The 60,948-nt window shown below is 36.2% G+C and overlaps 3 protein-coding genes across 6 annotated transcripts; 1 reads left to right on the top strand and 2 right to left on the bottom strand.

Moving 5' to 3' along the window:
* The first annotated feature begins 722 nt into the window (after window positions 1-722).
* On the top strand, window positions 723-1,841 carry LOC120071168 (uncharacterized). The gene has a single exon (XM_039023275.2). The coding sequence runs from the start codon at window positions 1,256-1,258 to the stop codon at window positions 1,703-1,705; it is 450 nt and encodes a 149-aa protein (XP_038879203.1). The 5' UTR covers window positions 723-1,255; the 3' UTR covers window positions 1,706-1,841.
* Window positions 1,842-9,864: 8,023 nt separating this feature from the next.
* On the bottom strand, window positions 9,865-20,197 carry LOC120071716 (Outer arm dynein light chain 1 protein). 4 transcript variants are annotated; one of them, XR_016527729.1, is made up of 11 exons: window positions 19,327-20,195; window positions 18,946-19,203; window positions 17,519-17,761; window positions 17,172-17,321; window positions 14,646-16,021; window positions 13,873-13,946; window positions 13,669-13,742; window positions 13,455-13,580; window positions 13,127-13,233; window positions 11,431-11,588; window positions 9,865-10,318 (listed from the first exon to the last, which is right to left on the bottom strand). XR_016527729.1 is itself a non-coding variant. In XM_039024097.2 (11 exons), exons 1-11 carry the CDS (start codon window positions 19,765-19,767, stop codon window positions 10,070-10,072), a joined length of 3,264 nt encoding a protein of 1,087 aa, XP_038880025.1. In that variant the 5' UTR covers window positions 19,768-20,197; the 3' UTR covers window positions 9,865-10,069. The 4 variants fall into 4 exon arrangements, 2 of the variants coding, with proteins under 2 accessions (XP_038880025.1, XP_038880024.1); XR_005480318.2 differs by having other exon boundaries at window positions 18,919-19,203; window positions 19,327-20,168; XM_039024097.2 differs by having other exon boundaries at window positions 13,661-13,742; window positions 19,327-20,197.
* A 2,242-nt stretch (window positions 20,198-22,439) lies between these two features.
* On the bottom strand, window positions 22,440-28,518 carry LOC120072335 (uncharacterized). Its single transcript, XM_039024805.2, has 6 exons — window positions 28,073-28,518; window positions 27,810-27,941; window positions 25,673-25,827; window positions 24,201-24,290; window positions 23,710-23,868; window positions 22,440-22,835 (listed from the first exon to the last, which is right to left on the bottom strand). The coding sequence occupies exons 2-6, from the start codon at window positions 27,937-27,939 to the stop codon at window positions 22,737-22,739; spliced, it is 633 nt and encodes a 210-aa protein (XP_038880733.1). The 5' UTR covers window positions 27,940-27,941; window positions 28,073-28,518; the 3' UTR covers window positions 22,440-22,736.
* Between the last annotated feature and the right edge of the window lie 32,430 nt (window positions 28,519-60,948).

Here is a 60,948-nt window from a genome sequence, read left to right as displayed (position 1 = left end):
TTTTTATTACTATTTTTTAAATAGAACAATGATAATAACTTTTGAACTATTCCATACGTATACCATTTTTTTTTCAAAATGCAAAAATATAAAAACTATTATTAAAGTATAACTTAAACATAAGAATATAGAGATTGAAATAGAGCAAAACCCAATAATTTAAACATAACCCAATTAGCTAATACACCATACATTTGTTAAGAGATCATAAATTGAAATTGAATTATACTAAAAAAAGAAAAAAAAAAGAGGCTAGAATAAAGTAAGTAGAGGAAGAAACAATGCAACTAATAAATTTGGCTAGTATCAGTGTCATATACAATAACATTTTACTATATCTATAAACAAATTAAATTGACTCATTTTTCTATATTTGAAAACAATCATAATAAATAAATTTCATGCAAAGAAAATAAAATATGTGAAAGTTTCAGAATTTATAGTATAAATATAATAGACTATGAAAAGTTATTATTTTTTTTTATAAGAAAAACAACAATAAACAAGCATGGACAACTAAATTTAAGATTTGCTAAGAGTACATGGACCAAAATTAGACAAATGAGAACAAATGAGAGTACAAAGACTAAAGTATAGAAACTAAAATAATATTTTAATTCAAAAAAAAAAAAACAATAATACTCATCTTAATTCAAAAATTCTATCTTCCATGATGATAATGGATAAATATAAATATAGGTGCTATTGGGATGTAACTAATTATTTTTTTAGGAAAAAAGATGAGTCTTAGTTGATAAAATGATGAAAATAAGAGGAGTTTTTTTCTTTTGTTAGTAAAATCCGAATTTGTTTGTTTGTTTCTTCTTCCATTCAATGTTTTGTGCTTCCTCATAAAGATAACAATGGCTGTCAATGGAAGAAATGAAATTACTACGCGTTTTTCCCGATCTTTCCTCTTTTTCTTGTTCTATCTCTCTCTTTAACAATCCATCCATTTTCCCCCGTCTTCTTCGCTGTTTCCATGGCGATTACACATCTTCCTTTTCTCAACTGAATAATTTCTTCTTTTATCTCCTCTTCTTCCTTCCACCTTTCATCTGCACGCAATTTCATCTCCACCGCCGCCACCGGTGGCACTCTATTTTCTTCCCAAATGCGTTGCGAAATCCTTTGAATTTCCCAAACCCTAACCATTCTCCTTCTCTGCTATGGGATCTTGCCGTTCCCTTTAGCCCAATCGGATTGCATTTCTCGTCTTCGCTCCATTCGGATTTTTTTTCTTTTTACCTCCCTCATGACTCGGAAGGTGCTCCTCCGATCTCCGGCTATGCGTCACGAATCGGACGAGAAAATCGATGCGCCGCAAGAGAGACGGCAGTTCGCGGAGGTAGCCGGTGGTTCAGCGGCGGAATGTACGGCGATTTGCTGTTGTTGTCCATGGACGGTGATGAACATCGTGATCTTTGCCGTGTACCGGATGCCGGCGGGGCTTTGCCGGAAGGCGATGAACAGAAGAAAACGACACCGTAAAATGAAGAAGAAGTGTCTGATTCAGCAACGAAAGGCGGTTTCTATGGATTTCACAGATGGATCGGTGGGGCCGCCACCAATGGAGAGTGTAGAGGCCCACAAAAGGCCGAATGACGTGGCAGATGTCGAAGATTTGAAGAAGTTAGAAGAGGAAATGTGGGGCCGGTTCAATCAGACCGGGTTTTGGAGAAGTTCTTCTCAAAGACACGAGTAAATATTTTATCATAACAAAGAAAAATGTTACATTTCTTTCTTCTTCTTTTGTTTCCATGTACGTTTAATTTAACTCAATATTTTTCATGTGATTTGGAAAATGTTTAGCAATACGAACGTGCAAACTGTTATAACAATTCTAAACGTGCATTTTGTGTTTGTAAATACAAAAAAAATTACTCTTATTCGATGTATACTTAATTATTAATAATCTTTTCAAAACAAAACTTGGTTGCCCTTGCCATTTGACTTGGCTCCCACTTAGCTTCTTTCTTTTAAATTTAGTTGTACTATTTTATAAATCTATTCTCTAGATCTTGAAAATTTTAAGATTAATCAATTTAGGTATGGGAAAATATCATTTTATACCTTTAATGGATATTTGGGCTTCCAACTTAACTTACCATGAGTTGGATGTAGAGATGCAGGGCCGGAGATGGCTTTTCCATCCCCATCTCACTATCAATTTCATTTCTTATCCCCATAAAATTCTTCAGACGATTAAGGAGGGAATTCATGTAGAAAATTTTCTTTTTATATGTTTTTTTTTAAATTAAAAAAAAAAACTTTTTTGGTCTCTAGAGTTTGGATCTAGTTTTTATTTACTTCATATACATTTAGTTCTTAAGTTTTTTTTAGTTTAGTTTCAATTAGTCCCTAGGTTTTAAAATGTCACAACTTTCCCTTTGACATTTGAGTTTTGCTTCAATTTGGTCCCTACGTTTCAAGATATACACACTTTAAACCTCGATTCTTCAATAAATACCTACTTTTCGTCTTTAGAGTTAATCTATATTTAGCCAATTTGAAAAAAAATTCTCTCCACCCCCTTTCTCATTCCTTATCTAGGCGAGAATTCCCCACCTTTGAGCGGGCCCTTGTGTTACAGATTAGATAGACATCTCCAATTGGGTGAAATCACTTATCTACGAAAAAAACTATTTGAAAACGCTTATTGTCTACTATGTTTACTATTCTATAACCATCTTCTCTCTCTCTCTTTTTTTTTTTTAAACCATCTTTTCTCATCATTTGTAATTCATATAATTATAACCCATGTTAAAATAGTATCCGCAAACATAGAATGTAATAATTATGAACTATAATAATCAATTCAGCACCCCAAATAGCCCATAAGAGTTATATAAATTTTAAACCATGAACTAATAATTGTATAGAATTAAATACTGAACTTTTTGTAAGTGTAATAATTTATCTATTATGTTCCGAGAAAACCTCAGTGATATTTGTAATTGTATCAATTAAAACCCTAAACTTTCATAAAAAAATCAATGTAGATTTTTAGTTAGAATTTCCTTTGAGAACCATCCATGCATTTATTCTAATTGTCCATTTTGATAAATTGACGTTTGAAGAAGTCACATACATTTGAGAATCTATGCATCAATGATTTTCAAAGGTAGTCGTAGTGAAAGGTAAAAATGATAGTTTATGAAAATTTAGGAGTTTAATTAACTCAAATCATAAGCTTCACAAAATATTAATCGAACAAAATCTGGAAGATGGTGTAAACTGATACACTTACGAAAATTAAGGATTTAAATTGATAATTTGATACAATTATTAGTTCAAAGTTTAAATTGATACAACCCAGAAATTTAAGGGTATAAATAATATTTGCCCTTTAATTTTTAATTCAAATTACTCTTCATCACAAATGAAATTCATATTAATAAGATAAGGTGATACCTTCTCACCTCATAGGCTCAAATCTCTATCGAGATCTGTTATATATAAAAAAGATGAGGCCATGTTCGTTAATTATTTGGTTTTTGTTTTTTGTTTTTGAATATTAAGTCTATAAATACCATTTTCATTTATCAATTTCTATATTTTGTTGTACATTTTAGAAGTGTTTTCAAAATCAAAGTTAAATTTGCCGAACGTTAGAAATAAAAACAGTACTCAAGAACTTACTTTTGTTTTTAGAAATCAACTAAGAATTCAAATGTTTACCTAAAAATATGACAATCATGAGTAAAAAATTGGGAGAAAACAAACGTAGTTTTTAAAAACAAAAAATGCAATAAAAAGAATTCACAATTTTTTAAATCATTTTACTATAATTGCATTTTAAAAATCTTCCATAAATCAATATAAACAAATAAAATTGTGCGGATTTTCCTAACCCAGTCTCGAAATACTCTTGAGTTTTTAGACTCGTGTAAAAGATACTCGCATCGGTGTAGTATTGAATCTACAACATTCCGATATATAAGTTGGTACAAAGTAGATGTTCAAGATTCGATATTTGATTTGGAGCTCAAACCAAACCACAAATTTTAAGATGTGTATTTTCGATATGATTCGATTTGGTTTCACGGTTCTTTCTTGCTCTGTTCGTTTCGAGATCAAACAAAAATGAGGCATTTCTGAAGAAATAAATCTCTCGGTTCCTAACTAACGCCATTGAATCGCACATTCCGTAGAAGCAATTTAACAGGTTTAGAAGAGGATGTGAATCAAGAACAGATCAGCGAAAGGAAGAAGTGGAATCAAGAGAAATGAATGCTAAGAATCGAAAAATCTGACAAAATGAAGCCGTCGGAGGTTGGAAAATCGGCGTAAGGGAAGTCAGCAGCGACGATGTGCTAGGGCCTTAATGGCGGCATGGGGGTATCGGAAATCAAGGAAGAAGAGCGAGCGCCGAGTGGAAAGGTGTAACCTTACTCCTTCGTGTTCAAGGAAAGTGAGGCGAAAGACGTGATAGCCACTGTTTGATCTCAAGGAAGAAGAAAGTAATAGAGAGGAGAGTGAGGCGAGGCGCGAGGAAGAAGAAAGAAGAAAGGAAACCTTTGGAGGAAAATGAATTATATATATATATATATATAAGCAGTTCGGTTCGATTTCAAATCGATTTTCAGATTTTAAACCGAGTCGAACCATATTAATTCGGTTTCGATTCGGTTTAACATTCGTTCGGTTTTAACGATTTCAATAATCACTCCTAGTACAAGGAGTGACTAATTTGGCTAAACACAAAAGAAATAAGATATGGACTCTCCTTTAAAGATTACTTACTCTCTTTTTTGAGGTGGTCGAATGAGACAACTTAAAAATTTATCCTCTAACAAATGCCTTTGGTTACATGTCACGGTGACGATGTTAAGGACGTTTTGTGCACTTGAAGTTACATGGTGCTAGTTTGGGTCCGATTCGGTTATGTCTCAATTGCTATATATTTATTGATTCGACTAGCCGGTCCAAACCTTGAGGCATTAACATTTCTCCTTTTGGGATACTTGCTCTTCTATGACTCTTCCTAATACCCTATGGACTTGGGAGTGGACTCTGACCTTGCCTTCGACTACTCTCGACAAAAATTAAGCTCCATTCATGAGCCAACAAGCTAAAACATAAGACCATTGTTGTTTTTGCCTTTGTTTTGTTTTTTGTTTTATTATTTTTTTTATTCTAAGCTCTTTGATGGAGGATAATAAGGTAGATGAAAACTATAGGCATTTCAAGTAACTTAAGATTAATGGCTTTCTACACATATACACTAAATAGATAGGTCAAATTACACAATTATCTAAACTTTCTTATTTCTTACTTGAATAGATTAATGAGCTATTATTTTATTTGAAAACCTAGCCCAACCCCTTGAAAGTGGATGCTTTGACAGATGGAAGTGAGTTTGATTTTGTTATTATTTCCTAGACTAAAAAAGAAGGTGATCTGCATTGTTTCCCTCTCAACAATAAAGCTTATCCTCTTTTGTTCGTTCTACGAAGACGAACCAATCAAAGATACAAGTCATGTGCAGTTTGCTTTGCTCATTTAACTATCCAACGAGTGAAACGATATCCTCGTATGGACTTTACAATTTTAGCATACAAGTGAAGGAGCTCTAAGTAGAGAGGACCTATGAGCAGAAGCGAATCGTCCAAATTCCATTGTGAAAGAACTCATGCATTTACGGTCATACTAAACAGATTATGTATTAACTCATAAATTACAACATGCTTTGAATTAAATACAAAGGATGAGAGACTTTACCTTTAAAGAACATTTCTTCAAGTGTATCCCTCGATCAAACACAAACGCAACGAGCAACTCGGGCTCCCTCGAACAACAACGAGCAACAACTCGATCATCGAAAAAAAAAGGACACAACCACAAGATTACCTTAGTATTCTTGGTGTGAGAATCTAGGAGTGGTGGGCTCTAACTTACTTTTGATTTGAGGGAAGATTTAGAGTGAAAGAGGAAGACGATCGAGTAAACGAATGAACTATCATGTAGAAGATGAAATTTATCGCATAGACTAGATACTTGATCGTTTAATCTCTGAATCTATCGTCTAGTAAATTTGATTGCTAATAATATAAGACATATTTTGTAGAATAATTGGAAAACCAATTTTTCATCTTTATTCCACTTTGCCATAAAATTGTATAACTACCCACTAAGGGATGTTATTGTGAAAAAGATTTTTAATTATCAAATAATTAACAAATATAAATAAATATGACAACTAACTTATCATATTATATTTATAATCTATAGTTTTAATATTGCATCATATGCAATATCTAAACCATAATTCTTTTTCTGTTTTATGACATTTAATATAAATCATATTTATATTAAATTTAAGAACTATGAGTCTATGAATCTAATCCGTATAAATTATATTTGAATCATATTCAAATATTAGTTCCTCCAATCAAACAATAATGTATCAAATACATTATATCAATTATATCATATATTATTGAATCAATTTAACTAATCAAATTCCCTCTTATTAATTTGAACATTTCAAATTAACCCAAAAACGAATTCTCAACTTAAATCCATTGAGTTACCAAAGGGATCTTATGGACCTGTAGCTTGAAGCTCCAACAGTACGTGAATAATGGACTAAACTCATTATCCACCATCCGTTAACTGCTGCGCACTCCAATAAAGACCGACAGCTGCACTCTTTGTACTACAGATATATTTCTGTGTCCATTGGATATAACCAATCAACAATATGATGACGCTTCACAAATCGCTCGTAAGTAAAGCTGAACCAAATTACCATTTTGCCCCTATAGTTACATCTAACTTTTTAAGTACCACTGATTCCTCTAATAAACAATAGATCCCCAATCAGACAAATCCTCAAAGTAGTAAGCTTGTTGAATCGACGATCTAACCACTCTCACCCATGCAAATCAAAGGACCGTCCTCATAGGCAGAAATTCACAACTCACTCAGGATTAAGGTCATGTTACCTATGGTCATCATTGTGAAATGAAAGTTTCAATTATGAACGACGTTATACAACGAGACTAAACATTTTGTGGTCCGATCTTATACAGACTCCTTTATATAAAATATCCCCGCTCGCATGTCTAATATATGAATGATCCGTGTTGAGACGAAAACATAGAAGACATCACACTCGATGTGAAATTTCACAAGACATGGGCTTCCTTTTTTATTCTTTCTTACCATTTAATTTATTTTAAATATATAGTGATGTTAATACCAAAACGACACATGTAAGAGAATCGTCTCACGATTATTTATGAATAAGACTTAAGTTGCTTCAACCTTTTTTTTTTTTTTTGCCCCCTCCCTCCCTCAAGCTCTGCCCCTTAATTACAATTCTTTTTAAAGATGAATAATTTAATTGTTTATGAGTTTGCTAAATATATGTGAATTTTAAGGTTGAAATTTTTTTGTCATGTTTGATGTCTCACTAAGAATCCACGTATGCTCTACTTTCAATATTATAGTAGTAAAAGATAGCTACGTAACAAGAACTTTTTTTAAAAAAGAAAAGTTTGAAAAGAAAAAGTCTCCTTCTAGAAGGGCAAACAAGCTGAAACTCAAATCCGTTGACCAACAACACAAAAATCCAACCGTCGTATATAATATAATATAATATATTATATGTGACACAAGAAAATAATGGAAAGTTGCTGCATCGAATTTGAAAAGGTCCTCCAATTTACAAAGAGTTACAACAAGGAAATATATATGTATATTGCCATCAATACCAAGTCGCATATACCATAATTTTTGAACGAATTAACTAAATATCATTATATTTGTACAATTCTTTTTTAATTTAAACTGTGAACATGAGAAAATTCAAACTCTGACATCTTCAAAAATTATATATATTAATTAACCAGTAAAAAAAAATGATTGAGCTATTGCAAAATTGACCTAGCATTATACTGATTAGAATATAACTTGTCAGGTTAAAAAAATCATGTTATATGTTCACTCGTATCGTTAAATTTATTAATTGAAAAAAAAATAAACTACTAACATTATGGACAATCAATAAATTCTAATTTGTAGTCTCATATCGCTGTATTCTACTTTGGGACCATTCACCATATGCAAGATGTCGATATATCTACCTTCTAAAATATATACTTTCATTTTTGTGCTATATCTATATTTTTGAAATGTCTCTATAGGTCAATGAAATTTGTAATTCTGCTATGTAATTTACGTACTTTTAATTATGTCAATTTCAATAAATATAAGATTTTGTTCATTATACCATCACAGACTATCGTGCATATACTTTTAAAATCACTTATACTTTCAAAAGGTCCGCATGCCATTAATAAAAACCCTTCAAATACAAGTTATTGATATTGATATAAAGCGCAGTGTTGAAATAAATATAAACTACAATGAAGAGGCAAAAACTGATTCAAACAAAAGCTAAGAATATAGAAACCAAACCGATACAAGACCAAGATAAAAAGAAAGCTAAAAAAGTAAAGTAAAAGAGTAATTACAAATATAGCAATAAGCTTGAAATATTAATAAATATAGCACGATAAAAAATTGTAGATATAGCAAAATTTGGATAGTCCATCATATCGATGATAGACCATACTGTTGGTAGAAGTCTATTAGTAAATACCGTATAATTGATAGAATTTGCTATATTTACAATTTTTTTTGAAAATGTTACGCACTTAGTTATGATCACTAAAAATCATATTCAAAGCAATTACACTGAAAATTATATTCAAAGCAATTACTCTAAAGTAAAATATAATTATTAGACATAAGATTCTAGATTTGGATTGCATATATAAAAGATATATGAAATCTAATCCCTTATCAACGTCCAGGTATCAAATACCCATTAAGAAAGGGGCTAGGACAGAAGAAAACCCTAATTGAACCTCACCCGAAGGTTCAAACCAGCTCATCCCAACTATAATGAACCTAAGGCATTTCTATGAGTGGACGGATAATAATACCACGTTTAATCCCACTCAATACATATATATGGGTAAGTCTATCCTAAGAAAATCTAAAATCTAAAACCCATTTTATCATTTTGTGATTTAATTTAATCTATGAACACTATTTCTACCCCCAACTTTATTTCTTTGTTATCTACTTTTCACCAATAATTTAAAAAACCATGTCAAATTTTAAAAACTAAAAAAAAAATTTTTAAAAGGTTATTTTTTTTTTTTTTGAATTTAGCTAAGAATTCAACCGTATTATTAAAGAAAAATGCAAATTATCGTAAGAAATGTAGACAAAATAGATTTAATTCTAAAAACCAAATAATTACCGAATGAAGTCCAAATAATACTATGTTTACCCACTTCTATTAATCTAAATGAACATATATCGATAAAATTATTGTGGGTGTTAAGTCTCAAAACTTCAAATTTGTATTTAATAGGTCACGCAAGTTTTAAAAGTGTCGAGAACAAAATCTTCAAACTTATCATTTGTGTATAATTCTTATCCCAAAAAAAAAAAAAAAAAAACAATTTGTGTGTGTGTAATAAATTTCGTTTTTCAGAGGGGTAATAAATTTCTTGAACTAGAAACCACTTATCACTAATAATATGAAAAGGAAATGTTCAAGAAACAAAGTCCATAAGAGTGAGGTGGAAAAGGAAAAGACAAGGAATTTAAAGAAAAGCTACAACCGAAAAAAGTTAAAGAAAGAAAATAGGACAAAGATCAATGATCAAGCCAAAGGATCGATGGGCAACATTACAAAACTTGTGTCTAACACATCCATGACTTATTCTTCATTTTCTAAAAAATCACAGTTCTACAAGACATTAAATTGAACTTTGTCTTATAGGACAACTCAAACCCTTCCCTCTTTGCATCTAATAGAAAAAGAAGACACACTGGAAATAAAAGAAATAAAGAATTTTGACTTCCTAGTTAATTGTTATACACTGTACAACATATTTACATGGTAGAATATTTAGTAATCCAAAGATAAATAAACTAAAAAAAATGCACTCAACAAACTAGAGCCAATAAAAGAATGAATTGAATCAGAACCTAAAAACATGATGAACCATTGCCTATGTACCTTTTTCTGCAGCCTCCCCAATCATGATACATATCTTACAGGCAAAGAAGACCCCTTACTTCCGAGGTGGATTGCCTTCGCCAGTGCAATGAAGTTAAGTAGATTCTCTTTACAAAACCATTTTAACCTCCATTTCGAAGAACACGGTGATGAAATCTCCTTCTTCTCGATAGTGACAACCTTCTCGTCGGATTTGGGGATCAAGGAGAACACGGACGATGCAAGTTCTGAAGATAAGGTCACACACAACGCCCCCTTCACTTCAACAACCTATGACAAGGATCATATTTAATAACATCTTACGAGAGCATTAAGACGCATAATGAATTTTTTTTCTATATTTAAATGATTTTGAGAATGTACAAGAGGAACATTTTAAATTACAATTTTGGTCCCTCTGCCTTCAAAGTTTGTGTCTATTTAGTCCTTGAACTTTAAAAGTTGTTTAATAGATCCCTAAACCTCATAAAACTTTAATAAGTCTTTCAACTTTCAATATTATGTCCACTAGGTCCTTGATGTATTCAGAATTTTTGAAAATTAATTGATTTTACAAAGTTGAATTTTATGCCCAATGAGGGGAACTTTCAGTTTTTGTGTCAAGTATGTCCATGAATTTTAAATTGAATAAGACAGACTTATTTAACACAAATTGAAAATTCAGAGATCAATTGGACACAAAATTAGAAGTTTAAGGACCTACGAGACATTTTTTAAAGTTTAAAGACCTATTGAAAACAAAGTTAGAAAGTTCAAGGACATCTTAGATACTTTTGTAAGTTTAGAGATCAAATAAACACAAAGCTAAAAGGTCACAGACTAAACTTGTAAATTAACAAGATAGTATGGATGTGATAAGATAAAAGATAAGAAGCCCATTTCTGCCTAGGTCTTATCAAATTATTTTCTGAAATTTACAAAAGGTTGTGACAACAACTATCCTAAACTTAAAACTACTTGTTTAAAATCATGTCAACCCATTCTAGACATAAAAATTATACAAAACGTGAGCCGATAGCCTGATTTGAAGTTCAATGGACAAAGACTAGATTCTAAATACAAGTACAGGCCTGCTTTTCACTCCTCAACTACAGTTCTAGCCAAATCCTAGCCATGAAATCTCTTTCCTTTCCCCCAAATTTGTGCATCCTACAACTCAAGCCAATTATATTCGGCTACGTACTAAGAGTCTGTTTGGAATGACTATCTAAATGCTTAAAAAACACTTTTTTGACACAACATTTTTTCTAACACTTAGAAAGTCATTCTAAACATGTCCTAGATCCTCCCGAGCCAAGTATCTAAAGACATGTCTAATCACCAAAACAGGGATGCACGTTCAATATAAAGCAAGCTGCAGGTAATCAATAACAGAAAATTACCATCTCAAGTATGTCGGCAATCAAGCAACATGAGTCAAGGGCAAAGTATGGAGGTAATGGTCCTTCTATTGAGAAAGAACCGAATTGCGTCAAGTCCTCGATGCACACAAGTAAATGCCCTTCAAAGATAAACAAGGATCGAGGATACCACAATTCTCCTGCATATCAAAAGAACTCTTTGATATCACAAGATACTTTTGTTAAAACATAAAAAAGAAAAAAAAAAGATATTTCTATCTACTCAAACAAGTAACTGCAAAAACCATCCATCACTTATTGAAATATTATAAAACTAATTATCTTTACTACGTAACATATAAATAATATAAACTAATATGAAATAGACCCATCAGCATCCAAGTCGGCATTCCATTAAAGCTACCAAGGTCCCATTATGTTAGGAACCGAAAGTGAACATCGGTTAACTCAAGGGTACAAGTGCAATATCATGGTACCTAAGTATCTAATAAAGATTTAACTCAATATTCTGAGATAAGAATGTAACATTTTGAAACTTAGAGACTAAATAAAAACTAAACCCAAAACTCAGGGATAAAAGAGTAATATTTTAAAATGTAGAACAAAACAAAAACTAAATCAAAACTAGATGCAAAAAGGGTATTTGTTGAGAGATTCTTTTTTCCAAAAAAGGAAAATATTGAGGCTATTTTGAAACCAAAGGTAGAAAGATATATACATTTTCCTAGTGTCAAAAAGGATAGAAAACTTTCTCTTCCACAGCAAACTACTTCTCTAATGGCAATTCATCGTTCCTTGGGAAGCATTTCAAGAAAAAAAAAATAAGGAGGCCTTTCTGAAAAATTAGGGTATGTTTGGTAAAGAACTTGAAAACATAAATTGAAAACAAAGTTGCATTTTCTGTTTTCAAATATTTAATATAATTCTGCATTTTAAAATTTTAAATTCAGAATCTGGATGCAATGAAAACATAAAAATATTGTTTTTAGAATTTACACTATTTGGATCACATAATCCAAAAATAGTTTTCGAAAACAGAATTTGGGTTGTCTGCCAATTACATATTTGCTGAACCCAATGAATATGAAACATAAAACAGAATTCAGATTCTCTACCAAATAGGCCCTTGTTGTTCCCTACGACTATTATATAGGATGTTGGTGTTAGAAAAAAAGGTTATAATTCTTGTCCAATTTTCTATTGATGTACATTCTCCTTGTTAAGAAGCAATAAAGCTCAAGTAAAGAGATAGCTCAAACAATCGAGTTCCATCGATAACACTTATATTCTCTCAAAAGATACTAAACAACTCTATAAAACAGGCCATTAACTATTTAATTCTTTTTCTAATAGAAGGTTACCATCTTTCTTATTTAGATTAGAAATATTTATGATTTTCAAGCATGATGGTTGGAGGTAAAATACCAAAGCTTGTGAACACTACTTTTGCATTGCTAAACAACCTCGGGAGAAGCTTTTAAAAAATCTATGAGGTAAGAGATGAAAATCCATGGACACTACTTTTGCAGCGCAATAGAATCCTATGAAAAGCTTTTCACAAATTAGTAAAGATATTGCAAGCTATAATTTGTCATTTATTTTCTGCTACTCTCAAGGTCCTTGTACTTTTTAAAGTATAATTAGCATGATTCACTATACATTTACATCAAGTGTACCACGAGAGTGAACAAAGACGCGTGAGTGAGCATGAGCTAACCTTGAATCTCACTGCAAGAAAAGAGCACCATAGAATATTGAAGTAAGTTGGCTTTTGCACCTCCACATATTTGTTTTTCAAATAATTCAACCTGAACCTGCTCCAAACTGCCATATAAATATTAAATCATGAGTATACCAAAGTAAAGATGGAAGTACAGATGCAAAAGTGGCAAATGTGAAAAACCATACACGTGGGTTTATGAATAACAACTCAAAGGCACATAAGACTGATGTGTTGTGCCCTCAGAGATCCATGCTCAAGCATATTAAATATAAGAATGCATGTCCATACAGAATAAAGTAGTTACAAGGCATGGCAATATTACCTTCTTAAGACACTCTTGTCACTAGGAGTTCCAATGCCAGATACTTGCAGCATACAAAGTAAATGTCTTGATTTCTCAATGCATCCAGTAACAAACAAATATTTTACACCTCTCTCCAAGCAAACCCTGTATCAATTAAAAAAAAAAAATGTTTCAACTGATGTGATCTTACCCACAATCGCTGAATTTCTCAAAATTTCACTAACCTCACAACCTGAAGTCCTAGGCCAACAAAGATTTCTTTAATATCTTCAACACTGAAACAATCCGATAAAATGAGCATGGCTCCTATGAGGCAGAAAACTGTGGTTAGCAATCAGCTAGAACAATAAAGAAGCAAATAAAAAAAACTCAAAAGGCTCCCCGAATAACCAATATGAAGAAATTGAAATATAAATACAATGAACTAAAAGCCAACCTGAACCATCTCCAGCAGCCCGAACAATTAGTATATACAACTTGTTTCTACTACTCAGTAAAAGGACAACTTTTCTGCAATTTTGAACATAAACAATGTCAATCAAACGATACTAAGGACAAATAATACAATCAATAATTTATTATCACAGATGGCTTCAATTTACATAGAAGCTAATCTGAATGGTTAAATTAACATAGAATTAGTGATAATTTAACATCATACTAAAGAAGACTCCTCAGTTTAAGTATGTCAATCATTATTTCCCCCTATTTCCAGAATCACACATGTTGAACCTCATTGCAACAAAGTGCAAGAGTCGTAGGTGAATGTTTTAGAAAATAATGTAAGTTAATTATTCGCTAACCAATTGGTCCAACTTTGGAGAAAGTCATCATTAATACAATCATTATGCTCTCACTGGCATTTAGATATGAACCATTAGAAAATGGTAGACTGAAACTATTTGCAGAGAAACTATACCCCAGTGGCCATGATTTAACCATCTGACAGAAAATCACACTGCCCAACTGTGAGGTGCCTTAAATATAATCTTGAAATAACACTGACACTGTTCCCATGTCTTTTTTCTTCCACTCTTCCTCACTCGATGGTGGTAAATCAAAGAGAATCCTATTATTATAACCATACATAAAGAAAGAGATCGTCTGTAATTTACACTTCTATTTAAATAAAATCAAATGAATTAAAGAGGAGAATAAGGAATGGGTCCTGAAACTAAAATTTTCCAAAAGAATTAAACAATAGCCTACCTGTAGACTAGCTTAGAATCAAGTATACAAATGCATTTGAGATACTGCTGACAAGTTTCATGAATTCTGGAGTCTGCAATATTTAAATTGAAATAGTTTTCAATAAAATTTTCATTTTCTAGTTCAATTTCCATATCAGCTCCAAAAACACTCGGATCAGAACTTGTCCATTTGTAGCTGTCTGGTATTCCAACTCCGGTATGTCCTGACAATGAAACAACTCTTTTTTTCTTTTTTTTCTTGCTTTCTCTATTCCTCTGCTGACTATTAAGCTCACATTGGACAGAGTGATTGGTTCCATAGGCATGAGTATCAGCAGGAACATTGATTGGCAACTGCACACTGTAACCTTGACAAACAGAGTTCGGCATGCTAAATGTTTGATTAATAGATGAATCAAAAGGGCACGGGCCATTTTCTCCAACCTGATGAAGTTCATGGCACTGTTTAGAAGTAACGTCTTTGCTATGATGTATTGACAACTGACCTTCAGCACTTCCACACAAAGACTTACCATTTGTAGGTTCAATAATTTCTGGCATTATTGGTCCAAAGGGAAAGATATCATCCTCACTATTGCTGGAATAGCTGTCAGAGGAAGGAACTGAATATGACTCTGCAGATAATTGTAAAATCTCTTCCATTAAATTATGTCGACGGTGAAGAATATCCTCTTGATAATGGGGTGGTGATCCATGGAATGCTGAGGATGAGTGAGACTCAGATATGCCATCTATGGCATTCAATGGTGACATACTAGCATCTTCAACCTTTGGTTCACCTCCATGAGACCTATTATACAAAGGATAAAAGCTTTTCATATGAGTGGAAGGGCTTTCAAATGAAGAACTAAGGTGACCGTTTTTGAGATCCAATCTTTGTGTTCTAGATCGGGGAACCACGACATCATTCCCTAGTGAACCATCCAGGCCAAAGTAGTGGGAGGCCATCAAACCACTAGGCATGTCTACAAAGGAATTATCCGACTCCACAAAATTTGTACTACTTTCATCTCCCGATGCCTGAATAGACTCTGATTTGTATCTTGAGCTCTCCCCAACATGCTGTGTAATTTTTCTACTTTTCATATATTTTTCTTTTCCAGGCCGCAAAATAGCCCGGTTGATATTGCCATTAACAGTATTTGGAGGAGCGTGATCCAACCAATCCTCAAACTCCCGCAACCAAAGTGTAGATCGCTCTTTCTTCATAAATTCAATTTTCTTCATTAAATCAACAACTTCAACTTCATTATCTGATAATGCTGCTTCCTCTCTGCCATAAGTCTCATTATCACATGATACAGACTCCTGGTCAGAACAGAAATACGTACTCTCTTCTTCACTCTGAATAGAAGCAATTCGAGAAATTGTTCTCTGCAAAAACAGTGAACAATTTTTATTATTACTTAGATAATGGATCCTTAACAACATAAGGCATTTATCAAAGGAAGACCATATGGTCCTAAAAGTTCAAAGATTAAATTGAACACTGAAAAAGAATAAATTCAGGTTTAAATCCAATTACAATGAAATAGGGGGAAAAAATGAACGTTACAGTATGAATATAACTGATCATCAGTTTCCAAAAATGGCATTATGTACACCGCTGAATTGTAAATAAGGATCACTCTATAAACAATTATTTTTCTCAATTATGAAAAGGCCATCCCCATGGTTTTTTTTTTTAAAAAAAAATAAGAATCTGGTATTTCAATTCCATCCCCATGGTATTGTGATGTGAAACACACAAATTCTTAGCCTTGATATCTATGACCGTACTTAACCTACAATTTAGTAGTTTTTTTTATATATATAACTTTCAAGTTAAACTGAGAATTTAATTTCTTAAATCACCGATGATCCAAAAGCTTAAGCTAATGGGTGAAGGTAAAATTAATGTTATATCATCCAATACTCCCACTCACTTGTGGGTTCGAAATATGTAGAAGACCCAACAAATTAAAATCTATATAAATAGGGGAATAAATAACATTGGAAGGGATTCAACATAGGACCCTGCTCTGATACTATCTTAAATCACTGATTGACTCAAAAACTTACTTGATAACCCCTCTGGACAAAGGGTAATAAACAAAAAAATCTAAATCTACTATTCAGGGGCGAGCACAATGAATTTTAATTACTCTATTTGTCCAAAATCCCAAAACATTATAGAAAATGTTTTTTTTAGACAAAATGCTTGTTTACACTATACAATCCAATAAACCAGAATGTATATTATTCTTACACAACCAACTGCCACTAAATTGATGTCACAGATACTTTTCAAAGACCAAGCAATTAAATAAAACAAACTTTCAAGAACAATTTATGCCTAAAATAATATTCTCAACATGCTATATTTTGTTCTCTTATTAATATATATTTTAATGCAACTTCTATAAGCATTTGTGTAAGGGTAGACCATAGTTAAGATAATCTCACTTAGTAGAGAACTTATGCCCTTAGCACTCTGATTTTAAAGCAACATACAATGGTCTACCTGTCAATAACAAAAACCTACCTTTTTATTGTTTATACTCCCCTCTCCTTGAGCACCATCTTTTGCTGGGGAATAAAAACCAAAACCAGCTGGACGCTTTTGCCTGCTAGCAATGATAAATTTCCTCTTCCAATATTCTTCTTTACAGATTCCCTTGTCATCTAACTTCAGCTAACCATAAACAAAAGAAATAAGACCGCACTAACATGGCGAAATTACTAACATTTTTGGTTTCATGCAATGGACTTCTCTCGTACTTCTCTAAATTAAAATCTTAAAAATTAATAACAATAAAATTTCTTAAAGAAATGAAAAATGAAAGAAAAAGTAGAAAAATAAATTATTGAGAAGGGAAAATGAAAACAAACATTATCTGGATGAGAGAAAAGGCTGAACACATGTGCTCTATACCACCGTGCACAACATAAAGGATTGCCCTCTAGCCATAAATTCTGTAAAGATGTAATATCCACAAGGAACTCCAGCTCTGAAAAATTGGAAATTATATTGTAGGACACGTCAAGTCCTTCAAGTGACTTCAAATTCTCAATCCCACGCAATGTAGTTAGAGCATTGTTCCTCAAAACAAGTTTAGTTATATGCGATGGAACCTGCATTTTTCAACAATATTCGTGTATGGGTCTGAAACTACACCTAAAACAACAACTTGAAGCAAAAAAAAGAAAAAAAGTATGTCTCGAGCTCCACAGTTTCAAAGTAGAGCACCACCTTGGTTCTGAATAAAAATAGTGGTAACTTTTTGCATTTGAGGTTGAAAGCAAACCAAGATCCCCCCAACAAATCAATAACTAATTAATTAACACTACATATTGGGGGGTGAAAATCCATTGAAAATTAAAACAAACCGATAAACCCAATGTAAGGCCATAATACAAAGAATTAAAACCAGAAATATTCACCAAATGCTATAATGAGATAATTCAAAGACATTAAAACATACAAAAATGATTCTGAACACGTTGGAGATGGAATTTTACAGTAATCTTTTTACCTTACCATGAATACAATAGATTCATTTATTCAAGCCAACCACAACATGACGCTTGAAATATAGACATTGGGTTCAAATCTCAGAATAATCATCCGACAAGTTAGATACTACTAGCACTCAAAAAGAATTAAATGAATACCAGCTTTTCTCTATCTTCACAACCCATAAGAAAGTTTAACAAACATCAGTAAGGTAGTATACTTCTAGGAAAAAAAAATCCTGCTCTTATGAACTACAAATAACAACGAGTGACCGCAGTATAGTGGCAAGTTCTTTGACTATAATTGTTAAATCAGGCAAGAATGTTTCTTTTCATGAAAGATTTTGAAGTTATTTCATAAATTTGATTATTTAGAACCATCAAAATAACTTCATTCTCCATATACATTAACTTATGTTATAGCTCAAGGTATACTTAATGAATACCACCTAGAGAAAATCATGTTGTCACTATATAAAAGAAAAGTATACATTTAGCAGCAAGGAACATAACAAAGTTCCTTTCATTTTTTTATGGAGGTAACATTTCCTACTTTCTGCTGTCTTAAAACAAAAGAATCTATACACGAACGAAATATGATACAATGGTACAGAAAACAAGGAACCCCCAGACAATAGAGAACAGTCGAAAATCATATATAGAAACGACGCATGGCAATATAGAACTAATCTGCACCCAATAATTATTATTTTTTAAAAGCAGCAACTTCTTCCCAAACATTATAAAGAAAGAACACACGATGGCCAAGAAAATACCTTGATAGGACTATTTGAAGTACATACCTCAGTAAAAGAGGCAACAGTCCTTAGATGATTAAAACCAAGATCCAAATGTTTCAGTTTCACACACTTGCGGAGATTGTCCACTTTTGCAAACTTATTTCGGCTCAGATCAAGGGTTTCAACAGCAGGTAGAAGTTGCAAAGACTCATCCATGAGAACTAAGCCATTGCACGCGCATGAAACAAACGACAGTCGGTTCCATTGCGGAGAGTTCTTAACCTCAACAATCCTACTTGCAAACACATGCCGCAGAGCGTCCTATATATTTTAAGAAAACATCTGTATTAAGAATCTCAATCAACTTCATAAGACAAGGAGATAAAAGTACCATTACAAATACATATCCTCAATCTTTTACTCAGCAATTAGTTCGATACATACCGTAGAATTGTGACAAATAATCTTCTCTAAGGTCTGTCTCAACTCCAGCAACCCTCTTGCCGCGGAGGTCGACAAATCGCACCCTCTGAGCTCCAAAACCTTCAAACTTCCAAACGGCAACAGAGACAGCGGTGTCGGATCTCGCAACGGCTGCGGAAGCACCGAAACGACCTTTAAAGATGTGAGCAGCCTCAGAATTCGTCGGAGCTGCTCAAGCGCGCGGTGGTCGCCAAGGTCGGAGACATATGCTCGAAGGTAGTCAACTGGAGCTCCGGTTAAAAGACTTTCGAGTTCATGTAAGGCCTCCAACCTCGACTGCACGTAGTGCAATCCCGCTGGATTTAGCTTCAACACCAAAGTTCCTTCAATAAGAGGATCGGCCCGTTCCTCCACAAACTTCACCAGCTTCTCCAAATATCGATCCCCTGTCACAATTGCCATCTCAATGGCCAAATTAGGGTTCGTCTATCATAATTGATACGAACTAAATTCCATGTAGCAACCATAGACGACGTTCGTATTCCGAAATGAAGGGAACGAATTGGAAACTAAGAAATTCGAAAAACAAACAAATCTAGAGATAGAAATTACTGAAGACAAAAACATGGAAGAAACAGCGGGAGATTCATCCGAGTAAGTTTTGCATAGATAAAATGTTAGAGAGTGAAACGGCCATGGCATCTCGACAGCGAGATCGAGAGAAAAATAAAAGAAAAGAGAAAAACATATAACACAAACAAAAATAATAAATTCAATTCCCCCGAAGAAGACGACAGGTGTGAGCATCGGATCGGTAATTTTCTCCATTTTTTTTTTTTTCCGTTTTCATTTTTATTCAGGGGAGGGTTAGATTTTGTTCCTATTGAACCATAAAAAGAATGTCCGGGTGTAATTTAGAAAAGAAAAGAAAAAAAACAAAAGTAATTCATAATGACGTTGTAAAATTGGACACGTGGCGGACATGCACTGGGCGTGAAGGCCAAGGTACCCAGAAGGGAAGCGAATACGGTTCAATCGGGCCGGTTAGTTTCCATAGTTGAACCGTTTATATGAAAATCCTTAGCGGAGAAGAATCGTCCGGACCAGGTCGTTACGTGAGACTTGAGAGAAACATTTTTTGTCATTATACGGAGAAAATTTAATGATGATAATAATTCAGGTTTTTTATTATTTTTATTATTATTTTTTTTTTTACAGGAGTAATAATTGAGCTCCAGTTCTCGTTAATGATTATTAATAGTTAGATTTTACTATAGATATTTATTCGAAACTTTTACTAATATAAATTTATTAATGATGGTCGTTGGGAACAGTATTAGTAAAATTCTATCAATTATTGTCTTAGAGGATAAGCTTTGAAACAATACTTTTGAAAAGGAAAAATCATAATACAAATAAGAGGGTGGGAAATTGTAGCTATCAAAATTAGGGTAATTATTTTAAATGGTAAACTGTTAAGAAATATTTTTAAGTATAATAAAATGTTATAGTATATTAATAATAGATAGTGATAGATTGGATAGACATCTATCTAGATTTCTATCACGGTCTATCTTGGATAGATATTGATATCTTGATATAATTATAAATAGTTTATCCAGTTTTCTAAATTTGAAAACACCCATTAAAACTATGGCATTAGTATAAGAAAAATACTTTGGCAGACTACATCCATGTCTATTGTCTACTAAAGTGTCCAATCAAGTTGTCACGTGACAAATTTTTCTTTTTCTAAATTATATATATTTTTTCCTTAGTGATAAAAGCGAATGCATAAAAATGAGTGTAGTATGAGTCATACTCAAGTATTACTCTTAGCCTAATTAATAAAATGTATTTAAAACTAATTAATTTGAAAATATATAGAGAATGGTGAAAAATATGCGTTTAAGTATAATTCAACTGATTAAGATATACACTTTTGATTAAAAAAAAAAGTCATAAGTTCAAATCTTTCCACTCTCACAACACAAGTTGAATAGGAAAGTAATATCATGAAAATATATACGTAAACATTTAAACTAAATATATAACTGAGAACAACATTCATCAATTATTATCTCAAAATCCTTTGAACTTAAAAAGAAAAAAAAATGATGTGTTTTGAAAACCAAATTGAAGTCTCACTCCAAGTTAAAACATCATTAATAATGGTCATTGTAAACATAAATAATATGACTCCTTTTCCCCAACTCCTTTCCTCTCTGTCTCCTCTGGAAACTGTTTCATAAAGTTTTATCCATTAATCATGGTCATCATATTAATATTTTTTTAAATTTAAAAAAAAATGAGTGAAAAAAAATCTCAACTTGCTAACATAGCCTATTTCTTCCACCAACCAATGGAACTTTTTGTTTTCTTTGGATATAACCAATTAAACCAAAGTCAACGGCTCATTTGTACCCAAGTTGAGTTTTTTTTTTCTCTCTCGTTCTAATCTCTGTTGAGATGTTTAAAAAATCCGACAACTCAAAAAAATCAATCAATTCAATCCAACTCGTGTAGTTTAGATTAGATTGAGTTCAAATAAATGAAAACTTTATGATTGAATTGGTTCATGAGTTCACTTAAATAACTTGCACCAACCCGAAATTATCACTAACTTTAAAATATATATTTTTGTATACTTACGATACAATTATATATATATATTTATTTATTTATTTTAGATTCATTTAATTAAATTATTTTTTGGATAATTTATTCTTCAATAACTCCTAAAAATAGTTTTTTAGTACCTTGGGAAAAAATTTCAATATGATTATTTTTACATATTGACATTTTACTTCTTTTTAAAATAAAAATTTAAATAAATGACCCGAGTAACTTGAACCAACCGAACCCAAATATTTGATAGTTGAGTTGGATTCATTTTTCTAATAAAGACTATTTAGGTTGAAGAAATTTACTATCTGAACAATTAGATTTAATCTAAAAAATCCTTAAACTCAACCCGAACCAACCACGAACACCACCAATCTCCAGTTCCCTTTAAGCCATCCAATTTTCATAGTATTCAACTTAATGAAATATAAGGAGTAAGGACTCAAATTTTCAAAGGTCAATCAACTGTGTTTTTGTACTAAAATATTGTGTAAATATAGTTCCCAAGCTTTTAAACTTACATATGCTAAAGATTTAATCCTTATTCTCAATGTTTTACATCTCTATATTACAATTTCAGTTCCTTATAACTGTTATAGAAAGAAGATTCATCATCAGGTAGTTCTGATTCAATGCCCTGAGAGAATAGAGTACAATGTTCTATATTTTCTTACAGCTATCGAAAATGTGCATTATTTAAACAACAGAAACTAATTCTACACTGCCCCATTAGAATACCATATGCACAAAGCTCTGCTCCTCAATTTCTAGTCCGAGACATCTAATAAATAGGTATAGAAATGACTTCAATTAACCTGTTCGCCACTAGCTGATTGGCTCTTTTCTTCTTCGACTTGTTCGAGCAATGCTATGAGCTCTGCTTCTGTAAGGCTTTCAAGGCGTTTCTACAAACAGAACATTGATAGGGAGGATGGTACGAAAGTTATTGGAAATTAAAGGAAACAAAATTGCCATGACAAACTTCGTTCAAGAGCAAAAGAGAACTTTAATCGTGTGACAAATCATTTTAAGGTTAACAAATACTTTTGATCTCTGAACTTTAATAAGTAATAATTTAGTCCTTATATTTAATAATTTTGTAACAATTTAGTCCCTAACGTGAAAACTTTTGTTGGCTTTAATAAATTATTTTATACACGTAGATCAATAAACTAATCCGAGATCAATTTTTTTATAAAAAATATATAAAAGGGGTTATTACGTACTAAAAATGACACTTAAATTTGATGATATATCCAGGAGTGTCCAGACCAGCTTATGCACACTTCGACTAATCTCACGAGACAACTCGCTTGACCCTACAAGGAAACTCGTAGAAAACTAATTTATAAGTAGGTGGCCACCATGGATTAAACCATTGATCTCTTAACCATTTGTTGAGACTATGTCTCCTTTTTTACTACTAGACCAACCCATGATAATTTTTTTATAGGTACTAAATTGTTATAAATTTCAAAGTATAAAGATTAAATTGTTACATATTTGAATACAAAGACTAAATCGTTACCAATTAAAGTTCATGAACTAAATTGTATGAAAGTTCAAGGACCAAAAAGATTTTTTAACCTCATTTTAATGTTTGGTTCTTCCACACTCTTACTAATCCAAGACTTACCGGCACTTGTGTCAAAAGTATTCAACGAATGGTTTTAACTTTTCTCAAACGTGCTCTTAAATCACTCTCAAACATGATGATTTTGATAATTTTGAATAGGGGCTACTCCTTAAAAACCTTCATTATGTTATAGCACGTTATACCTGCATGACTTTGTCTTCATAGTCACGTAGTTGTTGAGCATATGTCATATCCTTGCTTGAAACTCTGAACATGTACGTGGAAATCCATCCTAGAGTTAAACCCAAAACCAGAACAAGCTGAACGACGTTACCTGCTTGCATAGGATCATACCCAGCATACTGCACAAGACACCAGGACGGGAAAAAAGCCATTGCACATTAGACAAACAAGAGTGAACAGCATGAATTTCACACAACAAAAAGTACAATGCTAAAGGTAGTTGATGTACTTTTTTGGATTAACAAGGTAGGGGGGGGGGGGGGGGGGGAGAATAAAAGAGCAACTGCAAAGTTTTTCTCCTCAGCTCATATTATGATCGAATAGCCAGAAAATTAATAAAGTATATATGAGAGGCGGAGAAAGTCCCACCTTGGAATTGTATAAATACATAAACAAATGATCACTTGTGGGAGGAAGGATTAGTTATTAAAGGAAAAGTGAAATATCTTACCTCTAATCCAGTTTTCAATCCAAATCCAAGAACTGTGACACCTAAACCAATTAATAAAACATCTTTCCTCGTGTAACCAAAAGGTGTTCGCTGCAGGGGAAAAAAAAGGATCAGAAACAGAACTTATTTGCATTTACTGGTAATCCTCAATGATACTGTTAGCTATAAGTTTAAATCAGATTAATGTGGAACCAAACATTTCAAATAGAGATAAATGAAAAACCAAACATTTTGATTCCCTGACGATAGGCATAGCATGACCATCTTAGTTGGTTAGTAATATTTTATAATACATAGGTAAAGCACATAAGCTCATAAAAAGAAAATCATCTGAAGCTGTGTCTTTGATGATTGATCTACCATTGATTCAAAACGTTTTCATTTAATCTATGTCTAAGTCCTCAATGAATGTTGCTCTATGATAACGGAAAAGCTACTTCACTTGTTCATGGACAGCATGTGCAGAGGAAACCTACAAATGTAACTTAAGCCATTATATTATCGTTGCCATGAGGTAAGGGTGTTCATGGGTTGGGTTAGATTGGGTTGAAAGACTTTTTAGACCCAACCCAATTGTTCGGATTATAAATTTTTTCAACCCAAATAACCCTTATTAAAAAATGAACCCACCCAACCCAACCATGAAATATTTGGGTTGAGTTGGTTCGGGTTAATCGGGTTATTTGTTTCAAATTTTGTTCCAAAAAGAAGCACAACGTAAATATGTAAAATCTTCATATATAATTAAGATTAACAACTCACTTTCAATTTAAACACTGAAAATTTTCTTTCTAAAGTGCAAAGAAAGTACTTCTAAGAATTGTTGAAAATAAATTATTAAAAAAATATTGAAATTAAATAAAATTAAAATCAATACATGTTTAAATAATTGTGTTATAAGTAATAAAAAAACATATTTTAAAGGTAATAATAAATTCGGGTTGGTTTGGGTTATATTAGGTGAACCCCTGAACCAACCCAACCCATAAAATTTTCATTTATTTGAACCCAACCCAACCCAAATGAGTTGATAACCCAACCCACACCGCGCGAGTTGAGTTGGGTTGATCAATTTTTTCGGGTTATCGGATTTTTTGAACACCCCTACCATGAGGCAATAAAATCTCTCCTTTATCATCAAGATTTATGGAAGTACTCTTTCTCCTTCTATGATAAAAAATTCTACAAGATTCCCATTAAAATATGTCACCCCCCCGCCAACCCCAAAATCAAGATGGAAATATCATTATACTGACCCTCTTGCAGGTAAAAAAAAAAACTGCCTATAAGTCCAGTAAATCAGCTGAAATCTTCTCTGATAAGCATTCTATAAATACATTCACCATCTATGCAAGAGGAAGATAACACATACATGTCTGCCCCAATAAAATCACAAAAAGAGAATTCATTGGAATGGAGGGGAAAAAAAAAAAAAAGAAAAAGAAAAAAAGCATGACTGACAGTTTCCTTGCCTCAGATTGATTTGTAGGATCTTCCTTGCTGGTGCTTGTGTTTGAAGAGCTACTGTCCCTAGGGACTGTGAGGACAACTTTCCTTGTGGCAAAGAATCCTTTCCTTGGGAAATCAAGTTGTTCCTTTTTTGACAACCGTCGACTAGTTCCTCTTTCTGCAGAAAAAGATATAGTAACCATATGATAAATGAATGGACTCTTATGGCAGATCAACTTAACTGGTCACAATCAACTTGAAGGTAACCTTGCAAAAGCGCTGGTTTTATTCATCTAAAAAAATTACACCAGACACATCAATATCCAGTTTGGGGGTAAGAATAATTTATAACTCTCCAGAAATATGACTAATAAAATTGTGGCTTAAAAAGGTCATCCAACCGTCAGAATGCCCCTCTTCAATCACAATGCTAATTCTCTATTATCCCATGGCATTGCATAAGAAAGAGCCAGTATCTCCTTCACGTCTCATTTTTAAGCAGGATGTCGTCAAAAATTCAAAATTGGGAAGAAACTTAGGTAGAAAGCAATATATTGCAGCTGTCTTTCTAGCTTTTATAGTCTTATCCAGAATACATAAGAACTGTAAAATAATTTTTGGGAGAAAGAAATCGCATAAAATATAACCTTGTAAAAACACTTTAAATGAAGAGAAATTTGAGCTTTAACAAACTTCCTGGGAAGGACTGCAGCTTTTGAAACCTCATAGGTAGAAGATAAAAGAGTGTGACAATATGAAAACATAGGAGAGCTTTCTTGCAAATCCCAACCCCAACACCTTTCAGCCTCTTATCTAAAACCTAACAGATGCCTATCAATATTTGGATGAGGAAAATTCCAAAGAAAACCAAATTCTATAATTGAACTCTGTTGGTGGAAAAGTTGAACACAATAGATATGCACAATAAGTTACTCTTCATCCATTTGTTACTTATTGGTGCATAACGTGTAAAAATTAGAAGTATCAGAAAGAAGGATTTTCAATTATCACCGTAAAGGTTTTGAAGTCTTTCACGATATAGCTGCTTATGTAGCTTCCAACTGGAAATTTTTTTATAATTTTTTATTTTTTTTCTTACATGTAAACCAGTTGGAGTAATAAATTGTCTTGGAATTAGGCAACGTGGAAAATAATAAACCCAGAAAATGATGAAGATAGAAAAGTGGAGGAAGAAATGCTAATAATCTAGTACATCTTTTAGTTATTTCTGAAGGTATCCATCATGATCCTTTTTTGAAAAAAATAGAAACAGACATACCTTCATTTCATTGAAGAAATGAAATTATAGAAGTACAGAGAGCCATAGGCATTTCAAATGGGTAGTAAGTGATGAGAGATTATAGCTGTTAAAAAAGAGGAGAGTTAAAACCAAGTGAGGGCATGATGAATATTATTGCTATTATTGCTCTCACTTGGTTCGACCATAGTTCCACCATGAGCTCACTTAGTACTATCTCACCAAGTCAAACAGGAAAAAGAAAGACCGTCTTTGTTTCTGAAAATATTCTCTTGCTTGTAATTTACATCAAATCTCTCTTATTTTTTCATATTAAAAACCGGATGGCATGTACCAACATTCTTCTTGCATAAATCAACTTTACAGGGTGGTTCCAGGGGAATATTCACTTAAAAACATTAGTTGTTAGAATGCATGTTAAAGATGTAGTTAGTTAGCTGTTTCTCAAAATCATGTCCATAAAAATATGGCACTTCTGCATGGGGACAAGTTTTTGTTGAACGTACATGTCAATTGGCCCTCGAACAAAAATGAATTTATAAGTCTATTGGGAGTTGTCATTGTGAGGAAAGATTAACAAGCAATCTACATTATTCACTATTATTTTTCCACCAACTTGTGTCTAAAGTAATACAACTTGTGAGACTCTCTCTTCCTTTACATTGCTTAACTGACGACCAGCAGAGAGGTAGAACTCTTACTTCCACTATAAACAATTAGCAAATAGTGCAAGGCAAATTCAACTTAGCTCAAAATTTCCAATTCAATGCCATGCAAAAGACAAGCAAACTAACCATTTCAAAATTGCAAGAACTTACAAGTTTATGTAAATGAAATATCTCATCCTAAACAATCCACAACTATTACAACTTCCAAGTAAAAGACGCCTAAAATTGACTAACCTCTCGCAAAATGTCCGTAAACTCTCGCCCTCTGTGGCAAAACTGGAGCAGCCGAAATACCTAAAAACAAGGTCCCCTCCCTTTCACAGAAAATTCTGGAATTGGAGCATCCATGAGTAAAAACAGCCATTCCTGCATCATTCACCGCATGAAAACCATCCAGAAATCAGTAAGTAACAAGAACCTAAACAGTTTCGAGCATAAAAATGGAAGCGCAATGGAGGAGGAGGCATGGATGAGATGAAGCAGTAAAGCGAACATACCCGCGCCAATTGCCGATTTTATGAGGACAAACCGGAACGCTTGTCACGTATTAGAATAAGAGTGATTACAGCTGAAAGCTCTAAGATTACAGAGATTACCCAGGAAATGAATCAAAGCAATTGAAGGAGGAAGAAGAGGAAGATTGTGAAGCTTCGAAGTTGCAGTGGCTGAAATCGGTTATGAAGATGCAACGGATGATTGGTTCATAGCTCAACCTTAGCCTGTGGAGTAAAAAAAATCTAAAATCGTCTTCCTAATTCATATCTCATTTTGAAAAATCTCCAACTCTTCAATGCCGAACGCCCTCTCAAGGATGTAGATTTGGGAAATTGTAAAAAATAATAGGTAGTTTTTATTTTATAAAATTAGCCTTTTTTTCTTTCGAAAACTCGTAAAAAAAAATTTCCTTCACCATTTAAAAATATTTTTTTTTCTAACATCAATTATTTTGGACCTTCTCGGTATTTGGTTAAAAAATAAATTTTTTCTAACTCATAGATTGGTTTGGGACGTCTCGATACTAGTTAAAAAGTCAACTTTAAATAATTTATCCATTGTTTTGGACCTTCTCAATACATCTAGCGGAATAATTTTCTAATTTTATTATTTTCAAATTTTCATCAAATTTGGTTATGTTAACTAAATATTATATTAAATTATTATATAATTTTTTAAATCTTTAGTATAAATTATTTTTTTCACAATTATACGAATTTTCAAATTTTCAAACAGGTTTTCCAATTATCAAAATAGATTTTTCAAATTGATTTAACGTCTTTAAATTTTGGAAAATATCAAAATTTTCGAAAAATTAGGTAAGATTTAGGATATATGTAGAATCTCGGCCTGCCCGAAATTCCATCGAGAAAGCTCAAATATATGAATCTCAGTGTTAATTATGTCTGGGATTTCATCGAGAAAGCTCAAATTGTTGGGATTGGTGTCCTAATTCTCCGGAATCTCGTAGTTAGTAATATACACATTGTTATGAATAAAAAAAAAAGTTATTTCATTCTGACATTTACTTATATCCAATAAATCCAATAAATAAAGTTCCATGGTTATCGTATGTAAACTTAAGCGTGTATATGAGATATACAAGTGGATCATGCCTTAGTGATTACCTAAATAGGTCTGTAGTATAAGGATTAAGGTGGGATACCTGATCCTGGTGACACTACGGATACGACCCGTTTTGTAGAGGTTTGCAAGTGTTGAGAAGTACTACAAATGGTAGATCATGACCATTCATGTAGAAACATGTGAGCGAGGGTGTCCTATACAAAGAGTTTGTATAAGACCGGGCCACGAGATGATTCGTCTCTGTATATAACGTTGTTGATACTGGAGACTTACATCTCACCTAAACGACTATAGGTGAAATGACCTCAATCTTGAGTGTTTTGGAAAATCCTGCCTTTGAGGGTAGTTCTTTGATTAGTATGGGTGAGAGTGGCCAGATTGTCAACTCAACATACCTACCTTTTTGGGGACTTGACTAATTTGGGAGTTGGAAACTCAGTTACACAAGATGGAATTCACTCCTTCCCCGAAGTAGGGGTAAGTAGATAGATTGCTCCTTTAAGAGCTGATTTCGGGGCTTGAATATAGTGGTCACAACTTCTCTTTGGAAGAGAGGACTCAATCATAGTAGGACTATGACTTATGTTCATTAGAGGAATCACTGGTACTTAAGAAGTTAGATATAACTACAGGGGCATAACGGTTATTAGCAGGAGTTAGATATAGTTACAGGGGCATAACGGTTATTGATCGAGCTATACTTACGAGCGATCTGTGAAAGGTTGTCGCACTATTGATTGATTAAGATGAACACATAATATATTTGTAGTAAGGAGAGTTCAGTTGTCAGTCTTTAGTAGAGTGCCTAGCAGTTAACGGATGGTGAATCTCGTGACTAAAGAGTTTAGTCAGTTATTCACATACCGTTGGAGCTTCGAGCTACGGGTCCATAAGGTCCCCTTGGCAGCTCAATGGATTCAAGTTGAGGATCAATTCTTGGTGTTGATTTGAAATGTTCAAATTGACAAGAGGTAATTCGATTATATATGATGTGATAGGTATGATGTATGAGATACATCTAGTGGAGGGTTAATGTAAATGAGATTTACATTAAGGACCATGGAATAGAAGAAGAGTTATGGTTTATATGTTTCATGAGATGAAATATTAAAACTATAGGTTATAAATATAGTATAGTAAGTTGGTTATCATTTATATTTATAATAATGTTAATTATTGGATAATTATCTCTTTTTCTCTAATAACCAATTGAGTGGGAGGTTATTGGTGGTTTCATGGTAACCGTGAGATAAAAGGAAAAATGTTTTCCTAATTTTAGTAAGATTTGCAAAATATTGATTTTAGAATTCCAATCTCGGAAATTACTCACGAAAAGGTTGTCAAGTAAATAAGATTTACTAAACGACAGTTTGAAGAAACTAGACAATTGTGAAGAGTTTCTATACGATAGACTCTCAGCTAGCCGATGAACTAAACGATCGCATAACTTTTGCTAGACGATCACATAGCTTTTGTTAAATGATTGAGCATCATTCTATACGATAGGCTTTAACATCTCCCACTTGTTCAATCGTTTACACGATTGTTTTCCTTTGGTCTCTGCCTCTAGCCAAGTCCACACAGAGGCCACACTTCTGGATTCTCACATTGAGAATACCAAGGTAATCTTTTTGGTGGTGTCATACTCAACTCGACACAATCGAGGTTCTGTGGAGGTCGTTCGTGGTGTTCGTGACTTGGAGATCGCGGTGTTCGAGTTCGCTGTGATCGTGCAATGTAGAGTTCGTGGTGTACGAGCATTCGAGTGTTGCAGTGTTATTGGTTGTTCGAACATTCGTGAACAAGGATGTTGAAGATGAGTCTTCAAAGGTATATGAATTCTTCCCTTGATGGTGTAGTAAGCATGCTGTAATTTATGTTTTGCGCATAGCCTGTTGTTTCCGTTTGTGTACTATAATTTTCAATGTTCACATATGATTGAAATTTGGAATGATCCTTCCGCTGCTTATGGAAATCCTCATGTCCGAGTTCCTTCAATTGGTATCAGAGCCAAGTTATTTTGATATTCCAAATTCATTTCTGTCTTGAACTTCTTTTACATTCGTGGTGGGTTTTCTGCATTTATGTTTAATTGTTAAATGCATTTGTGGATGGCATTGATGGATGATTACGGGTTTTAATTGCCTCTGTTTAAAGCTTTCTTTAAATTACAAAGTGTTAATTTGTAAGGGCCCATGTGTTTTTGGGCATAATTAACATGTTATCGAGTTTGTAATTCAAAGTGTTTGAGTTAGTCAAGTCATTCGTGATGAAGTTTCGAAGCATGAAGATGTTGTTCTCAGCGAAGAAGAAGACCAAGAGTTGGTCGTGTCGTATAGCCTTAGGTAAACGATCGTTGGGATTTAACTAAACGATCGTGTAAATTTTCTATACGATCATGTAGTATTTACTAAACGATCGTTTAACTAATACTAAACGATGGGGTAAATTGTTTACTCTATTGCATAGCGTTGGTTGCCCGATTGCGTAGACGCTGGAGGTAGACGATCTTAGTGGGAGCATATGATCTTATCGTTTAGAAGAAGGCATGCGCTAAACAATCGTGTAGTTAGCATGCCTCATCACATAGTTACTAACTACACGATCACACGGTATACGATACGAAGGCGCTTGCTCTACGATCATTAAGATGATGGTGCTTCGCCACATCGTAGTCATTTAGACGATCGTAAAAGTCTTGTGTTGTGCACAGCGTGCTAGACGATCACGTACCTCGTGCTTCATCACATAGTAAAAGGTACACGATCGTTTAGCTCTGGGAGCGTTGGTAAACAATTGAGCAAAGCGTTTGTTCTTTCGTGCAGACGATCGTGGGGAGTTTGGTACACGATCAACAGAGACACGCGGACTTCGACCGAACGGTTCAAGACCCGGTTCTCTTATTTGAACTGGAGACTCCTTTGTTTTATAACAGTTAGCATGTTTTTTTTTTTAAGGATTTTGAGGCAATTTCACCCGGTTCATCAACATTTGTTTTTTATACATGTGATGTATGGTATTTATATGGAAAAGTGTTTGACATATAGATTTAAAACCCACCTTAGGTTGTGCAATTATTCGTGCATAATGTATTATAAGTGTTATAATCTAGCGTGAAGAAATTGTTGGGGTTGATGCCCTAAAGTCTTGTGTCTTGTAGTTTGTAAACAAATTGTACAAATGCTTGTGTTGTATAATATATGATATTTACTTCACATCTTGTATTTTGCTCAGTTGCTTGTTTTATTTGCTTTACCACAAACCAATAAACCTAAAATCCTTGGTTATCTGTATGTGACTTAAGCATGTATGTGGTGACATACCAGTGGATTATGTCTTGAGTGATAACCAAAATGGTCTGTAGTATATAGATATAGGAGGGAACCTTATCCTGGTAACGCTACAGATGCGGCCCGCTTTGTGCAATGGTCACAAGTGTTGTGACTTGTCACAGATGGTTTGATCCTGATAATTCGTGTTGGGGACATGCGTGCGGAAGCGTCCTATACAAAGAGTTTGTATAAGATCTGACCACGAAGTATTAACGTCTCGTTATATAACACCGTTCATGACAGAGATTTCACTTCACTAGGATGACCATAGGTAACATGACCTCAATCCTGAGTGAGTTGGGAACTCCTGCCATTGAGGGTGATCCTTTGATTTGTATGGGTACGAGTGGCCAGGTTGCCGATTCAAACCTACCATTTTGGAGATTCATCAGATTTGGGAGTTGGGAACTCAGCTACATAAGATGAAATTCACTCATTCCCCGAGGCAGGGGTAAGTAGATAGATAGCTCCCTTAAGGGCTGATTTTAGGGTTTGAACGATGTGGCGCCACACACCTTCTCTTGGCCCGATAGGTGTTCACACATAGTTGGACTATGTTGTATTGTTCATTAGAGGAATCAGTGGTACTTTAGGAGTGAGATGTAATTACAAGGGCAAAACGGTAATTTGGCCCAACTGTACTTACGAGCATCTGAGAAGGGTCATCATACTCATGATTGGTTATATCCGATGGTCACAGAAATATATCAGTGGTAAGAAGAGTTTAGTTGTTGGTCTTTGGGAGAATGCCTGACAGTTAACGGATGGTGGATCTCGTGGCTAAAAAGTTTAGTCAGCTATTCACGGACCGTTGGAGCTTCGAGCCAGAGGTCCGTTAGGCCCCCTGAGTAGCTTGGATAAAGTCGAGAACCAACGTTTGGGTTAATTTGAAATGTTCAAATTGACAAGAGGAAGTTCGATTATATATGATATAATTGGACTGGTTAATTATATATGATAAAATTGGTTAAATGTATGAGATACATTATTTTGGAGGAAATTAGATATAAATACGATTTATATCAAATAGAAGAGAAAATACTATAGTAGATATGTGATATCAAACTATAGGATAAAAATATAATATGATTATATTTATTACTATTTTAGTTGGTTAATTATATGATAATTAACCCAAAAATAACGTTTGGACGTGTGTTAGTGAAAATGTGTTGGTTATTGTAACCGAAGAAATAAAAATGAAATTGTTTCATTTTTGAATCGTCCATCGTAGTCATCTAAAAGAATTCGCAAGAGCGCGTAAGTGAAATAGAAAACGATTGCTTAAAAGAATCGAGAGCCTATACGATAGCACTCTCCGCCTAAATGATCGTCCTTCTCACGCCTAAATGATCGCACTAGTTCCTACACGATCGCATAGTTTCTCTAAATGATCGTATAGTGTGCCGAGTTTGCTAAACGATCATATACCTTTTTCTAAATGATCGTTCAGTAAAACCTACACAATCGTGTAGCTTCTCCTAAACGATAAGCATTTTTCTATGCGATAACGTGTTTTTCCCTCCCACTTGCCTATCGCCTACACGATTTGTGCTTCCTCTTTCTTCTACCAAATTCACCAAAGGCCACGCTTTGGGTTTTCACTTCGAGAATACTCGAGGCTCTTTTTTGGTAGTGTCGTCCCCGTAGCATTCGTGTTTGTGCTGCTGTAGTTGACGATTTTGTTGGGCATTGGTAGATCGCGTGGAGGTGTTTGATGCGTTGAGTTCCGAAGATTGAAGATTGTCTTCAACTGGTATGACACTCTTTCCCTTGTTATTTTGTTGTTCATAGCATGCCATTAATTAAGAATTGTTTACATAACTGTGCGTTTGAATGTATATTGTTGTATTTCGGTCACTGTGAGATTAGAGCGATTCGAACGCGCTCATGGAACTCTTCTGTAAGAGATCTTTAAGAAATTACATGAAAGCATACACATGCATCATGAAAATATAATAGTTATATTTTTGCATGCAATGAGCATTATCATGCATCATCTTTATATTATAAGCGTTATAGTATAAGGGTGTATTGATAACTGGTAGAAACACAAGTTATTATAGCTCAAATAAGTAAAACAATAAGAGAATGCGATGGAAAAATAAACAATATCCTTTCCGAAAGCACTAAACTGAAAGGAATTGCGATCACAAGCGCTCATAGCATAAAAGCAGTTAATTTACTTATTTTGTGCAGGAACAATGCGATGGCGCAAGTGAAATTACGATCCAAAGGAACAAGGCGTTAACGCGTTTAAAGATTGCGATCGCAAGTAATGCGATCATGAGAAGTTTCTTAAAAAGGTGGCCGCATAAAGAGTGAGCATTAAGGTGACAGCATAATAAACCATGATGGGATGGAAAGCTGATAACGATCGAATCCGAATTTAGTTGACAAGCCATTAGAAGCCACACTGTAACAAGTACACTCAACTTTTGGTGACCATTAATCGATACATCAGAGCAGGGGAATTAATGCCGCCCATCATTGCAATCATTAGCAAGAAAAGCTGCTTCACCTTGAGCTCTATAAATACCGAAGGCCACCAGTGTAAAAAGGGGTTAAGTTCTTTTCAGCGTTTTAGAAGGTTAATCAGTTAGTACATTCTCACAGACTTATACTTAGAGGACGGAGACGAGCAAGGAGACGAGGAAGCCGAGAGAACCTTCCTGGACCAATTGAGAGATTGTCGGAAAGCATTACAAAGGAGAGAGGGCCAACATTTGCGAGGGCAAGAATACACATCTAGAACAGAGGTTGAGTGAAAAGAGTAGTGTAAAAGGCCACGGGAAGCAAGACATTGCTCATCGGGCTTCTTACCTCTCAAATCCATTTGTTATTTTGTATTCAGTACTTTATTCACAGAAAATGGAATTCTCAATTCAATCTATGTTCACTCTTTCCATACTTCGTATGAGTAGCTAAATTTCTGAATGGGTTGAGAAGTACTTAGCCAACATGACTTAAGATTTTACATTTTATGCGATCATCTTGTCTTATGTATGCATCCTTCATCATTTGGACACACTTGAGAAAGTAGTCTGAAGATATAATTTAGGCTTGAAAGAGTCAGATTAGAATCTAGGCTTGAGAAGGTCAAATTAGAATCGTATAAGCAAGAAATAGAAACTTAGACATAAGTTCTATTGCTATTTACACATCACATGCGCCCTAGAAATAGGAATGATTGTATGCGGTCACCTTGTTTTATGTGTGCATCATTCATCATCGCATAGACAAAAGTAGAGGCTTAGACATAAGTCCTATCGACTGTTTAGCATACACATTGTATGTGTCCTAGAAATGGGAATTATGGCATTCTGCATTGAGAAATGACGTGTTGTTATTTGTGTGTAGCATGATTGCATAACTTGTGCACAATCTTAGGAAATGTTAGCTAAACTTCTTCTCAACCCCTTCATCGCATACTCATTGTAACTCTACGCTTTTCATTAACTCTAGTTCAACTCTGTTGCATAGGAAAAATCTTACTCAAACACTACCCACTTCATTTATTTACCACTGCAATAGATTGAAGAGTCTGACGCATATTTACTTAGTAGTCCCTATGTTCGACCCTGGACCTACTAGAAAACCTAAGAAGGCTTATACTTGGGTCTTGTTAGGAAAACTTACATGATCACTGCATAACACACATCACCACAAACTCACATCATAACGCATGATAATTGCACGCATCAAGTTTTTGGCACCATTGCAGGGGACTATAATATATATTGCACTAACAACAAACCTCTTTGGTTTTCTTTGTAGCTTTCGACCTTTGTGCATTGCCATTCCTTCAGTAAGGGAAGAAGAAAGCGTCGCATGAGCGAAGGACGTGCTCCTGAGCCCAATTACGACCCAGAGGTCGAAAGAACATTTCAAAGAAGACAGAGAAATAGACGCCGATAATAAGGAAGAACTCCTCGAATGACGGAACAATCGGAAGAAAGAGCCGCGAATGCAAACAACACAATGGAAAATCCAATCCTTCTGGCAAATGATCGCAATAGACCCATCCGGGACTATGCGTCACTTAACTTGTATGATTTCTCTCCAGGAATCATGAGGCCAGCTTTGGATGGATCGAGGTTCGAAATGAAGCCAGTAATGTTACAAATGATCTAGACAGCCGGAAAGTTTGGTGGAAGGCGTGGCGAAGATCTGCACGCCCATCTTCAATGCTTCATTGAAATTTGTAACACTTTTGTGTTCCCGAATATCTCTGCTGAAGAAGTTCGACTCATGCTATTTCCATTTTCGTTATGCGATAAAGCAAGGAAATGGGCATATTCCTTCGAACCAGGGGAGATAACATCATGGGAACAGGTTGTTGAGAAGTTTATGGAGAAATATTTTCCTCCTACAGAGAATGCCAGAAGGAGGAAGTTAATCACAAATTTTGAACAAGAAGAAGACGAATCGCTCGGCGACGCGTGCCCATATAATGGATTGTCAGATTACCTCCAAATGGAAATTTTCTATCATGGATTAAATCCTGCATCGCAGACAGCTGCCAATGCGGCAGCAACAGGCGGTTTGCTAGACAAGACTTATGATGAGGCTAAGAACATTCTTGATTGCATATCGAAGAATCATGAAGATTTGCAAGAAAGCGATCAACGAGTAAAACCTTGAGAAGGTAACACAAATAATAGTGCCATCGCATTTCTACAAAATCAAATGAATGCGATGATAAATTTGTTACAGGGCATCACAATCAACAATCCTGGAACGCAGAGAGGGCAAGTCAACACAATAGAACAGACAAGCACTAGTTGTGCTACATGTGGAGAATCGTATTTGGTTGAAGAGTGTCCACGGAACCCGCAGTCTATCTACTTTATCAAGAACAACCCTTTCTCAAATACATACAACCCCGGGTGGAGAAACCACCCAAATTTTTCTTGGAAAAATAACCAACAACAAGGATATCAACCTATGGCACAAAAAGAAGGACCACAAGGATTTTTCCAACGAACTAACGGTCAATAGAAATAACAAGCTAGCAGCTCTCAAGCACCGCCATCATCCTCTCTGGAGAACCCGTTAAAAAAATACATTGAAAAGAATGAGACGGTCCTCCAGAACCAGGCGACTTCCATCCGCAATCTAGAAATCCAAATAGGAAAGATTGCGGAAGAGCTGAAAAATAGACCGCAAGGGACGCTGTCGAGCTCAACTAAGCTCCCTCGCAACCCAAGGAACATAGGGAAAGAGCACTGCCAAGCAGTCACCCTGCGAAGTGGAAAGACGACGGCAGAAGAAAGGAAGGAGCCTAGCAGGACCAATCCGAATACGATGGAATCCAAGAAACCGTTGACACAAAAAGAAGCAAAATGATGAAGGTCAGTATCATCGCTTTCTGGAAATGTTAAAACAACTACACATCAACATTCCATTTACAGAAACGATAGAGAAGATGCCAAAATATGCCAAGTTTTTTTAAGGATATGGTGTCAAATAAGAGAAGCACAGGAAAGTTCGTTATGGTGGCAGTAACATAAAAATCAAATACTATAATCCCACCGAAGATGCACGACCCAGGCAGCTTTACGATACCCTACTCAATTGGCGGGATCTACATCGGTCAAACATTATATGATCTTGGGGCCAACATAAATTTAATGCCCCTATCAATTCAAATAATTGAATGTGGGACAACTGATGCCCACGACGATGACTCTCCAACTTGTAGACAGGTCCCTAGTTCACTTTGAAGGAAAGTTGAAGGATGTCTTGGTTACAATCGATAAATTCATTCTACCCGCAGACTTCATCATTCTAGATTATGAGGTGGACAAAGATGTGCCTATCATATTGGGACGACCATTTTTATCTACTGGTCGTGCCTAAATAGATGTGCACAAAGAAGAGATCACGATAAACATCAATGGGAAGAAGCTCAGGTAACATCATCAAGGCGATGAAGTTTCCACAAGATGAAGGCCTATCAGAATCTGACAATAAACATAGTTGCAATGAAGAAGTGGAGTTCGAAGAAGAAGATGAAGGAGAGGATGTGACAACATCCGTAGAAACCTGCCATGTAATAACGGAGACAGTAAACAATGACGAAAAGTTTAGTTTGAATGAATAGAGAAAAACACAGAAACCTTCCTTAGAGCAACCACCTACCTTGGAGCTGAAAACTCTGCCTAATCATTTGAAGTACGTTTTCCTTGGTCAAAATGAAACCTTGTCGGTAATAATATCCTCTGCACTACCAGAAGAACAGGAAAATGCGCTGCTCACCATTCTGAAGAAGTATATAAAAGCAATTGGGTGGACGCTAGTAGAAATAAGAGGAATTAGCCCAACATACTGCATGCACAAAATTTAGCTCGAAGAAAACCATAAAGGCTCCATCGAACCTCAACCCAGACTGAATCCTGCGATGAAGAAGGTTGTTAAAAAAGAGATCATAAAATGGTTAGATGCCGGCATAATATACCCGATCGTCGACAGCACGTGGGTTAGCCTTGTGCAATACGTTCCCAAGAACGGCGAAATGACGGTAGTCCTGAACGCAAACAACGAATTAATACCAATGAGAACCATCACTGACTGACGAATTTATATGGACTACCGGAAGCTCAATGCGGCGACGAAGAAGGATCATTTCCCTTTGCCCTTCATTGAACAAATGTTAGCCCGACTAACAGGGAGTGATTACTTCTGTTTTCTTGATGGGTATGCGGGCTACAATCAAATAATGATCGCACCAGAAGACCAAGAAAAGACCACATTCACCTGTCCATATGGAACTTTCGCTTTTTGCCGCATGCCGTTTGGATTATGCAATGCACCAAGCACGTTTCAGAGGTGCATGATGACAATCTTCTCCAAATATCTCGAGAACTCAATGGAAATCTTTATGGACGATTTCTCAGTTTACGAGCAAACGTATGAAGTCTGCCTGGAAAACTTGGAAAAGATACTAAAAAGATGCGAAGATACCAATCTGGTGCTGAATTGGAAGAAATGCCATTTCATGGTTAACGAAGGAATTGTGCTCGGGCACAAGGTTCCCGGGAGGGGCTAGAGGTGGATAAAGAAAAAATTTAGGCCATTGAAAAACTTCCACCTCCAGCAAATGCGAAGGCTCTAAGGATTTTCTTGGGACATGCAGGGTTCTACCGACGATTTGTGAAGGACTTCTCAAAAATAGCTCGACCGTTGAGTGTGTTGCTAGAGGCTTACAGAACTTTTGACTTTGACTCGCAATGCCTCGGCGCATTTAAAGTACTGAAGAATGCATTGATTACAGTACCTATTTTGATCGCACCCAATTGGACAAAACCATTCGAATTGATGTGTGATGTCAGCGGTTATGCAATGGGAGTAGTGTTAGCACAGAAGGAAAAGCAAGGTTACACCCCATCGCATATGCGAACAGAAGATTGAACTCCACCCAGGAAAACTACACCACCACAGAGAATGAGCTTCTAGCGGTGATCTTTGCGATTGAAAAATTCAGACCTTACTTATTGGGATCCAAAGTTATAGTTCACACCGACCACTCGGCAATTAGATATTTAATGACCAAAAAAGATGCAAAGCCGAGGCTAATCCGATGGGTTCCCCTCCTCCAAGAATTTAACATGGAGATAATCGACTGCAAGGGAATGGAGAACCAGGTCGCTGACCATTTGTCTGAAGATCTCATATCTAAGATTTCCATGAGCGCGTTCGGATCGCTCCGATCTCACAGTGACCGAAATATAACAATATACATTCAACACAAACAGTTATGCAAATAAAACTTAATTATCGGCATGCTAAGAACAAGATAATCATAAGGGAGAGAGTTCCATACCAGTTGAAGACATTCTTCACACTTCGAAACTCATACGCAGTGGAAACCGTCCACGCAATCTACCAACGTCCAGCAGCAACGTCAACAAAAGCAGCACGAACAATCGCACAAACACGAACGCCGCGGGGATGACACCACCATTAAAGAGCCACGGGTATTCTCAGAGTGAAAACCCAAAGGGTGGGCTTTGGTGAATTTGGTAGAAGAAGAAGGAAGCACGAATTGTGTAGGCGATAAACAAGTGGGAGGGAAGAAAACGCTATTGAATAGCAGAAATGCTTATCGTTTAGGAGAAGCTACACGATCATGTATAATTTACTGAACGATCGTTTAGGAAAAGGTATATGATCGTTTAGTAAAATCAACACACTATACGATCGTTTAGAGAAGCTATCCGATCGTGTAGGCGATAGTGTGCGATCGTTTAACGCGAGGTGGACAATCGTTTGGGCAGAGAAGAGCTATCGTATAGTCTCTCGTTTTACGTAAGCAATCGTTTAGATCAACACCAGCGCGCTCTTACTTTTCTCTTCGGGCGATTGAACCATGGACAATCAAAATGAAAACCTTTTTCATTTTAATTCATCGATTACATTAACTGACGCTCCCCACTAACCCACATCCAAACATGAAAATTGGCATAATTATCTTATAATTAACCAATTAATTAATTAATAAATATAATCATATTATATTTTTATCCTATAGTTTGATATCACATATCTACTATAGTATTTTTCTCCTCTACTTGATATAAATCATATTTATATTTAATTTTCTCCAAAATAATGTATCTCATATATTTGCCAATTATATCATATATAATTAACCAGTCCAATTATATCATATATAATCGAACTTTCTCTTGTCAATGTGAACATTTCAAATTAACCCAAATACTGGTTTTCGACTTTATCCAAGTTACCTAGGGGACCTAATGGACCTGTGGCTCGAAGCTCCAACGGTACGTGAATAGCTGACTAAACTCTTTAGCCACGAGATCTACCATCCGTTAACTGTCAGACATTCCACTAAAGACCAACAACTGAACTCTTCTTACCACAAATATATTTCTGTATCCATCGAATATAATCAATCATGAGTACCACTGATTCCTCTAATGAACAATACAACATAGTCCAACTATGTGTGAACACCTCTCAGGCCAAGAGAAGGTGTGTAGCGCCACATCGTTCAAGCCCCGGAATCAGCCCTTAAGGGAGCTATCTATCTACTTACCCTACCTCGGGGAAGGTGTGAATTCCATCTTGTGTAGCTGAGTTGCCAACTCCCAAATTAGACGAATCCTCAAAATGGTAGGTTTGAATCGGCGAACTAGCCACTCGCACCCATACAAATCAAAGGACCGCTGTCAATGGCAGGAGTCCCCAACTCACTCAGGATTGAGGTCATGTTACCTATTGTCATCCTAGTGAAGTGAAGTCTCTGTCATGAGCGGTGTTATATAACGAGACATTAACACTTCATAGTTAGGTCTTATACAAACTCTTTGTATAGGACGCCCCCGCTCACATGTCTCCAACACGAATGATCAGGATTAGACCATTTGTGATAAGTCACGACACTTGTGACCATTCCAAAAAGCGGGCCGCATCCGTAGCATTACCAGGATAAGGTTTCCCTCCTTTATCCATATACTACAGGCCATTTTAGTTATCATTCAAGACATGATCTACTTGTATGTCACCACATACATGCTTGAGTCACATACAGATAACCAGGGATTTTATGTTTATTGGTTTGTGGTAAAGCAAATAAAATAAGTAACTGAGCAAAAATACAAGTTGTGAAGTAAATATCATATATTAACAACACAAGCGTTCGTACAAACTTTTTACAAACTACAGGACATGAGACTTTAGGGCATCAACCCCAACATTATCGAGATTAGAGAATTCTAAAGTATACCGCATTCAGTCGGAGGTGAACGCATCCTTTCCAGACGAGCAATTGTTCAAACTTGAAGAACTACCATGGTACGCAGATGTTGTCAATTTCCTGGTCTGCAAACAATTTTCGGAAAATTACACAACCCACCAAAAGAAGCAGCTCATTCAGGAATGTAAATCCTATTAATGGGACGAGCCGAATCTTTACAGAAGGGAACCAAACCAGATCTTGTGACTCTGTGTGCCAGAGACTGCTTTTCAGCACATACTTTTTCAATGCCATGACACCTTATGGTGGACATTTCGGGGGACAACGCACAACAGCAAAAGTTTTACAAAGCGGGTATTACTGGCCAACTCTATTTAAGGATGTGCAAGACTATTTATGAAATGCAATAAGTGCCAACGCACAAGAAACACTTTAGAGAAAAATGCGATGCTGATGAACATTATATTGGAATTAAACTTTTCGATGTTTGGGGCATAGACTTCATGGGACAATTCTCACCATCAAATGGTCACAAATACATTCTATTGGTCGTCGATTATGTCTCTAAGTGGATTGAAGCGGTATCATGCATCACAAACGATGCGACGACAGTCTCCAGATTCTTATAGAGAAACATCTTCATTCATTTTGTCACCCCACGTGCCATAATAAGTGATGAAGGATCCCACTTTGTCAATCATATCATTAACAAACTGCTGATCAAATATAATGTCCATCTGTAACGACCCGACCTCTTAGGACTGAAGTTAGGCCGTTACTAAATACATGCATGCATGGAACTCAAAACGACACTCGGTTATGGTGAAATAAATTCTAATTAAATAAGATAAGTTCAAAAGACTTTCATTAAATTCAAATACTAAATCAATAGTAGGGTGCCCATAAATCATAAAGGATAATAAATAAGTCTGAAAAACGATTCTTAAAAGTAAGTTTTAAACATCAAAACTAAAAATTAAGAGAAATATGAAAAGAACTTTAAATCTCATGAGCGAAAGTATAAAAACTAGTCCCAGTGGCTCGATCACAAATTCCGCTTATCCATCGCTGATACATCTCTACCCTTACATGAAACAACAACATGAGAAATAATGAGTATAAAATACTCAGTAAGTAAGCCCACTACTAGGGTCAGGCTGGGCATCTATGTCCTCTAGATACCCACCTCTAGTGAAACATATAAACTGCTCTAGTTCTCATGGGACACATATGCACATGAAATAAAAAGGAGACTGAGTCCTATCCTACTGTAGTTAAATATGCCCACTACCTCTGGTGAATCCCGAAGGAGACATAAATTGGTGAATCTCGAAGGAAACACAAAATCTAATGGGCATCTAACTAATCAGTAAGGATATTTGCACAATCTCAACATCATAATCATCACTGTACAAATCTATGACATACATATAAACCTCAACATCATGGCTCTACAACATACACATATACCTCAACATCATGGTTCTACAACATACATGTATACCTCAACATCATCAGATCAAATACAACCGTGGAAGCACATACCATCTCATACTAGCATTCAAGTGTCTATGTGCATAAATAAATAATTCAGATCTCATAACAGAACATACTTTAATCATGTTATACTATCAATCTTTCATGCTGTCATTCTGCCATAACCTTCATTTAACATGCTAGCATACATCTAATGCCTGACTCGTGGGCAGTTCTAGTAGTAAGATTACTTACCTTGATATTAGGTCGAACCAAAAAGCAATTGAATCTTTGTGAAATTCTTGAATCCTTAATCAAGCCTAAACATAAACCAAGCTTTAAAATTAATAGTTAAGGCCAAATTCCAAACACCTAAATATTACAAAATATTTCCAGATAACCTTACCTAAGGTGTGGTCCAATTCGAATTCACCTTCCAAACCTTCAATTTTAAGCCCACTTAATCATCAAACCAAACTCTTCTTCATCTTGAATGAAATTCTCGAATCAACCCTCTAATCATAATTTGAAATTAGGCTTACATGATTAAAGCTTGAATCAAATACATACTTCACTACCAATGTCTCAAATAAATTATCCATATATAGCTTCATTAAAAAAATCACTTCCAAATGACTTTACTAAAATTTCTCAACCAAAATTAATCCACAAGAGGGTAATCAAAGCATAAAACTTACGAAAACTCGCTAAAACAAACCCCAACTTCACTGAACAGCACCTCAATGCCTTCACAAACTTGAATCCAAAGTTGAAACACAGTGGGTATCAACCAATTGATGCCAAAAGTAAATGAGTATTCAAGAATCAATCGAAAACAAACCTAAATGGCAGAAATCTTACCCAAATCGATAGATCCAATGATGGCAAAAACGAACGACGCTTGAGTAGTGGTGGAGGGAGGTCATGGAGAAGAAACTGACGCGGCGGCTTTGGGCGACGTCGGACGGGCTCACGAACGTGAGGAAGAAAGGGGTGGGGTTTGACTTTTTGTTAAAAAAACAACAACAATAATAATAATAAAACAAAAAAGAAAATAAATATAATTACATTTAATTCCTTTCCATTTTATACTATTAAATTCCTTTCCGTTTCAAAAGAGAATTAATTCCTGCCATTAATTTCCAATTTGAATAATTTCACGCCAACAATTAAATTCCCGCACTTACACTTGAAGTCCAAAAATCCAAAAATGCCCTCCAACTAATAACAATTACTTAAATTCCAAATAATAAAGTTACTGAAATTACATTATTACTAAAAAATGTGAGGGGTGTTACACCATCACAAGATCGCCACTGCATATCACCCCTAGACAAACGGCCAAGCCGAGGTGTCTAATAGAGAAATCAAGTTGAGTTTAGATAAGGTGGTGAATCCCTCATGAAAGGATTGGGCCATGAAGCTTGACGATGCCTTGTGGGCATATAGGACTGCCTATAAAACACCTATAGGCATGTCCTCATATGCGCTGGTGTTTGGGAAGGCATGTCATCTAGCGCTGGAATTAGAGCATAAGGCGCTGTGGGTAGTGAAGAAGCTCAACTTTGATTTGAAGACTGTAGGGGAGGAGAGAAAACTTCAGTTACTCAAGCTAGACGAATGGAGACTTTAAGCGTATGAAAATGCCAAGATCTACAAAGGACGTACAAAGCATTTGCATGACAAGCAACTATATGAAAAGAATCTTCAGGTTGGTCAGAAGGTCTTGTTATTCAATTCTAGGCTACGACTCTTTCCGGGAAAATTGAAATCACGTTGGTCCAGATTATTCATAATTCAAGAAGTATTCTCGCACGGAGCGGTTGAATTAACAAATGAAGAAGGGACCAGTGCATTTAGGTCAATGGACAAAGAGTTAAGATGTATCATGGATGAGACTTTCATCTTGAGAAAACTTTTGTGGACCTGAGGAATTTAGAATGAAAAAGAAGCGAGTAGTCCCTGCGTTGATATGCGACACACACTCATCAGGGACGAATCTTTTTTGTTTTTTAGTATCATTTTGATATTTTTTCTTTCATGAAGTTATCTTATTTTTTGCTTAACCACTGCTCTTTAGAATTACCAACTCTTTCTTTCATACTTTTTATCCTCTCGATATTTAGAAATGATCGTAGTGAATGATTGCGATGGAGTAATACGATAATCTCAAACATGCGGTAGGTTCGATCAGCCCATCGCAATAAAAGGAATCAGCCCACTGCAAGAAAGAATGCAATCAAAGATGATGCGAGCATTAGAGAAAATTTAGGGGTTGTGTCTTTCCTTGACTCATTTTATTTCATTTTGCACTTCTCGCATTTCATTTTAATATTGCTAAATTTTACTAACGCATCCTCTTTAGTTTGACTCAATAATTGAATTTTGATTACTTTATTTAGTTGCTGCATTCTTCCTCGTACCGATTGTGACTTCAATGATGAAATTCATGCCTTTATTTCTTACCGCATATACTAGAGTCAAATTAATTTCTGGACAGTCAATTCATGAAACATTTCTAAAGTTTAGCAGTCTACCAGTTTTCCTTCAAAACTATTTTTATGAAATTTCTTAAGTTCATCGCATGAGTTATTTCGTCTATCAGCAATGAGGACACTGTTGTGTATAAATTTGGAGATGCTAGTATTGTTATTTTCAACCTTGCTACTTTTAGAATTTCAATCTAAAAAAAACTCTCATATAACGTTGAGATTGGATGTCGCTCGTAGTTGGATGTGTGCATGACACCCGTGGAGGCAAGCCAAAACGAAGGTGGGAATCGTGATCAATGCATAAACCAAGTGATCGCAACTCTGCTGCCAAATAAAGAAATGGGCATGAGTTTTGGCTGAGAAAGAGTGTCTTGCTCGTAGTTGGATGTCCGCATGACACCCGGGGGGCAAGCCAAAATGAAGACGAGACACTTGGATCATCGCAAGATCACAAAAAGAATATATGAATCGTGCAAGGGTAAAAATCACTTGGAACACCTCGGTTGGAGAAAGTTTGAAATAAATTATATGATGTCCTAGAAACGAGTAAAGTTTTTTTTTAAGGTTAAACTTGTGGTCCCCAAAGATTAGAAATATTTTAGGAAGAGATCAGAATAGAAATTAAGAAGGCACTGGTCCGTGAAATTTGAATAAGGCACCTTGTGAAGTCTAGGTAGAGTAAAGGCGGTTGATTTTTTAAAGAAAATCTTTAGTTTATGCTCGAGGACAAGCATTGTTTTAAATTTGGGGTTGTGATAACTGGTAGAAATACAAGTTATTATAGCTTAAATAAGTAAAATAATAAGATAATGCGATGGCAAAATAAGCAATATCATGTCTGAAAGCACTAAACTGAAAGGATTTGCGATCACAAGCGCTCATCGCATAAAAGCAGTTAATTTACTTATTTTTTTCAGGAACAATGCAATGGCGCAAGTGAAATTACGATCCAAAGGAACAAGGCATCAGCGGCTTGAAGATTGCGATCGCAAGTCATGCAATCGTATGCGATCGTGAGAAGTTTCTTAAAAAGGTGGCTGGATAAAGACTGGCATCAAGGTGACAGCATAATAAACCATGATAGGACAGAAAACTGCTAACGGTTGAATCCGAATTTAGTTGACAAGCCGTTAGAAGCCACACTGTAGCAAGTACACTCAACTTTCGGTGACCATTAATCGGTGCATCAGAGCAGGGGAATTAATGTCGCCCATCATTGTAATCATTAGCAAGAAAGGCTGCTTCACCTTGATCTCTATAAATATCGAAGGCCACCAGTGTAAAAAGGGGTTAAGTTCTTTTCAGCGTTTTAGAAGGTTAATCAGTTAGTACATTCTCACACACTTATACTTAGAGGACGGAGACGAGCAAGGAGACGAGGAAGCCGAGAGATCCTTCCTAGACCAATTGAGAGATTGTCGGAAACCATTACAAAGTAGAGAGGGCCAACATTTGCGAGGGAAAAAATACACATCTAGAACAGAGGTTGAGTGAAAAGAGTAGTGTAAAAGGCCACGGGAAGCAAGACATTGCTCATCGGGCTTCTTACCTCTCAAATCCATTTGTTATTTTGTATTCAGTACTTTATTCACAGAAAATGGAATTCTCAATTCAATCTATGTTCACTCTTTCCATACTTCATATGAGTAGCTAAATTTCTGAATGGGTTGAGAAGTACTTAGCCAACATGACTTAAGATTTTACATTTTATGCGATCATCTTGTCTTATGTATGCATCCTTCATCATTTGGACACACTTGAGAGAGTAGTCTGAAGATATAATTTAGGCTTGAAAGAGTCAGATTAGAATCTAGGCTTGAGAAGGTCAAATTAGAATCGTACAAGCAAGAAATAGAAACTTAGACATAAGTTCTATTGCTATTTACACATCACATGCGCCCTAGAAATAGGAATGATTGTATGCGGTCACCTTGTTTTATGTGTGCATCATTCATCATCGCATAGACAAAAGTAGAGGCTTAGACATAAGTCCTATCGACTGTTTAGCATACACATTGCATGTGTCCTAGAAATGGGAATTATGGCATTCTGCATTGAGAAATGACATGTTGTTATTTGTGTGTAGCATGATTGCATAACTTGTGCACAATCTTAGCAAATGTTAGCTAAACCCCTTCTCAACCCCTTCATCGCATACTCATTGTAACTCTACGCTTTTCATTAACTCTGCGTTCAACTCTGTCGCATAGCAAAAATCTTACTCAAACACTACCCACTTCATTTATTTACCACCGTAATAGAATCGAAGAGTTACGCATATTACTTAGTAGTCCCTGTGTTTGACCCTAGACCTACCAGGAAACCTAAGAAGGCTTATACTTGGGTCTTATTAGGAAAACTTGCATGATCACCGCATAACACACATCACCACAAACTCACACCATAAAGCATCATAATTACACGCTTCATGTATGGAAGCATGTTTTGCTTGTTTCATTGTTGTTTTGTATAAGTGTTATATAAAAAGTAGCAATGAATGAACAATGCATTGGGCATGACACTTAGGCTATTTATAAGCGTTATGAATGCCTTGTATGTGTTTAAATTTGCATTGTGGTTGGTTTTAGTTATTTCTGTTGTGAGTGTTATAATAGAAATTAGAACTAAAATCGATGAGAAAGAGTTGCATGCAGACTTAGTGTGAACTCATGGTTTTAAAAGGGTTTTAAAATTAGATTGAGATAGACCTAAGTTCAAAGGTTCTAATGAGATTAGTAACCTAGTTTAATCTTTTTAAATCGATTTAGTAGGATTAGATTGATTATCATAAAATATTAAAATTATATTAAATCTATCTATAAGGGACTTTTTGTCTAAGGCGGGTTCTGTCTAGGCTGGGGTTCTTAAGCTGATGGAAACGGAATACCCCTATTTGGGAACCTACCTGGAAAGGTGAATTAGATAGATTTTCTGCAAGCATGCGACAATTGGTTAAAGACTACGTTAAAGAGTTTAATGGATGATGGTCAAAAGTTGTTTCAACTATTCAAGGTAAAAGTTACTCTTGGGAAAACCTAAAAAGTGACTTAGTTAAAATTGTTAGCCATATTTTTTCTAAGTAAACTAAACCCTAGGTTTTAAAATACTCAGTAGGAGGTATGTGATATGCCAATGATTCCACTCACGTTTCTCCCTGAATATTCACACCGTGAGATTCATGCTTGGCCTTGTGAGGCTTGATAACGGGTAGAAATGCACGTTATTACAGTGCTGAGTTATTAAACAATGAAGGTTTGCATTGATAAATATATATAATTGCGTCCAAAAAGCATTAAGTTCATAATATTGCAGTCGCAGGCGCCCATCGCCTGATAACAGTTAACTTATATATTTTTGTGCAGAATATGCATTGACACAAGGCAAAAATGTGACCACAAGAAATAAACGATCGAACGCAGCGTTACTGCAAGGCTTTGCGGTGATTTGTGCTCGTAAATATCTGCTCAAGAAGGATTGCCACATAGAGTCGGCGCAACTTGGTGGGCACATCGGGTGAAAAGCATAATAAATCACGATGGGACAGAAAGCTGATGACGGTCGATTCCGAATTAAGTTGATAGCCGCTAACGAACTACTATAGCAAGTACACTTAACTTTTCGGTGACAAATATTAGGCGCATCAGACAGAGAATTAATGTCATCTCATTAGTGCAATCATAAGAGAGAAGCAGCCTTTCACCCTGAAGCTCTATAAATACTGAAGGCAACCTTCAGTGAAGGAGTGCAGACAGTTAGATAATTTTCCCTTGGATAGAAGTAGCTTTGTTCATAATTCTTCTTTTACTTCGAAGGCGAAGTGAGAGAAGGGAAGAGATGCCGGAAGATCGCTCTGGTCAGCTCGAGAGAAAACCTAGAGGCATAGAAAAGCTGAGAGAGGGTCGAATCTCACGAGAGCAGGACTATCTTTTGAACAGAGTAGAAAAAAACAGTGTAAAAAGCCTTGGGAAGCAAGAGATTACTACCAGGCTCTTTATTCTCATTTCACCTTGTTATTTTATATTTCAACTCTATATCTATCAAATGAAACTTACTTATCTACATCTGTTCACTCTCTTAAAAGCTTGCATGAGTAACTAAATCTATCGAATGGTTGAGAAGAACTAAGCTAACATGACCTCGAATTTTCATTGTATGTGGTTATCTTGTCTTATTTTGCACCCAACACCCCTTTAGAGCTACTCGAGAGAGAGTCTAAGGAAAGAACCTAAGACTTGAGAGAGCTAGGTTAGAATCTAAACTCGAGAGAGCAAGATTAGATCTGCATAAGCAAGAGATAGGGACTTAGAGATAAGCTCTATTTGCCAACATGCATCACATGCACTCTAGAGATAGGTTATGATATTATGCGGCCGCCTTGTTTGTGTGTGTGTCATTTGTCATCGTATAAATAAGAATAGAGGCTTATGTGTAGGTCCTATAGACTTATCGCATATATCACATGCGTTCTAGAACTAGAAGCCGTAGCATTTGCATTGAGAGATGATTTGCTATTGTATGTGTGTTGCATGATCGTATAACATGAACGCATCCTAGGAAGTGTTAGCTGAACCCCTTCTCAACTCGTTCCCCACATATTCATCGCATCTTCCGTATTATCAACTCTTGTCTTAACTCCATCGCATACTTTTTAACACCGCAAACAACAACCCAAAAACAACTCTTGATTTATTAGTTACTACAAAGTCTTCTTAAAAATTATCACCACATACCGTTTTCCTTAATCCCTGAGTTCGACCCCGGACTTGCTAGGAAACTCAGTAGGATTTATACTTGGATTCTGCTGAGAAAACTTATTGCACAACGCATTCCCATCACCGCAATTCAATTAATAAAATCACTACATAAAATAACGAATCAAGTTTTTGGCGCCGTTGTCGGGGACTTCGGCAATTCAGTGTGCTAATGGTAATGTTTTTTATTTCTTTGCAGCTCTCGATCTCTGGCGAATTATGACAAGAAGATTGAGAAGACGTTCTGACGAAGACTGAGAGATAGCCGCCAAAAACAACAACCAGATAAAGACAACATGGCAGAGTAGCCTGGAAATGAAGCACCAAATGAAAACAATGTCATGGTGAATCCAATCCTACTGGAAAATGTTCATAATAGGCCCATTCGGGACTATGCATCACCAAACCTCTACGATTTCTCCTCAGGAATCATGAGGCCTGCCCTCGATGAATCTTGATCCGAAATGAAACCGGTGATGCTGTAGATGATTCAGACTACTGGGCAATTTAGAGGAAGGCGTGGCGAGGACTCGCACGCCCACCTCTGGAGCTTCATAGAAATCTGCAACACTTTTGTGTTCCCAAATATCTCTACCGAAGAAGTTCGGCTAAATTTGTTTCCATTTTCTCTGTGTGATCAGGCACGAAAATGGGCGTACTCTCTCAAACCGAGGGAGATTATTTCTTGGGAACAAGTCGTAGAGAAGTTTATGAAGAAATATTTCCCACCAACTGAGAATGCCAGGAGAAGAAAATTAATAACCAATTTTGAATAGGACATGAATGAATCGCTCAGCGATGCTTGGGCAAGGTTTAAGAGGCTGGTAAGGGACTGTCCACACAACGGATTATCAGACTGCTTGCAAATGGAGATCTTTTATCACGGATTAAACCTTGCTTCATAGACCGCTGCCAATGCGGCAGCCGCTGAAGGCTTGCTAGACAAAATGTATGACGAGACCAAGAACATTCTTGATCGCATCTCTAAAAATCATGAGGACTGGAGAGAGTGCGATCAGAGATTGAGAATAAAGGATAATGACGCAAACAATGGTGCTATCGCATCACTTCAGAGTCAGATGACTGTGATGATGAACTTGATACAAGGAATCACAATCAACAGCCTAACACCACATAGTGGGCAAGTGAATGCAATCAATTAGACTGCCGCAAGGTGTGCGACTTGTGGTGAAGGACACGCAATGGAGGAATGCCTGCAAAACCCACAGTCTATTTATTTCTTGAAGAATAATCCATTCTCTAATAGTACAACCCTGGGTGGAGAAACTACCCCAAGTTTGCGTGGAAAAATCAGCAGCAAAATTTTCAATCAGTGGCGCAAAAAGAAGGGCCACCCAGAATTTTCCCGCGAAATAACGGTTAGACGAGTAATCAAGCCAGCAGCTCGCAGACGCCGCAATCTTATTCTTTGGAAAGTTTATTGAAGCAATATATTGAGAAAAACGAAATTGTGCTTCAAAACCAAGCGACGTCTATCTACAACTTGGAATTACAGATGGGCTAGATTGTAAGCGAGCTCAAGAACAGACTGCAAGGGGCCCTGCCGAGTTCAACGGAACTCCTACATAACCCAGGGGGTACGGGTAAAGAGCAATGTCAAGTCGTGACATTGCAGAGTGAAAAAATTGTGGTAGGGGAGAAGAAGAAGCCTAGTCGGACTACTCCAATTGCACTGGAACCTGAGATTGCAGTGACTCGAGAAGAAGAAGAAGAAAAAGAAGCAATAGAGCCAGAGATTGCGTCCACCTCAGAGCCAAAAGAACAGAGGACCACGAGAGTACAGTTGCCACCTTTCCCACAGAGACTCAGAAAGAAGAAGAATGACGAGGTACAGTACCAACACTTCATGACTATGTTAAAACAATTGCATATTAATATTCTGTTCACTGAAGCGATTGAGGAGATGCCCACATATGCGAAGTTTCTAAAGGATATGGTGACCAAGAAGAGAGGCACTGGTAAGTTTGCCACGGTGGCGTTGACGCAGAGCTCGAAATCTATAATCCCACCGAAGATGCGCGATCCTGGGAGCTTTACTATACCTTGCTCCATGGAGGATTGTACATCGGGCAAGCGTTGTGTGATCTTGGAGCCAGCATCAATTTGATGCCTCTGTCAATTTTTAAGCAGCTGAATGTGGGGCAACTTGCATCCACGACAATGACTCTCCAACTAACCGATAGATCTCTGGTGCATCCAGAGGGGAAGGTGAAGGACGTGCTGGTCACAATTGACAAATTTATATTACCAGCCGACTTCATCATCTTGGACTACAAAGCTTACAAGGATGTGCCTATCATTTTGGGATGACCATTTTTATCAACTGGTTATGCCCAGATTGATGTGCACAAAGGAGAGATCACCTTGAATGTGAATGGACAGAAGCTTATGTTCGACATTATCCGTGCCATGAAGTATCCTGACGAAGAAGACTTGAATGAATCTGACGACGACTAGAGTTTGAATGAAGAAGGGAAGCCTGAAGACGAAAACGAAGATGAGGATGTGAGCGCATCCATTGTTGCATGCAATGCGATCATAGAAAAAACAAACAAGGAAGATAAGATGATCGCAACCCAAGAAAAAGAGCCAACAGTAAATGAAGAAAGAAAAACAACGCAACCGTCCTTAAAATAGCCACCAATAATAGAGTTGAAGACCCTGCCCAACCACCTAAAATATGCGTTCTAGGGCAGAATGAAAAGTTACTGGTAATCATTTCCTTTGAACTTAATGAAGACCAAGAGAATGCGCTGCTAAGCATTTTGAGAAAATATGTGCGAGTGATTGGTTGGACGCTCGCAGACATTCGAGGAATTAGCCCCGCATACTGTATGCATAAAATTCATCTCGAAGAAAACCACAAAGGATCGATCGAACATCAACAAAGACTCAACTCTGCGATGAAAGAGGTCGTTAAGAAGGAGATAATCAAGTGGTTAGATGCGGGCATCATCTATCCGATAACAGACAGAATGCAGTGAGTGCCCAAAAAAGGTGGGATGACGGTGGTCTCCAACGCAAATAACGAGCTGATACCGCAAAGGACCGTCAACGGATGGCGTATTTGCATGGACTACCACAAGCTGAATGCGCAATGAAGAAAGATCATTTCCCTTTACCTTTCATTGTCCAAATGTTGGATCGACTAGCTGGAAATGACTTCTACTACTTTTTGGATGGGTATGTCGGCTATAATCAGATTATGATTGCTCCCGAATATCAGGACAAAACCATATTCACCTGCCCATATGGAACTTTCTCTTTTCGCTGCATGCTGTTCGACCTCTACAATGTGCTGAACACTTTCCAAAGGTACATGATGGCCATCTTTTCAGAATATCACGAAGACTCCGTAGAAATATTCATGGACGACTTCTCTGTATATGGGCACATACGAAGTCTGTCTTGCCAACTTGGAGAAGATATTGAAAAGATGTGAGGAGACGAATCTCGTACTTAATTGGGAGAAATTCCATTTTATGGTGAAAGAGGGCATTGTGCTGGGGCATAAGGTGTCTAGGGACGGGTTGGAGGTGGACAAGGCAAAAATTGAAACAATTGAAAGGCTCCCACCTCCAACGAGTGTAAAGGCTGTAAGGAGTAGGGATGGTCATTCAAACCGCAAAACCGAACCGTTTTTAAAAATCGAACTGAAAACTTAGTGAAACCGAAAAATATGGTTCGATCTGGTTTGAAGAAATTTTGAAACCGAATTAATTCGGTTCGGTTCGGTTTCACTTTTGAAAATCTTATTTGAAACCGACCGAACCGTTTTTAATTAATATATATATATATTTTAAACAAAAGAGTAAAACCGAATTTAAAATCGAACCACTTTTAATTTAAAGAACAAAATTGAATTTAAAATCGAACCGAACCAAACCGTTTTAAATAAAAAAAAATATAACATGGATTTTTTAAAAATGTCAAAACCGAATTTGAAACCGAACCGAACCGTTTTTAACAAATATATATATTAAAAAAAAAAAGAGTAAAACCGAATTTAAAACCGAACTGCTTTCAGTTTAAAGAGAAAAACCGAATTTAAAACCGAACTGAATCGAACCGTTTTTAATTAAAAAAAATATAACATGAATTTTTTAAAAATGCCAAAATTGAATTTGAAACCGAACCGATTTTACATTTAAAAAAGTTTGGTTTGGTTCGCTTTGACCACCAAACCAAACCGTTCCACCCCTAGTAAGGAGTTTCTTGAGGCATGCCGGATTTTACAGACATTTTGTCAAGGACTTTTCAGAAATAGCATGACCGCTGTGTGCATTGATGGAGGCTGATAGAAAATTTGACTTTGATGACAATTGCCTCAACGCATTCAGGATTTTGAAGAACGCATTGATGACCGCGCCCGTGTTGATCGCACTAGATTGGACACTTCTCTTTGAATTAATGTGCGATGCAAAAGGGTATGCGATGAGAGCGATGCTAGCACAGAAGAGAAAAACAATATTACATCCCATCGCATATGCGAGTAAGACTTTGAATCCTGCTCAAACTAACTATACCACCATAGAAAAAGAGCTGCTTGCGGTAATTTTTACGTTGGAGAAATTTAGAGCATATTTCTTGCGAATAAAAGTACTCATCCACACTGGCCACTTGGCGATAAAATATTTGATGGCAAAGAAGGACGCGAAGCCGAGGTTGATTAGATGGGTCCTTTCCAAGAATTCGCTATAGAAATAATTGATCGCAAAGGGCGGAAAACCTAGTTGCGGATCACTTATCTAGATTGGAAAATTCAGAGGTTGACCGCAATCAGTCAGAGGTGAATGCGGTGTTCCCTGACGAGCAGTTATTTCACATTGAAGAATTGTCATGGTACACAAACGTGGTGAATTATCTGGTTTCCGAGAAATTTCTCGAAGATTACACCGACCACCAAAAGAGGCGGCTCAGACATGAATGCAGACCATATTTTTGGGATGAGCCAAATTTGTATAAGAAGGGGACAGACCAAATTCTACGACTGTGTGTATCGAATGCTGCTCAACAACGCATATTATCGCAATGTCATGATTCACTATATGACGGGCACTTTGGAGGACAATGCACCATAGCTAAAGTATTACAAAGTGGATACTATTGGCTAACACTGTTTAAAGATGCAAATGACTACGTGATGAAGTGTGACCGGTGCTAGCGCACGAGTAACATTTTGTGGAACATGCGATGCCTAAGAACACCATTTTGAAACTAGAGTTGTTCGATGTTTGGGGCATTGATTTCATGGGACCATTCCCACCATCGAATGGTCAAAACTATATTTTGCTAGTCGTCGACTACGTGTCCAAGTGGATAGAAGCAGTGACATGTGCCGCAAACGATGCGGCGGTAGTCTCTAAATTCCTGAAGAAAAATATTTTCACTCGTTTTGGCACTCAACGTGCCATAATAAGTGACGAAGGATCCCACTTTGTCAATCACAATATCAAAGAATTGCTGTGTAAATATAATATCCTCCATAAAGTGGCTACCGCATACCATCCGTAGACGAATGATCAGGCCAAAGTGTCCAGCTGAGAGATCAAGTTGATACTGGAGAAGGTGGTAAAGCCTTTGCGAAAGGATTGGGCAATAAAGCTGGACGATGCGTTGTGGGCATACCGGACTGCCTATAAGACACACTTATAGGTATGTCTCCATATGCGTTGGTATTTAGTAAAACATGTCATTTACCGCTGGAGCTGGAGCACAAAGCGCTGTGGGCGGTGAAAAAGCTAAAATTTGACTTAAGAACAGTAGGAGAAGCGAGAAAACTTCAATTGGTTGAGCTGGAGGAATGGAGAATTAACGCATATAAGAACGCAAAGATTTACAAGGAGCGCGCAACTGGCATGACAAACAAATATGCGGAAAGGACCTCTAAGTCAGGCAAAAGGTCTTACTATTTAACTCACGACTACGGCTCTTCCCTGGGAAATTAAAGTCACGTTGGTCCGGACCATTCATAGTCCAAAAGGTATTCTCGCATGGCGCGGTCAAGTTATCTAATGATGACGGAACCAACATATTCAAAGTTAATGGGCAACGAGTGAAAGTGTATTGCAGAAAAGGCTGACATCGCAAAGTCGACTCCATAGACCTGAGAAACTCTGAATGAGAAAGAAGTGGGTGGTCCTTGCGGTATCAGGCGATTTAAATGCATCAGGGACGTAAGTTTTGTGAAGTATCCATTGAAATCCTAAAATCTTAAACTTATCTCTACTCCTTAGTATTATCATTTCACTATATTTTTGCTTTAAAAAAAATGTGATCGTGTTGAACGATTGCAGTAAGCGATTTTGTTAACTTTATTTGACCCTCTCGGTGTTTTTCTTGCAATGATCGTGCTGAACGATTGCAGGGGCGCTACACGAAGACGCAACTACTTAATTTCGTCACCGCAATCCAAAGAAAGTAGATCGCCGCAAAGCAGGATGTGTTAACAAATAATTCGGGCGACAACGCAAATTTGAGGGTTGTATTTTTCCTTGACTTTATTCTAAATTCTGCACCATCGCATCGCATTTTAATTTTGAAAATTTTATCAGCGCATCCTTTTTTGTTACCGCAATCATTTAATATTGATCAATTTAGTAAATCATCGTATGCTTTCTCTTTGCCAATTATGATTTCAATGATGAAACACATGCTTCTATTTTTTCGTATACACTAGAGTCGACTTAATTTTAGGACAATCACCTTATGAAATATTTCTAGAAGTTAGTGGTCTGCTAGCGTTCTTTGAAACTAACCCTTTACGAAGTTTCCTAAGAACATTGTATGACTTCTTTCAATCTTTTGGCAATGAGGACATTCCCGCATTTTAAATTTGGGGGTGCGGTATTCATTTTCGACCTTGCTATTCCAGCTTATCTAAAACAAACAAAAAAAATTCATAACGTTATGATCGGATCCTACTCATAGTTGGATGTACGCATGACACACATGGGGGCAAGCCAAAACGAAGGTAGGAATCGTGATCAACGCATAAAAAATGACCTCAACTCCGCTGCCAAATGGGTGTAAGTTTAGTCTGAGAAAGAGCGCCTTGTTCGTAGTTGGATGTCCGCATGAAACACGTGGGGGCAAGCCAAAACGAAGGCGAAGCACTTGGATCAGCGCAAGGTCAGAGGAAAATAATGACTAAAATATGCAAGGATAAAAAGAAATCATTTAACACCCCAGTGAAAAAGTTTTTTTTGAAAAAAATCATGCGATGTCTTGGAATTTTGTAAAAGTCTTTTTGAAAGTTAAACTTGTGGTCACTAAATTTTAGAAATATTTTAAGAAGAGTCTTGAATAAGAATTAAGGAAATTTTGGTGCATAGGATTTGAATGAGGTATCCTTGAGAAACCTAGGAAAAGAGATTGCGGTCGACTTTCTAAAGGAAATATTTAGCTTATGCTTAAGGACAAACATTGTTTAAATTTGGACAAGTGATAATGGGTAGAAATGCACGTTATTACAGTGCTAAGGTATTAAACAATGAAGGTTTGCGTTGATAAAATATATATAATTGCGTCCAAAAAGCATTAAGTTCATAATATTGCGGTCGTAGGCGTCCATCGCATGAAAACAGTTAACTTATGTATTTTTGTGCAGAATATGCGTTGACGCAAGGCAGAAATGCGATCACAAGAAATCAACGGTCGAACACAGCATTACCGCAAGGCTTTGCGGTAATTTGCGCTCGCAAATATCTGCTCAAGAAGGACTGTCGCATAGAGCCGACGCAACTTGGTGGGCGCATCTAGGTGAAAAGCATAATAAATCACGATGGGACAAAAAGCTGATGACGGTCGATTCTGAATTAAGTTGACAGTCGCTAACGAACTACTGTAGCAAGTACACTTAACTTTTCGGTGATAAATATTCGGTGCATCAGACAGAGAATTAATGTCATCCCATCAGTGCAATCATAAGATCGAAGCAGCCTTTCACCCCAAAGCTCTATAAATACTGAAGGCAACCTTCAGTGAAGGAGTTCGGATAGTTAGATAATTTTCCCTTAGATAGAAGTAGCTTTGTTCATAATTCTTCTTTTACTTCGAAGGTGAAGTGAGAGAAGGGAAGAGACACCGAAAGATCGCTCTGGCCATCTCGAGAGAGAACCTAGAGGCGTGGAAAAGTAGAGAGATGGCCGACTCTCACGGGAGCGGGACTATCTTTTGAACAGAGTAGAGAAGAACAGTGTAAAAAGCCTTGGGAAGCAAGAGATTGCTACCAGGCTCTTTATTCTCATTTCACATTGTTATTTTGTATTTCAACTCTATATCTATAAAATGGAACTTGCTTATCTACATCTGTTCACTCTCTTAAAAGCACGTATGAGTAGCTAAATCTATCGAATGGGTTGAGAAGAATAAGCTAACATGACCTCGGATCTTCATTGCATGTGGTTATTTTGTCTTATGTTGCGCCCAATATCCCTTTAGAGCTACTCGAGAGAGAGTCTAAAGAAAGAACCTAAGACTTGAGAGAGCTAGGTTAAAATCTAGACTCGAGAGAGTTAGATCTGCATAAACAAGAGATAGGGACTTAGAGATAAGCTCTGTTTGCCAACATGCATCGCATGCACCCTAGAGATAGGTTATGATATTATGCGGTCGCCTTGTTTGTGTGTGTGTCATTTGTCATCGCATAAATAAGAATAGAGGCTTATGTGTAGCTCCTATAGACTTATCGCATATATCGCATACGTTCTAGAACTAGAAGTCGTAGCATTTGCGTTGAGAGATGATTTGCTATTGTATGTGTGTTGCATGATCGCATAACATGAACGCATCCTAGGAAGTGTTAGCTGAACCCCTTATCAACTCGTTCCCTACATATTCATCGCATCTTCCGTATTATCAACTTTTGTCTTAACTCCACCGCATACTTTTTATCACCGCAAACAACAGCCCAAAAACAACTCTTAATTTATTGGTTACCGCAAAGTCTTCTTAAAAATTATCACCGCATACCGTTTTCCTTAGTCCCTGAGTTTGACCCTGGACTTGCCGAGAAACTCAGTAGGATTTATACTTGGATTCTGCTGAGAAAACTTATTGCACAAGCATTCCCATCACCGCAATTCAATTCATAAAATCACCGCATAAAATAACGCATCAGTTCTCTGGGAGCATCCCCCTTTCAGATGGTGTTTGCATGAGTCAATATCAAGGTGGACGGAAAGAGTGTTTATAGTAAGTGGGTGAAGGGTGTGTGTCAACACGTCCTACAGTCTTTGTCATTGGTTCACACCGTGAGATCATTTTATACTCCCTCGTGGCGCCTTGGGAGTGTCCCCCTTCAGATGGGTTTTGTGCAGTTGGTCAAGATCAAAGTGAACTCCATAAATGGATAGGGTCGCTTTAGGTTTTGCCCCAATCAGATTTTTTCCCTTCGGATTGGCTACTTGGAACGGATCTCTAAAGCCTAAAATGGCGGTCACACTTACGAGAAATTGTTAAGTAAGTTATTGATCTCTTGATCAAATCAATGATGGCTAGTCGTTATAGGAGCAAGAGTTGTTCTGGTATTAATGACTGGTTGAGAATTTCTCAATTCAAAGAAGGGATAATTGACCTCCCTTCGGTGCCTTTTGTCCTAAACCTTTGAGCGTCATTGCGAAACTAGATGTCACACGGGATTCATGTTAGTTTTGCTAAACCTTATTGGATGTTATTTGTTTTTCAACAGGTATTTGTTTAAAACCTAGCGTAGGTCAATGTGTTTTTGTTTTCAGCAACTCGTTAGTATTTCCGTTTAAAGCTTTTAATATGACCGATTACATACAGTGGAAAGAGTTTTGTAAAACCTTTTTCATGGCAAACGACCTCGAATTTTTCATGGTTGAGGAATGTCTTCAAGTTCCGACCCTTGATGCACCGCGAAGTGTTCGTAACGCAGATGAGGTGTGGATGAAGGCTAATTCATTGGCCCGACTTCACATTTTGGCTAGTATACCTGATGTTTTGGCCAAAAGGGTTAAGAACATGGTCATT

The sequence above is a fragment of the Benincasa hispida genome, chromosome 2 (genome assembly GCF_027475165.1).
Source record: "Benincasa hispida cultivar pf3 chromosome 2, pf3_genome.v1.1, whole genome shotgun sequence".
Taxonomy (NCBI): Eukaryota; Viridiplantae; Streptophyta; class Magnoliopsida; order Cucurbitales; family Cucurbitaceae; genus Benincasa; species Benincasa hispida.
This window is presented reverse-complemented; position numbering and strand designations above follow the sequence as displayed.

Excerpts from the sequence above, each read along its gene's own strand:
- LOC120072335 (XM_039024805.2), bottom strand. The coding sequence starts at position 27,939 with ATGGCTGTTTTTACTCATGGATGCTCCAATTCCAGAATTTTCTGTGAA. Across the intron at positions 24,291-25,672 it reads ATCCTACAAATCAATCTGAG|CGAACACCTTTTGGTTACAC; the intron begins GCAAGGAAACTG and ends TTTCCCCTGCAG. Across the intron at positions 23,869-24,200 it reads GATTGAAAACTGGATTAGAG|TATGCTGGGTATGATCCTAT; the intron begins GTAAGATATTTC and ends TGTCTTGTGCAG.
- LOC120071168 (XM_039023275.2), top strand. The coding sequence starts at position 1,256 with ATGACTCGGAAGGTGCTCCTCCGATCTCCGGCTATGCGTCACGAATCG.
- LOC120071716 (XM_039024096.2), bottom strand. The coding sequence starts at position 19,767 with ATGGCAATTGTGACAGGGGATCGATATTTGGAGAAGCTGGTGAAGTTT. Across the intron at positions 19,204-19,326 it reads TTATTTGTCACAATTCTACG|GACGCTCTGCGGCATGTGTT; the intron begins GTATGTATCGAA and ends TAAAATATATAG. Across the intron at positions 13,234-13,454 it reads GACAAGAGTGTCTTAAGAAG|TTTGGAGCAGGTTCAGGTTG; the intron begins GTAATATTGCCA and ends TTTATATGGCAG.